The 69,813-nt window shown below is 41.0% G+C and overlaps 11 protein-coding genes across 13 annotated transcripts in view; 5 read left to right on the top strand and 6 right to left on the bottom strand.

Moving 5' to 3' along the window:
• The window catches only part of rhbdf1a (rhomboid 5 homolog 1a), a 31,303-nt gene extending 9,945 nt beyond the window's left edge, over positions 1-21,358 (bottom strand). Inside the window, exons 1-4 of one of the 2 annotated variants that reach the window (XM_080488397.1) lie at positions 21,032-21,358; positions 1,388-1,533; positions 1,147-1,286; positions 502-609 (exon numbers count right to left, since the gene is read on the bottom strand). In XM_080488397.1, coding sequence (XP_080344523.1) covers positions 502-609; positions 1,147-1,286; positions 1,388-1,504 — 365 coding nt within the window. In that variant the 5' untranslated portion in view covers positions 1,505-1,533; positions 21,032-21,358. The remainder of the gene's footprint in view (positions 1-501; positions 610-1,146; positions 1,287-1,387; positions 1,534-21,031) is intronic. The other variant, XM_080488398.1, reaches the window with a different exon arrangement.
• A 9,645-nt stretch (positions 21,359-31,003) lies between these two features.
• Positions 31,004-32,978, top strand: mpg (N-methylpurine DNA glycosylase). Its single transcript, XM_080488647.1, has 3 exons — positions 31,004-31,313; positions 31,830-32,034; positions 32,163-32,978. Exons 1-3 carry the CDS (start codon positions 31,113-31,115, stop codon positions 32,522-32,524), a joined length of 768 nt encoding a protein of 255 aa, XP_080344773.1. The 5' UTR covers positions 31,004-31,112; the 3' UTR covers positions 32,525-32,978.
• On the bottom strand, positions 32,945-46,579 carry nprl3 (NPR3-like, GATOR1 complex subunit). 2 transcript variants are annotated; one of them, XM_080488645.1, is made up of 14 exons: positions 46,178-46,570; positions 45,445-45,514; positions 44,105-44,143; positions 43,223-43,355; positions 41,792-41,866; positions 40,457-40,610; positions 40,232-40,310; positions 40,002-40,139; positions 38,741-38,897; positions 37,644-37,750; positions 37,419-37,548; positions 35,419-35,608; positions 35,147-35,339; positions 32,945-33,596 (listed from the first exon to the last, which is right to left on the bottom strand). In XM_080488645.1, the coding sequence occupies exons 1-14, from the start codon at positions 46,371-46,373 to the stop codon at positions 33,431-33,433; spliced, it is 1,827 nt and encodes a 608-aa protein (XP_080344771.1). In that variant the 5' UTR covers positions 46,374-46,570; the 3' UTR covers positions 32,945-33,430. The 2 variants fall into 2 exon arrangements, with proteins under 2 accessions (XP_080344771.1, XP_080344772.1); XM_080488646.1 differs by lacking the exon at positions 44,105-44,143 and having other exon boundaries at positions 46,178-46,579.
• Positions 46,580-48,236: 1,657 nt separating this feature from the next.
• On the bottom strand, positions 48,237-48,871 carry LOC308124091 (hemoglobin subunit beta-like; the record flags this gene model as incomplete). The annotated part of the gene is made up of 3 exons (XM_080486905.1): positions 48,768-48,871; positions 48,453-48,675; positions 48,237-48,365 (listed from the first exon to the last, which is right to left on the bottom strand). The coding sequence occupies exons 1-3, from the start codon at positions 48,857-48,859 to the stop codon at positions 48,237-48,239; spliced, it is 444 nt and encodes a 147-aa protein (XP_080343031.1). The 5' UTR covers positions 48,860-48,871.
• Positions 48,872-50,236: 1,365 nt separating this feature from the next.
• Positions 50,237-50,828, top strand: LOC308124131 (hemoglobin embryonic subunit alpha-like; the record flags this gene model as incomplete). The annotated part of the gene is made up of 3 exons (XM_080486958.1): positions 50,237-50,331; positions 50,405-50,612; positions 50,700-50,828. The coding sequence occupies 3 exons, from the start codon at positions 50,237-50,239 to the stop codon at positions 50,826-50,828; spliced, it is 432 nt and encodes a 143-aa protein (XP_080343084.1).
• A 1,394-nt stretch (positions 50,829-52,222) lies between these two features.
• Positions 52,223-52,851, bottom strand: LOC308125102 (hemoglobin embryonic subunit alpha; the record flags this gene model as incomplete). The annotated part of the gene is made up of 3 exons (XM_080488614.1): positions 52,223-52,351; positions 52,459-52,666; positions 52,757-52,851. 3 exons carry the CDS (start codon positions 52,849-52,851, stop codon positions 52,223-52,225), a joined length of 432 nt encoding a protein of 143 aa, XP_080344740.1.
• A 1,280-nt stretch (positions 52,852-54,131) lies between these two features.
• On the top strand, positions 54,132-54,772 carry LOC308125039 (hemoglobin subunit beta-like; the record flags this gene model as incomplete). Its single annotated transcript, XM_080488502.1, has 3 exons — positions 54,132-54,241; positions 54,334-54,556; positions 54,644-54,772. The coding sequence occupies exons 1-3, from the start codon at positions 54,150-54,152 to the stop codon at positions 54,770-54,772; spliced, it is 444 nt and encodes a 147-aa protein (XP_080344628.1). The 5' UTR covers positions 54,132-54,149.
• Positions 54,773-56,407: 1,635 nt separating this feature from the next.
• On the bottom strand, positions 56,408-57,041 carry LOC308124567 (hemoglobin embryonic subunit alpha-like; the record flags this gene model as incomplete). The annotated part of the gene is made up of 3 exons (XM_080487639.1): positions 56,408-56,536; positions 56,649-56,856; positions 56,947-57,041. The coding sequence occupies 3 exons, from the start codon at positions 57,039-57,041 to the stop codon at positions 56,408-56,410; spliced, it is 432 nt and encodes a 143-aa protein (XP_080343765.1).
• Positions 57,042-60,214: 3,173 nt separating this feature from the next.
• On the top strand, positions 60,215-61,016 carry LOC308124564 (hemoglobin subunit beta-like). Its single transcript, XM_080487636.1, has 3 exons — positions 60,215-60,397; positions 60,490-60,712; positions 60,800-61,016. The coding sequence occupies exons 1-3, from the start codon at positions 60,219-60,221 to the stop codon at positions 60,926-60,928; spliced, it is 531 nt and encodes a 176-aa protein (XP_080343762.1). The 5' UTR covers positions 60,215-60,218; the 3' UTR covers positions 60,929-61,016.
• A 1,450-nt stretch (positions 61,017-62,466) lies between these two features.
• LOC308124327 (uncharacterized protein) lies at positions 62,467-69,593 on the bottom strand (the record flags this gene model as incomplete). The annotated part of the gene is made up of 6 exons (XM_080487246.1): positions 69,433-69,593; positions 69,137-69,344; positions 68,864-68,990; positions 63,309-63,435; positions 63,015-63,222; positions 62,467-62,595 (listed from the first exon to the last, which is right to left on the bottom strand). The coding sequence occupies exons 1-6, from the start codon at positions 69,588-69,590 to the stop codon at positions 62,467-62,469; spliced, it is 957 nt and encodes a 318-aa protein (XP_080343372.1). The 5' UTR covers positions 69,591-69,593.
• Positions 65,693-67,385, top strand: LOC308124565 (hemoglobin subunit beta-like). Its single transcript, XM_080487637.1, has 3 exons — positions 65,693-65,811; positions 65,904-66,126; positions 66,214-67,385. Exons 1-3 carry the CDS (start codon positions 65,720-65,722, stop codon positions 66,340-66,342), a joined length of 444 nt encoding a protein of 147 aa, XP_080343763.1. The 5' UTR covers positions 65,693-65,719; the 3' UTR covers positions 66,343-67,385.
• Positions 69,594-69,813: the final 220 nt, after the last annotated feature.

The following is a 69,813-nucleotide window of genomic DNA, read 5'->3' as shown; positions in this document are numbered from 1 at the left end:
ATTGCTGAACTGAGATTTTTTGGTGTCTGTGACAGCTATTTCTTCCATCCATCCATCCAACTTCAGTGCTGTATACAGCTAAGTGCCATGGGGTGTTTGGTTCAATCCCCACTGACTATCTGCAGAGGCAGAGTACATCATGGACATGTTTCCAGTTCATACAGAGACACCCACACTGGAGGAGATCTAAGTTACCAATCAACCCACGAAGAAACACACAGGGAGAACATGTCAAATCCACACAGAAAGGGCCCTCATGTGAACTTGTTGGGCTTGCTTCAGCAGATTCAGTATGAGAAAGCTGTTTTGTTTTTGTGGACCAAGCAAAAACTGTGGAGAAAAAAAAAAAGGCTTTCTAAAAATATTTCCTTGGGCAACCAAGCATAACATGAGTACTCAGTCAAGTCATCCATAATCAGGCATAATAAATAATTCAGCACACATCTGACCTTCATCCTCACCCTAACCCCTCGCAGCCTCCTGCAGCATTTCCTGTCCTACCTGAGCAGAGTTCTGGAGAGCGAGTGGTGTTTCCGGGTGCTGCGCCGCGCAGCCCGCTGCCCCTTTATGGGCACTGTGTTAATCCTCTCAAAGTGAACCCTCCTGCTGCTGCGACCAGGCAGAGCAGGGCCAGGAGGTGGCGAAATGGGACAGAGGGAGCAAAGAGAAAAAGAGAGAAGACAACAACAAGCAGTGAAAAGGTAAAGTGCGGCTGGACAGTGCTGTGGCCATCATGCAGACAGAGAGAAAGCAAAGCACATTGTTAGGTAAAGTTCTTCACCGACATCTGGAAACATTAGGAGAGCAATTACCAAGCAGAATGACATCAGGGTGTTAATCAGGTACAGCCACTGAATTTGGAAAAAGGTAAGGAAAGATATGCCATTGCAGTCAAAAGGGGAAAGTTGTTTCTTTTTTTACACACTGTGTAACGCAGGCAGCCAGCAGCTTTAGTTTAACTCACATCTCTCACTTAAAAATGGCCAGCACAGATATACAGCATGGCATCTGATAATCTGCAAACTCAAGCTGTAAACCACACAATGTGAAAAAGTAAAAGTAATGCCCTTAATATTAAGGCTTAATGTTGGTTATAGAATCTGATATGACACATCTTATGTTACTTTGTTTTCTCGCTGCTTTTACCTTTTTATGGTCTGTGTGATGGATGACTGGCGTTGTAAGACAGGCCGCCGGGTGTCAAACAGGTCACGGGGCGGAGACTGGAGGTGAGACGTCTCCACTGGCATGCTGATGCTGCGCAGGAACCCCTGCCTCTTCATCGGCTGCAGAGAGGATACGTTAAACTAGTGTGAAGACAACATAATGAGGCGAAGGTGATAAATACTGAGAGGAGGTTGAAAAAAAAAGAAAAAAAAAAAAGCACCTGAACAAAAGTGGGAGGCTCATCGAGTGACATCTGAGCCGTGGGAATGTCCAGCCGAAGCCACGGAGGTTTCTTCCTCTGTAGGCTGCTGGTGCTTTCCCGCCGCGGTTCAGCCATGTTCTCTGTCCCAACCCCAGGCCTGCCAGCTACAAAGACACAAGAAAACACATTGCATCATGACAATATCATAAAACACTATAAAGCCACAACATACAAGATGTGAGGGAATGTTTTTATGCAGACCACAATGATTTTATGTTGCAAAATCATTTTACAAGAGGGTGTTGAGATGCCTGGTTTGGTTCAACATGGGTGTTCACATATTTCTGTTCATTAGACAATAAAGAGAAAACCACAGACAATCGTCTATAGCTGTTTACTCCTTCACCAAAATAGATCACGGTTGCTCAAAATAAAAAAGAGCAATAAATATTTGGGCTTGAGAGTGAGGAAGTTTATAGTCTTAACCTTAATCCCCTAATTCTACAGTTAAAACAAATGTAATCCCTCTTTGTGGCTAAAAGCAGCCCTGCCTCCAGCAGACATCTATCGGAGACTAATGACTGTGTACGCGTTTCCCATGACGAGGCCTGTGGACCACAGGAGGTGCACCGTAAACCTCAGCATCAGAGAGCCTGCCTGTAGCTGCAGCCTTGTTATCACCAGCCCTTCATTTTACTGTCTCACCGTCTAACCTCACGTCTCTCCATTTGCTTCCTGTCATTTCATTTTACTCTCATGGAAAACGGAACCCTCGCGCGCCTTAGCGGTACATATTTACACTTCAAAAGAGATCCCACACGCACACCCGATGCAACTTTCATTGAACAGTGAGGAGCAGCGTGATATCTGAGGCCTGCCTTTCTGCAAAGTGCAAATGTGTAAACTTGCGACGGCAGGTGTATTTTAAAAATCCCTCCGCCGTCTGCGTGCTATATTTGTTTCTGGATCGACGGCACAGACTCAGTCACATCAGAGGTTTTCGAGCTTTCAGCAGTAGGACAGGGTCACATCCACACTTCTCCTATTACGCTCAAGTGCTTTGAGAAAGTCCACGTCCAGTAGCGACCACATCTGCTTCACATTGCCATTCTAATGCACCGCAGGCTTCTGTTTTAGCCCGAGTGATGAGGGGAAGTTTCGTCAGTGGGACTCAGCAGAGAGAGAAGGAAAACTTCCCGATGAGGGCAACGTAGGCCAACACCGGTGCGGCGACATCTAAACACACTCTCTGACCGATGATTCTCAATCTACACGTTCACAGGAAGGCACCGCTATCATTGCTTTATGACACACGGGCAGATCTGTCACAGGGAAGGCATTGGGAGATAAGACGCAGGGACAGGGTTGGAATGTTTATTACACAACAGTGAGTTGTTATAATTGGTGCCTCATGTTTCACCTCTCAACCTATTAGGACAGAGGTGAACAATTCATCTCAGTCCACTGGCCATGTTTAAACCCAAGAAGGTCTTTTCATTGAAGATGTAGCATATTATCCTTTAAATACCAACTTTAAAAGCAGGGATAAAAAATGAAAAAGGCTACATTTAATGATTTTTCTTCACTGAACCTGAAAACATAAAAGGAAACATGTGAAAATCTAAGATTAGGACATTTTTTATGAAATCTCATTCCGAATAAATGTCCAAAATCCAAGTCCTTTGTGCTTTAATTTGCAGGGAAATCCAAAATCTATCGCAGCTTTTGTCTTCAGACCAATGTGGGCAAAAGTCTGTTTCTTTTCAGGGCACACAATTTCTGCTTTCAGCATGCATGTTAACACGAATTTACCCTCAGAGAATGGCTTTGATGCTAATGCTAATTCACTAGTAATTAGGCAGCTTGCTGCCACTGCTGCTCCACTGATCACTCTGCATGGGGCTCCGAAAAACAATGTGAAAAGAAAGGAATTCATTTGAAAAAGTAGTTATTTCTATAGAAAACTGACAGATTGGAGCATCTGCCCCACAGACACCTGTTTTAGGACTCTCGTCGTATTTGTTGTTTGCCCCAGTGACCCTGTCTGGACTGAGACAGCAGATCTGCAGACTGGCCTGAAGGTAACTTGTGCAGAGTCAAAGACTGTCAAGGGTAAGAAACAGGGAGAGGTGATTGGATGAAGGGAGAAAAACAATGCAAGAATATCCTTTTTTTTTTTTAATGTTGAATATGCCTCACTTTGTGGTCAACATAATGTTACTTTCCATTAATTTTGTTTTGCATTCCCCCCCCCCCCCCAAAAAAAAGAAGTCCCACATACACAAACCACAGAGGAATCATCACTCAGACATCATCTCATGTGACCCAGATATAATGCGAGGAATACAATTGTGATTTCAGTATCTCAGCTCGTGCAGGATTTGCCGTTACAGCAACAACCCCAGCTATCTTGCCCCAGGCTGGAATAGTCCATGGTTAATTACTTTTGCCATTAGCTCTAACAGCAGGGCCCCTAATGTAGAGGCGAGAGAAGCACCAGCTTCAGGGTTGCAGATGGGAACAGACAATAAGCAGCCAGTTAGAGAAGCTAATTTTCCTTCATGCATAATGATTTTTGATTGTTCAGCTTTGGCTCCTCCTGCTTTCACTTTGTTTGCCTTGAGTGCTGTTTTGACAGGGGGGAGAGAAGCAGGGTGGCTGCAAACTAAATTCACTCTTTTTGTTCTTGCACCAACACTCTCCTCCTGCTTGAGGCAGTTTTCTTGCTTACCGTCTCCCACTCATCCCGTCCTTTTTTGCATGTGCTCTGTGCATAAGTGATAGTGATTTGCACACAATTACAGTTTCATAGTTCCTTCATATCGCCCGTCTGTTTCCTGTCCAAATGAAACCCACGCAGGCACCCTTAAAAACATTCAAACTATCTAAATGAGTTGAGACAGTAGCTGGAAAATCTGACAGCTGACAGCAAAACAAAAGCCATTAACATCTGTATAAAAGCTGGAACTAGACTTATTGTGCCAAACAGACATAAAAACCTACAGTTTTTCAAGAGATGCCAGCAGAAACTGCCAATGCAGCATTAATACTGCCATGCAGCTATTGTTGTGATTTCCATTAAACTGCTGAACAGCGGGATGAAAGAGCATCTGGTCACAACCCAAGGTAAACCTCCACCGGCCAAGTCGAGTGCTCTGCCAGTCTGCCTCTCTCTCCCTCTCTTGTCCACCTCCAAAGTCAACATGGCAGTTGAACTGGCACGGGACTGCGACTCGTGCCTGAGGAGGAGTGGAGCTGGAACAGCTGGCACACGGCCACCGATCAAATGCAAGATGACTGTGATGGCCACCAACGCACTTCTCTCTGTGCAGAGTTGCAAATCAGAGAAAGTCAGCCTCAAGGCCGTTTCCTGGGAAAAAAATGGGGCTTTACACTCAGGAAGTCTTTCAGGACTAGATATCCTTGGGGGTAGAGGAGTGGAACTCTGCTTTGGCGATAAGCCAGAGTGCAGCATTAGCTCTTCCCTGACAGTGTATGTCATCTGTGCATGGCACACAATCAACAGCAAGAAAAAGCCTTGAAGCAATCACTTTACTACATTTTTGACTAAATTATTTAAATGATTCCCTCCATCTATTGCATGGAAAATGCACCATCGTCTCTTATCTTACTCTGAAGATAACTTCTCCATTTTTTCTGGTTGCGGTGCAGTATGGCAACAATTTGCAGCATGTGATAGTTTTCCACAGTGTTTACATTCCCAGTGCTGATTTGAGTCTCACGTTCACTACAATACCGCAATTTAATCTGGTTTCGCAAAGGGATTTGTTTTGACTTCAAGATTCGCATCTAAAGAGGGAAAACACCCACATTCAGAAGTTCGCACAGCGCTTTGCAGGACTGGCTTCCTGCCGTCATTCGACCCATGCAAGAAACTAACACTTCCTACTCAATCACGAGACCCATGACAACGGCGTTTGGATTGTTCTCCATTCTGGGGCTAAGTAAGGCTGCCTCTCAACAAGGTATTAGGCAGCAGGGGAAAGCAGACAGGCGAACAAAACCGAGAGGACAAGCTGACATCTCTCCAGGTGCAGGGACATGCAGCGGGCCGTAATGACTGGAACTGACAGCCATAACCAGCAGTCTCTTTCAGTCTGGGGAGCCGCAATTGAAAGAATTACGTCCTGCATACAAACTACAGCCAAATTAAGTTTCTTTCCTGAGATCATTTAATATAAGTGCCTAGTAAATTGTCTCCAGTCGTGCAGGGACAGACATGGACTTATGACAACAGAGGCAGAGCAGTCACAAGTGAGGCCTCAAGTGAAAGGGAAGACAAACTCTTCAGTGAATGAAGCTCTGAAAGCCACTTTGGACACACATGAAAGAAAGCCTAGTGAGAATGGGGGCCAAGCCAGAAATCACAAGGGGGCAGGGTGGTCCGGACACCCCTCTTCCTCAGAAAACACAACCATTGCCCAAATGCATTTGATTTGAGAAACATTTCAAACTAAGTATTTATAAAAACTGATGCATTTGTATAGGATTTAGTTTTAAAAGAGCCCCCCCGCCCCTCACCCCGACCCGCCCAAAAAAAGCTTCTTTTTTTTGTTACAGTTTATTGCCCCCTCAAGGGTGACATGGAATTTCTATCCTTAGATAATTGCTACTGCGTAATTTTATGCTTGTTCACCGTGCACAACAGAGCCAGTTTTCATCAACTCCCGTTATGCATCAAATATGTGCAGCAGTTTGCAGGATAGTGTTGTCCTCCTGTTTCGCATTCATCATAAATAAAAGAGTAATCCGGCTCTGGCCTGTTTTACGAGATATCTTTCACTGTTTTTGGTCAGGCCTTGTTGAAATTCTTCAGTCACTCGAAGAGCATGAAGACACAAGGACTGCTGCAAAAATGTATCTTATCCAAGAGTATGTAAATGTACCGTATCAGGCATTTCAGAAAAGATAACTTCAAGATGAAGCATTTCTTAGGTATTCTTGAGATCTTCTCTGTCCAGGGCCGTTTATAATCGGAGCGCATGCCATGCCCACATTCCACAGGATTTTTGGTTGAGGCTAAACCAAGCTAAAATGGCAGAGCAGGAAACCACATGAAGCCTAACCATTATGGACAGGAGCTGGCTGGTTTCCGGGTACTGTGTGTACTCTGCTGCCGCGCGTTACTCGACAGGAGGCAGGGTGGCTCAGAGCGTTGTGTCACTGAGGCTGACCGAACCAACAGTGGCCATACCAGCTCCCAGCAGGGAGAGTAGGGGCAGGGTGGACAGCAGAGAGGACCAAGCACTGACCAGCGTGCAGGCAGAATGGATGACCTTATTAATGTGGGCTGTGAGAAATAAGGATGCCTCATTTTACAGAGCTCCAGCACTTCCTGGCCCCGGGCCGTCATTCCTCCTTTCATCCGTTTTTTCGCTTCCTGCACAAAGCTGCTGCTTTTTATTGTGCACCTTCTTTCAAGATGGTACTGTCGTGCCACACTAACACTTTTTGTGTATACAGGCCGGCCTCTCTGTAATGAATGACACTGTGCAGGTTCCGCACTGATTACTAGATTGCAGGCAAACTGAAAACCTGATGTCACAAACAGGTTATGTTAGGTTTTCTCCATTCTTTCAGTGTTAGTCATTCACTATAAACGCTCGTACTGTCCATTGTTTCTTGCGTGTGTCTCATGCTGGAGGCAGGGCATAACACCGAGAACAATAGAGGGAAACCACACTGTCCGACCCTCCTCAGATTATTCTTTCACTAGCATGCTTAACTATTAAAACTTTTTGGTGTATTGCAACACACCTAAATCAGCCTAAATACACAGAAACTCTTCGTTCTCATGGGAAGGATTTCACAATGATGTGCAAAACCTCATGACAACGAGTGGGGGCAGGTCACACTGACAGACTATCCACACAAGTTATTTGCGCCTAAAAACACGGCAAAGACAAGTATCTTGTGTAGTTCTTAGATGCATCTGAGGCCCGTCTGCACGTTAATTGCAGGAGGAGGCTTCTGATCTTTATATAGCACAACTTTGTCTCCGACTGGGATGGATTAAGAAGCTGACAAAACTACAAAGCTACTGGTATTTCATTTTGGGCGAGCAGAAAAGAAAAGAGAGAACAGAGACAGGCACTAAAAATAAACGTGTTATAATGCAGAGGCGAGGTTACTGCCAGATGATTTCACCCGTTGTGGAAGTTGATTTGGGTAGAGAGGTACAAGTATGATATAACCATGCGAGTAATTGGAATATTTCAATAATGTGTCACTTATATTCTGGCTGCTAGGGCAGCTTTGAAGGCAAAAGTGACTGTGCTCTTCCACACTAAAGTAAAATTGAGCTATGGTGCACAGTTCAGATTGAGAGCCTCTCTATTCCTCTTTCTACTTTACAGCGCAGAAAATCGTCTGCAAAACAGCAAAGAGCAGCGGAGTGAGGCGCAACGGAAGACCAGCAAAAGCTGCAGTCATCTGAATTGACCCTGGTGACATGTGACAGGCTGTCACACCAAACCAGCCTTTACGACATTAAAAAATACACACAGAGAGACAGCAGAAATATCCGTCGCAGCTGACCCTGAGATCAAGTGTCACAGCTCGCCGAGGGGCAGACATCGAGGGCGGGCGAGGCTGCAGCGACTGGCAAGGTAGATGGTGGGGCATGGATGACAGAGGGTGGGGTAGCTCATGCCTTTTAACACGTCTTTCCACAGCTCTTGAACTCTTTTACAGTTCTTTTTCAAACTCCACTGTCTATTTGTAATATTTCAGTCTGGAAGGACAGATTTGCATCACTGTCATAACAGTGTTTACTAAATTACATGATGGCGGGCCAGAGATATGAATAGCTTATAAAAGTATAAATGGCCTGCTAACAGCAAGGCTTGTGTGCATGTGGTGTATTTATAGAAGTCAATTGCAAATGCCCGTCTGGATGAAACCGTAGACCGCGAGATGAAAAAAACAAACAAAAAAACATCCTGCTCCTGATCTCCGGGTGGTGGGCTCGTTTCTCACAAAAGCAAACATGATTGCGCCCCCCTAAAGCCGTCCAGATCAAGCTACTTTTATAGAACTTGATGTGCCTGTTTATCTCTGTGGAAGAAATGGACACCAACAGAAGACATATCTGTGTTTGCCATCGCATAGCCACAGCACCCCTGTCCCTTTCTTCACAAAGCCTTATATATTGTCAGGAAAATAAAGGAGGGGAAAAATTGCGCTCCATTATTTTATCAGCACAAGACCCACAGCCTTTCACCGTGCAGTAATATCCTGCACAGGAAATCAATATGCTGGAGAGGTGAGACGTGTTGGGCCACAGAGAAAACCAAGGTATATAATCACTTTAAACTCTGCGTGCTTACAAACAGAATATCACCCAACTCAATATCAACTCCGCCAGGGTAAAAGTATCTCCCTCTTCTGTTCAACAAAAGATGAAGCATTATTACAAGTATGGCTAATTCACCTGAATTATTCAAACCTTCTCAACCGGTGAATTATTTACACTACAGCATTCATCCTGCTGGAGCGACTGTGCGTGCAGGTAGCTTTCGATTGTATTGTTAATGAGTGTGTTTCTGCTCAGAGCAGCAGACAGCCAGAGCCTGGCTTCACCTTGGTGTAAAAATAAATAAATGAATAACAAAAATTCAGGCTCACTTAGTAAATCTGCACAGCGTCTCAAGTCGGAGCTGTGTTTGTGTCTCTAATCTTCAGGAAGCAGCTGACAGTGAAAACTCCCTCACTGTGAGCTATTTATACACTACACAGGCTAAGACAACTAGATATGGTTTTTATACAATAACAAGAGAGCCGTGTGTTTGCTCTGTGGCCACTTCTGTGGGATCGGGGGCCCACCCCGCTGAACCAGTTCACAGTCAAACAGCCTTCACCCCTTTGTCATTAGGCGGCTGATAAGCAGTTAGTTTTAGACTCCAGCTGCCAGACCCGCAGTATTTGTTTGCTGTACAAGCTTATCGTCACCTCACTGACGCTCCAGCTGCAGCCGACAAGGAAGATCACTCTAGATGCCACAGGGTGGGAAAATCCAGCAGCTCCTGCACATTCTTCCCAAACAACTTCACACTCTGGCATGGAGAGTATGTGCTAGTACGGGCAAAATACCTGTTGAGGGAAGTTAATGAAATTCAACATGACTGTGATACTTCAGAAGGCTCAACCAGAGAGGAATACGTTTCAAAATGAACAGAATGTCTGTTATATCAAAGGTTTCAACCTGGGGGGGGGGTTGCATATATCAATGAAAATAATAAGACACTTTTTGGAAACAAGAGCAGACCTGTCTTTTGTACGATGGTGAGAGCGGGTGGTTCTGCCCGTGTCTGGCTTCACTGTAATGTTTTAACAAATCGGATTTCAGAGGGGGGGGGGGCTTTTCTAAGAGGATTTTAGGGAACAGCACTGTCATATATCATAATGTAATTTATTCTGCTCATAAAGTGAAACAGATGTTAAGCAATTAGATTAGAAAAAGATGCATTTTAAGAATAATGAAATTGGTAGAATTTCACTCAACTCATGAAAATCCATTTTTTTGTGATAAAATCTTCCATTTTTAACAGATCTAACATTAGAATCGAAATCCATATGCTCACAACCATAGGACGTTTTTTAATTAATAGAAAGAGAAGATATTCCCTTCTCTTACCAATTCCCATCCTTCCAAATGAGACATGAGACGACAAACATCTCATTGTCTAAAGGAGGTTTGACATTCTCTAGTTAAGTGAGTAAGAGAAGAATCTCAGACACAGCATGCCCTAACAACATGTGATCCACATCTAAATAGTTTCCAGCATGATATCAGCCTGAATCGAGCCGACAAAAGGCTTCATTGTATGGCCTGATGTGGACTGGGCTGAACAAAGGTCATTGTGCGGCCTGATCGCAGACAAAAAAGCACAAGCGGGCAAACGTTTTGGTTCCTTCAACAATGGAAATGGGCACACCAAGCAAAAACCCAGCTGAGACAACTTCTGAGGTACAAGATGATTATGGATTAGCAGAGAAAACTCATAGGTGTATACAATGGAAAAGCAAAGCAAAGGGAAGCACCGTGACAGAAAATATTCAAGTTCCAGGTAAATTTTTTGCAACTCATCTGTCACCAAGATTAAAAGTACCTCACAAAGGGAAGCCCATCAACTCTGTCATTTCACATCCTCTGTGGGAGACCACCAGCATGGGGAGGTCAGGTTACTGCTTGTTTTACTGAGGAAGGAAATGCAAAGCTGGGGGTGGGGGGGTTACCAGCAAATGAAGGCAGGAAACATGCTGGAGACCGAGTGCATTCGCCTTGTCCGGTCCACACGACCACGGAAACAACATAAATTTGCTCGCATGCACAGGATCACATCCACACCGCACACGTAAACATACTCATCCCGTCCCCTGGGGGATGATGAAGCCTACGTCACCATATGCCAAAAATAATATGCCTTGTTTGAATCAGGCCTGCCGCCCACCCGGGCCCTGCGGAGAGCAGCCAGATAGTGAGATCTCAGTGGAGTGTGACATCGAGGCTGACATGTCTATTGAGGAGAGCAGATGAAGTGTGGCCTGTATTAGTAGGACAATGGGAATTAGCCGCATTAGCATGGATTCATGCAGAGGACTGAATAAATGCTGTCTAGTCTTCATGACACAGGACTTTCCAAAGTCAAGTTCTGGGTTGAAGGAGTTTTCTGTCCCATAAGGACACTGAAATTGAATTCTTGTGACCAAGGTGAACACAGATATTCACAGTACAAGAAGTTATTATGATGGACTCCTCCAAAAACGAATAATTTGAATTGTGAATTCTTTGAAGAATCCTCAAAAGCTCATTAAAACGTCACGCTGCACCTGCTTTGTCGGACGCCCTATTGTTTTTCACAGGTGATTATTGTAAGAGCTGTTGGGATTCAGATCGGTTGCTTTGATTTGAGGCATATATTGATTGCAATTGTCACAACTGGTTTTATACTAATCCTTATTTCATTTCATTTAAAATGTTTTACTAAAATAATGAATTATTTTACTCTCCACTTGGTTCTTTTTTTAATCATGATTTCTGGTCACAAATTAAACTGGAAAAAGTCATGCTGAGAAAACGTATCCTCCAGACACAGATTTTCCACCTGAAGGCTCAGAAAGGAGAACACTTTGTTATGCAACGACAAAAACAGCAGAGGCGTCAAACATAAGGCCCAAAGGCCAAAACCAGCCGGCAAGAAGCTCCAATCTGGTCAAACCACCAAGCAAATGGCAAAAAATTAAGAGAAAACATTGATTTAACAATTCTTTTTTAAGAGTAGCGGACACAACACAAGACTGAGACCTGAGCTGAGATATTGGCATGAAAGCCAATCAACGCCATGCTGACAGGGTGAGTTTGTAAAAACATACATTTGGACTTTTCACTGTATTTTGCACCAGAAGGTTTCATTGAAATTGGCTTAATGTTGAGATTGTAGTCATTTTTGGTAGTAATTGTTTGGTCTTGCAAAATTATAGACATTTTCATCACGTATACTCTGCGCCACAACAAAGAAAATCTTTCAAGTTTAAATTTAAAGGTTATTAAGGAGCAATATTTTACCAGTCTGGCCCACTTAGGATGAAATTGGGTTTGCATGTTTCTCCTGAACTAAAATGTGTTTGAAACCCCATATAGACATTAAACAAATGACATCAAGCACACTTCACTTTCAGGACAATTCCAATAATAATTCAACTAAATGTTTAATTATATAAACATATTCATTTATTTTTTTAGTGCAAATCATCCTCAGCTTGATTAGTAACTACATTCAGCAGTCTTGTATTTTTGCATCGAGCGACTCAACCACCACAACGAGGTCTATTTATGTTTTTCCAACATTTCATTTAATGCACTGGCAGATAGAAGTAAAGCACTTCAGATGCATCCAACATTCACATGCTATTTTTACCTCCTTCAGTGATTTGCAAGCCTTTAATGGCACCGAGTACTACGTATTGATTGGCAGCATTGATTATCACCACTGCAAGCTGGGAAAACTACAGTATGCACACATGTGGGTGGCTGAGTGAGCGTACAGATGTGCCAAAGATTCGGGGAATATGAAATCAGCAGCCTCCCTTCTGCGCCAAACCGCAGCCGGTGTCACACTTCACTGTCACAGACGGCCTGTTTGGGATGCCGGTGCAAACTTGATTCTCGACAAGCACCTGGAGTATATTTTATTTCTTGTAGAAGCACAGTCTCAGAGGCTGACTTACCGTTCAGGCTCCCTATCTGTGAATGACGGAAAAACCAATTTGGTTCCATAGACAACAACTGGGTCATTTTTAAAAAAGCTCCCGCATCTGAATCTCTTTCATCTGTCGTGCAGGAAAACATGCAGATGAAAGAGAAGCGAGACGTGCAGGGAGCTGTCATTAAAGTGAGTCTTATAAAGTTTGGTGGGTAATGACAAGCAGATAAGAGCCTTCACATCTGCAGCACACACTCTTGGTCCGCGGCTGCACGGGGCAGTAAGCGCACACAAATTCATCAGCTACAACATACTCTATCAACGATGGTGTGAAAGATAATGTACACAGCCGGTGTGAACTTGATGACATTTCTGAGACACCACGAGAGAAATCTGTGGGTTGGTTGATGCTTTGCCAGAGTCACAAATATGAGAGAGGTGAGACACAAATATGGGCCACAAGACAGAAAGCGTTTGAGAATTGAAGAGCAATGACTCAGAAAATTGCGAGATTTGGGTCTCTGTGTCAAGACAAGTGACAACTGGGAGCCAAACCTACGGATAGTACAAAATGTACAAATATGTATCCCTCATGAGTAAGTGGTTGTAATGAGACAGAGTCCATATTTACATTATGTGGATCGAGTTTTTGAAGGAGATTTGTTCCCATAAAACCCATTTGGTTGATCATTCTTAGGCAGTGTACATTTCCCTGCATTCAAACCTCCTTTTATAAAAACTTCATACTGTGTGTGTGGATTTCTAACCACAGTGCTGCCAGAAAAAAGTTAAACAAATTAATAATCAGTGTCAAAAATAATGAACTGAAAGCATACAAGTAACTGATTACTTATATGAAATTAGTAAATGAGTTCACCAAGACCTTGGTCCTCATTATATTTGTTGCATATTATGTTGTAGAGCTCATAATAGTTCCTATTTTACTAAACTGTTTATCAGAGAAGGATCACATCGTTGGTGCTGCACTGACTCAGTCCTCTTGACAGCAGCACGAAAAACATTCACCACTGTAATTTCAGCATTAGACTGTCACAACAGTGCCTGTGATTCATTAGCAACGTTAAATAAATGTTGGCTTAGCATTGTGACGCCAGCCTTCTGTTCTTTGCATGTTGGTTGTTTATCTCAGCTACGTGGAAAAGTAACTTGTTTATTTTCATTAGTAGCTGGTAAAGTAACTCCACTATTTACTCAGTGGAATCAAGAATTAGTTTTCAGCAAATTTCAAACCACTCGTACTCGTAAGAGACTGTAGACATCCTTGCATTCGCATCGACCAGCATGTCGTTTTAAGTAATTGTCTGCCAAACAACACTTTTGTTGCCGCTCAGTGAACAAGCTGAGCTGAATTCTAAGATTTCAAATGAGCTCCACACTGTGGAATTTTACGCGAAACATGATGACTTCCTGCATTTTCTGCTTAATTAAGGACTTTTTGTTGTATACTTTATAGAAAACTGAGGGAACACCCGGGGGAATAGCCAGAGTTTACACCCTGAGCTGAGTCAAGGAGACGTAAAAGTCAAGAATGAAGCAGAGGAAGGAGGAAGAATGAAAGCACACAGCTCGGCCTGCAGATCTGTGGAAAACTCCTGACAACAGTACAGGAAAATTGGGAAGGTCAGAGCAGGTCTTCTGGGACTGTTAGTCCCAGCCAGAGGAAGGCCTCCCAACGTCTGATGTAACCGAAGAAAACACACACCGCCATTGTTTGCCACCAACAGTCACTTTTTCCTCGGGGTCACCGAGAGCGCACGTTGAGGCGCTCCTGCGCCGAGTTCGTGGAGTGACAACCTCAGCGAAAACTCCCAAGCAGAAGTGACAAACTGTGGAGACAGAAAGTCTGATAAAAACAGGCTGAGAGAGAAATGAAATATTTAAAAAAAGGAAATGTCGCCGCAAATGCAAACACAAACAGGCTCTTGGAAGAAATCGCTTCTGATTAACTTTTCTGTTCTTGTTTGTTTTTGCCTCTTTTTTTCTAAGCGAATATGCTTCACCACAAATGAGGCTTCCAGCACGGTGCATTCGCTAGAACTGGGTGTGATCAAGTGTGCCCCATAAATGAAAGGCTTTACATCATTTTCCCTGGCACGCAGTATTACAAGCTCTGTCAGCTGGCAAATGGAAGGAAAAGTTGGCACTGGTGTAAGGAAAGGAAGAAGAAAAAGCAAGTTACGAGTTATGGGATAAGGTACTGTCAGACACGCAAATAAAGCTTGGCATGATGCCCCATCCTTTTCTCTGACTGACAACATTCAGAAATATTAATAAAAAATAAAAGAAATACTGAAAATATTCACCTCTAGTACATACTGGTGACTTGTCAGTCACTTGGATTACAACACATGGATTACACAAAAAGAGAATTCACACTAAGAACCACATCTTCCGGGAAAAAAAAAAAAATAGAGAAGTCACCAGAGTCCAAAACACACCCTCATTTCTGGGAATACTGCTGGAGTGAGTTTTGTGCGTGGTATGTGATGCTGGTGGGACTGCTGAAGCTGTCCAGATATAACTGAGTCTGCACTTCCATTCAGGGAGCAGTCAGCTTGAGTTTAGGCAGTCTGGTACACAATGAGGATTCACAGCCTCTGGGTATGACGGCCGACTGTGCCAAAGATAGAGGGGTGGGAGCGGAGAGGGCTATCCTATTTAAAACAGTACTCTCATCGGCACTGAGACAGAGCTGGGATACTGTATCAGTCAGGGTGTTCCTGGAGCTGCCCCTCTGGTCGAACAATGAGCCCAAGGAAAGTAAACAGCTACGATGCAGAACCGTCAGAATAAGTAAAGTGCAACAGCAACAAACTAAAGCATCCTGAATGCATTTCTTTTTACACTCTGAACAACTCTTCCGTAATACCGGTAAGGTTACTGTCTCGCTATAGAACACATTCCTGGCATTAACAGTCAGTAAGTTTTAATGTCTAACTTCTTGTGTTTAATAAAAACTAAACCTTTTTCTGAGAAGACTGATGAAGGTGAGTGACATTCAAATTCAAGAGCCTTACAAAGCTTTAATACAAGCAAATACTGACAGTGAATGTAATCTCTAGACTGGTCAATTTGCTTGTTTAACAATCTACACAAATCAAGTAATAATCCACCTGCTTATTTCTGGGAAACAAGGCTGCCAGAAAGCCACCAGGCCCCTTTTAAAGGACAACGTTTTCAAGTGAAAACGGAAAACCTTCGTTGGGTTTTGGGGATACATTGACACGACAGTGGCCAGAGTCACTGAGGATGTAATATTTTGAAAACAGCTCCCATGGTGGAACTTTCTGAAAACACAGATTCTGTCGAGATGTAAACGGGGAGAACACAACTTTTCTGAAATGCTGCAACATAGCTGTAGTCAATAGTTCTTCTGCACATGCACGAGTAGATGGAAATTCACAATGGTGGCCTCCAGAGTGTCTTGACTCCGAGTCCATATTCTCCTGGGACTTGGTAGTTTTACAGTTGACAGTCACCGTTATAACAATCTCACTTGGCCGTCTGTCCCTATGAATGTCTGTGTACTCGCCATTGTTATTGTTTAAAACGTACCGTTCTCTGCACAGACGTGTGTGTGGTTTCATTACAAAAACAACAAACAGCGCCCACTCATGGCCTGGCATGCCAAATACATCTTTCAACGTTTCTACTATTTCCATGTAAACGAGCATCATTTTTAAAACATGAAACTTTTGAACGCGCAACTTTTCTGAAACGGAAGCATAAAAACGACGCATTTTTACTTGAAGTGTCGTGTAAACGGGGTCACAGAGAACCACACCATTTAACCAACATGCACCACTGACAAAAATCCATACAGGCCCAGAGAGTGCATGCGAACAATGCACAGAAAGACTCCCGTTGGTGACCAGGAACCTTTTTTTACTGTAAGGGGCTGTAAACTAACCATTACCTCACTGTGCCAGGGTTAGAATCACACTAGTCTGATTGTGTTTATAGCGGTTCCCATCTCCTCTGTTTAGTGGCGTTATTTAAATCCAAATAAAGGCCTCTCAAATATAAGACACCTACTTCAGATGACAGCTAGTTAAACTCAATGAATGTCATGAAATGGTTTAACGATTGAACTACAATAACATGCTCCAATATCTAGTTTGAGTCATTTTATAAGCTGACCAAAATTGCTACATGGAAAATTGTACTATAATAATAACAGTCATGTGCACTGACTTCTCACGAGTTGCCCATCAAGTAGCGCTGCTGTAATTCAAGCTCGTGTGATACAAGCCTTAAAACTGTCATAGGGGTTTACTCCGGTAAAACTTTTGCAATTGCTGCATACCTGTCGTATATGTTTCTGTCTCGAGGCATCAGGTAAAGACATTTATTGGTTTATCTGCAGGCGCGCCCTCTGACAGCTCCTCATTCTCAAAGAGGAAGGATCAAAGGTCAAGAAGCCATTGCTACTCGTCTATAAACGGTGGCCTTCTGGGAAAAAACACTCAATATTCCCACAGTCTTGAAACTGAGCTTTGAGCCCTGAGGTTAACCAGCCTCAAACACAATGTCACCGAGAGCACAAGCTATGAGACCAAAAACATCCTCTAACTACCAATCTCAAATTAGATGTTTTCATCCCTGCTAAAGCTCATTTCCAGCTTCAAGCAAATAACTGTGAACGCAATCTACGGGAACGTGTAATTTTCCAATTCGGGAGCCGCACAACTTCTTTCCCAAATCGGCACTACAGAGGTTTCTAGTAAATTCTGTGAGTGCCGGTTCCCGTGTGGCTGGCCAGCTCATGACAGATGAGGTGCTGACTGAGAGAGGGGCAGGGTGGCATGCTGGCAGATGGAGGCCTTGGAGGCTTAGAGGTAGACCTGAAATAGCCTTGCGACTCTGTTACAGCATTACATCACAGTCAACTTCATCGTCATGTCTGCCGCTGCATCCTGCAAGCGCCAAGGTGTCATGGGACAATCAATTGAAACGGCTGTGAGTCATACAATCGACCCGTCAACGTCGGAAGCACTTTGACATAGCATTATTATCCAATCGCTTTATTTTCTGGCAAAGCAGAAGCCATAAGCAAATGCCACACTTATTTCTTATACATAAATTTGAGAAACACATCTAACAGATTGTGTTATTTTGTTTAGATTTCTGACAACCAGGCAGGATGCATCCGGTTACATTTCAGAATTTACATGTGCAGCAGACACCAGAGCCACAGTACAGTAGCTCTTTTTCCACAAAAACCACATTATTTGACACGCGGGAAGAATTGCTCTTTTTGACAACTTAGTCAAAACCAAAACCACATCAAAGTCGCCAAAGACACAAGCCGAGCGAGCACCGGCGAGAATGAGCTCAAACGACAGACTGTAAGATCTATCGCCGTCAAAAATTCCTGACAAGCTCTTAAGATAATGTCTCCGTTTTGGGAACAGTTGTAATATTGAGCAGGAATGGCTGCATATTGTTTCTGATGCTGTAGAACGAGTTGGTTAACATATTTGACCTCTCCAGGTGCCTCTGACGTGCCCTACATCCGCAAGTCAACCTGGGAGAAAGAAAAAAACAAAACACCACAGTGGCAGTTTTTCCCACCGAGCACACATAGTGTCTGTACAGACTGGGACGTAACAGTCGGAGACAGAATATGCAAAACATGAATCCTTCAATGCCGCGCATGCACATAGGGAGGAAGGCCAATCTTTAAGGGAATATCACCTCAGGCTGAAAACTTTTAGAATCAATAAAATGGAATTTGGTTGATGCAGTTAGAGTTTAATCAAATGAAAACAATCGAATATAATCAAATAGGGCTGCACAGAGATATTGTGGTTAGTACTCTCCTCTCATAATGACCAGGTAACGTTGAGCTTCTCTGTGTTCAGTTTGCGTGTGGATTTTCCCACAGTCCAAAAACAGGCATTTGGAACGAACCAGTGACTCTAAATTGCCTGCAGGTGTAAATGTGAGTGTGTGTGTCTCATTATTTGACCTGTGATGGACAGAAAACCCATCCATTGTGTACTCTGCCTTAGCCCATAGTAAGATGAGATCACCCTTCAGAACTCAGTGACACACTGTTGGGTAAAGAGGTATACACGATACATAGATGAACTCATCATATAACACAAATTATATACATTTAAGCGGTGGCATGTTTCAACTGGCCCCCTCTGTGGTCAAACCCGCATATTATGTGACCTGCATGTTTGATTTTCCGGTGCAATCCGAGAAGATGGAAGTTAAAGAACCAACAGTTGCAATGAGGTTTGAGCAAGCTTGCATTTTATTTAATAGGAACTGCATCCATTTATAATAATCATTTTAATTTCCCATCGCAACCACAATTATTAAGCTTCTACCTGCTCAGAAAGGTACATTTCAGGCTGCTTGGCAAACACATGTTTAAAAAGAACAAGTTTTTGACGTGTCACACACACATGTGTTTGCTGGCGAAACACCCCGGGGTTATTTAGCAAAGCATGCGCGCTCCACATATGGAACTGTTCAGCCCACTCATTTTCATCTAATCTGAACTCAGGGGGGAACCATGTCCAGACGGACCCAAAAGAAAATGACCAACAATCACATGGAGCACGCCCAAGTTCGGGAAGAGATTTCAGGTTTTAGAAGGATTCTTCCAGGAAATGTAGAGTCGCTTGGTAGTACTGGAAGACTGCACCACCTCATCAACAGAGAAATAAATCTACAAAGAGAGCCCATTGTGAGCTAAATAACCATGGCCTGCTTGTAGATACTTCAGCTTGGAGTGATTATGGGCCGTTTTATGAGAAACATCACGGGGCTGTTGAATAGTGCATGCCCTACGCTGGGTGGAGAAAAAATTGTTTTCTGAGAAATGCCAGTGACTGAAGTTTGATAACATGAGCAGTGAGCATGAAATCCTGCCCTGTAGCTCATTTGAAGGCAACACCATGAAGCAGTTGTACAGGACTGTGCACTTGGCCAGACTGACAGACAGACAGACAGATACCGCGCCATGAGTCATGCAGGCATGACTACAGCGTGGCCCCCTCAGCAGCACTCTGAAAAACTCAAATACCAGCCAGTCAACAAAGGCCAGCCGAGATGGTGGACCCGGCTCCCGCCCAGTATCACATACCCACATAAACATCCAAACATACACATCAGGAATACGCTCCCCTGGGTCCAGTTGGAGCCAATACAGAGGAAGGCAATGACTGCCACTATCACACATCGGGGGGCTGCTTTATCGGTGTGATTACATCACCCTCAGCTATGATCCCCCTCCTCTTGCTCCATGTGATAAGGTTTCAGGAACACTGGGCACACAAACCGGGCCATGTGCTCCTATGTCCTGTCTGCCAAAATAACTCAGCAGTTTCTAATACAGTAGGTCTACGGTTACACTTCTGTCAGCCCAAGTATTGTGGGACGGCGGTGCGAGTAACCTTTCCCATGTCAACAAGACTGCACTTTTGTTAGGAGGCTTCGTGTGCGGCTACTGGTGCTGCTCATATCCTGGAGCTTTGGAACACTGATGAGTCAAATGTAGAGCTTTAAGTGGCAGCTGTGTGTGAAACAATGTGGAATGTGCACCCTTTTGACTTTCTCCCATGAGTGATGTTGAGTCACAATGTGTCGGTGCAACAATTGAAAAGAAAACAAAAGAGTGAAACAACAGTGAAATGTTCAAGATGGGGTTATAAAAAATACCCCATTACCTGTTTGTTTTTCTGCACCATGCCTCATTTTAACATGTAATATCAGTATTTTCTCTATATGGTGTATACACCGAGGTGTGGAAGCTAGTGGTTACTTATTATAAAATGAAAAAAATGGCTGCCCTTGAGGAGGAGAATGCTGATCATGACCAGTAGGAGGAGGAAGAAGAGGAGGAGAAAAATGACAAAGATGAGTGAGGTCATGATGGGGCTTCACATGTAATGTGCTCCACCATCTCTCAACTCCATTGTCGTTTAGGTTCAAAAATCCAATTAGATGATGTTGCCAGATGTTGAAATGTGTGGCTGATGAGATTTTGGATATGTCCCAAAAGTTCAGGAAAATTAAGAAAATAAAATAAAAGTAATTTGGCCCTTGAGCCTGCTTCTTATTTTGGACATGAGCCTCATTTCACACCCTATTAATCCCACTCCAACATCTCCTGGATGCGTAACACACTTTTTTAAACAGGTGATTGGCCCCTGAAGGTAGAAACAATTACTCCACATGAGGACTTTAAATTGACAGCTTTCACAATGAAACCTCCACGCAGCTTCCAGTCGACCCGGAGTCATTCAGTGGAGAGGGTTTGAATCGAGGAGAGAGGAGGGAAAGAGCTGGTTCCTTCCTCGATCACGACGCGCAAGCGACGCGCTCTCAACGCCCGCCGCCTGTCAGCCTTCCGTGTGGACCACCGGAGAGACAGCCACGACACGATCCAACAACTCACCCTTATAACACCCGGCTCAGAGGCTCTCCAGCAGCAAGGAAAAATCCGGATTCACAGATGTTTCCACGGGCAGCAGGTAAGTGATTTGTCACATCATCCTGACAGCGGCGCGGCAATAAAAGCACTTGTGTATTTTTCCCAGGGCGCAGATGTTTGGCAGCCAATCCGGAGCAGTTCGGTCCGGTCCGGTCACTCCGGATCACTGCAGCTTCCCTCTTACGGACAGAGCATTCCCACACTGCTCCATGGATCGACCCGGGGCAAGTTTTTCTTCTGCCGGTTGTAGGCTAATTCAGTTTGGTTGGGGAGTCAGCCCCGCCCTGGACTGAAGACGGTCTGTGGAGAAGGCAGAGCCCGACCGGAGCGCAGCCAATGGACGCATACGCAGGGAGGCGCTGCTTCTCCCGGCGAGGAGAGCCGCCGTGACTAAGCGATAATCTCTCCGTGGTCCATCCAGAGGACTGAACACTTCAACCTTCTCCACCACAAGCAACCTGCAGATGTCTGAGAGGCGCCTTTACGCACAAGCACGCCACCATTCCCTATAATTACCTAATTATAGGGAATGGATGAGCGCTATGCACAATCGTTTTAAAGTGCAGGTGCACAAACCCACCAAAAAGGGCAGAAAGTTGTATTTCTAATTTTATATATCATGCACTGGTTATTTTATTTCAAAAGATTTGCCTATAAATATTACATAAATAAAACATTAATTTTACAGTAACGGGAAAGCCCATCCAGCTGCTGCTTCTTATGATGCTCTTCACAGAAAGACCTCACTGGAACAAATTGAATCATGGCAAAATATACCTTATGATTGAGAATTGAGTTCAGGTTTGGGGACTGTTAGAGTTGTTAAACATGTTTAGTCAGTATCCTGATGGTTGAGCAATTTTGCACTGATTACACACATTTATAAATTTTAGTAACTCGATGTACAAAACAATAAACAGCAATAAAAAGTTATTTAAGCTGGTTTATTTTTACATTCACCGTTTTCTGATCTACAAACTTGCAACATGTAATTAATCTCAACAAATTAACAGCGAGGAAAAAATGCATTAAAAATATTTTTATTTTAAGATAATTATGATAAAACATATAGAGTCATGTTTTATTGATACTATTTAAGGAACAAGAGCGAGCCATGCAGAAGCAAACTGATGTCAAATCATTTGCAATGAATATATGATAATTGCTTGTGTTTTATAAGTAATATGCAACGATACTCTATACATTTTGTAATTATGTCAGCAATAGTAACTTTATTCTGTGAGCTTCAAGTGCAGATATATATAATTCCAAATGTTGTATTAGTATTTAAGCAAAGGCTAACGTGTTCGTCATAAATAAAACATCTGAATCTTTGGAACACAAACTTAAAGCTGTGTTATAGAGGATAAAATGACTTTTCCAGTGCATGTGTAATGTGTGTACATTAACAGTGCACCACACATTTGGCACAAAGATATGAAGTTGAAATTCCAGACTTTATTTACTAAGACATCTAATCTAAATTGCGGCAGAGTTGCATCCACAGTCTGAATGATCATAATTAGCACAAAACAAAACAAAGCTAAATGAATGTGGCTCGACTACAGAGACCATCAGAGCATGAAATTTTAACATCTTTCCTTTCTTCTTGCATTTCTCATAAACATGTTGAATTGGGGCTTAGTTAATACATTTAGTCGGTGTCTGACAATAATTACACTTTTATATCTAAAACCACTGATTGTTATGTTTCTGCTTCCAAGTAAAGCTGTTGTTTTTATTCCGTGCAGAGTACCCTGACAAAAGTGTTACCCAAACCTTTTAATTTCTCTTCCTCTCAGGCTTTTTTAAGGACAAAGTTTGCTTTGTTACCACATGACACAGCAGGAGTCCCGCATCACATGCCTTCAATGATGAGCAGAGCCTCCAACCCCAAACCTCATGCAACACCCCAGCCGTGCCTCATTACTGGAGCAGTGAAACTGACTATTAACCATAAATCTCACACATTCCCCTCAGCTCAGTGAAGATTCATACACTGCACGCTACGCTGGTGTCGTATGGACTCGGGGTATGTGTCTGCTGATATGGATATAACTGAGGAAGGCCGAGACTAAACATGAGCGCAGTCTGTGTACACAGCACTGCTCTGCCTTGCTCGCTCAGTTTATGATATGGCACAATCGTATAAGCAGCAGATGCACAGAGTAGGATCATTTCATCACTGCATTTTGAAACTTCAATAATGATAAAACATCGTCTTCTTCAGCAAATTTAATCTATTTAGCCCCGATGTACATAAATGGAAGACACTAAAATGCAAGAATTAACACAATTTTTCACTTGCAACAACACTGAATTAGTACTTTCCGTGTGTCGTATGAAGTCTCAAACTCTCTCTCAAACTTTCAGTGAAATGTGGCTGACAATATTCCTATGCATGTCATACGACATTCTCACAACTTTTGCAGGAATCACAAGTTCATCTATTGAGATTTGCTAAACATTCACATATCATTCTCTTGCATTATATAAAATTGTACATTTGTTAGCACAGTGGACTGCACAAATGTCAAGTAAAAGTCATGCAAGAGTTGGTTCAATGTACAATGTAGAGGGTGCGTGGTAACCCCTTAGTCGCTTTCCGATCCAATCTGTCCTCAGTTTAGCTCTACGAGTTTTAATTGGTATTACCGGAATGACAATGGTGAAATTTAAAGATATTTGGCTCACTACAGCCATACTAAGGTAGCTCACGACACCACCTTGTGGTATGAAGTAGTATTACAGGGAGTTGTAACCCAGAGATGAATTGTAAGATTTGGTTCACTCCTGCAGCACAATATACACATATCTTTGAAACTACATTCACTCATGCATCAATCTTCTATACCGTTGAATCCCGTTCAGGGTCACGGGGCGATGGAGCCAATCCCCGTTTACGATGGGTGAAGGCACCATCTACCCTGGACAGGTCGCCACTCTATCACCGGGCAAACACACAGAGGCAGATGCACACTCACATTAACACCTTGAGACAAATTAGTGTCACCAATTAACATCATATGCATGTTTTTGGATTGTGGGAGGAAACAGGACTACCTGGAGGAAACCCACAAACAGACAGGGGGAACATGCAAATTCCACTCAGAAAGGCACGGCGACTACTTGAACCGGGACCTTCTCGCTGTGGGGCGAGAACGTCAGCCACTGCTCCACTGTGCGGCACCAAAATGGCATTATGACTCTTGTTTTTGTTGATTATTTCAAAATGATTTTAAATGATTTAAGTTCAGAACATGACATATTCTACCTTCAAAAGGAAGGATTACACCGAATGCGCAGAGCTCCTTTCCAGTGGCAGGTTTTTCTTCTTCGGCTCCATCTAACGAAAAAACACCATTACAGCACATTCCAGCCTGATTTCATTGAAAGCTCAGATCCAACTGGGAATATTCTGCAGGAGACAGATGGATGTTAGTGAGCACAGCGTTTCTGAGGTGCTGACAAGGGGCACCGAGCACAGTTTTCTTCAGATGAGGTTTCGGGGCACTGGTGGAAAAATCTTTCAGCTGCTTTGTTTTGCTACCGTGTTAAAACCATCTCCAGTAAAAAGAGCTGCTCACTTCATTCTGCTAATAAACTAATGGAAGATATTACATCGAGCAGATTTTCATTTCTTTATTCTGGTATTCTCTTCAGATATTGTTCCTTTATGGTAGAAGGCATAATAAAACTGTTAACCGTCGTAAAACTTGAGTATAAAAGTCCAAGAAACTGCAGTTTTTCAACAGAACAACATTGTTCAGCAACACCAGAGTTGTGGTATGTTGTGTTTTATTTGGGGGTCTTTCAATTGAAACATGTTTCCATGATCAACATTCTTCATTACCAAACCTTTTCCAAGTGTCGAAGATATTCATGTGTGCTTTTCAGGTTTTGCAACACCTCCTCCTCAGTTCTTCTTTACAAGTCATCTGCAATAGTCATCTCAGCAATCGCTGCACCAACACAGAGTTTATTCTATTCAAATGTGACTGTAAACCAAAATATACAGGAGACATAAAGTAGGAAAGTCCTAAACCTGCTTCTGATCTTGACTTTCCTCAATGCCTTGCCCCCATGGGCCTCGTTGGCACAGGCATGACTGATAGCCTTGTTCCAAAACAATGTAATCTAGAGACATTCTCCTAAATATAGCAAAAGATGGTATTCCCACCACGTGAATGAGTTTATCGAGGATTTTACTTGTACTCGACTGTGTAAAGGATGGTTTAGTGGCCTGCTGGGAGCCCCTGATTGATATACCATGAAGTCACGGTAATTAACGGTGAAGTCCCCCCATGAGACTGAGGGGGGGTTGAAGTTGGGTCAAATGCAACAATTAGGAAGCAGCGCAGAACCTGTAGGAGCACTCAAAATCCCCCCAAGGCCCATCAATCATACACAGATAAAAGGGTTGAGTGCAAGGATAATGTTTAACCAAAAGGACACTGTCAGACGCTCCATAAACGGCTTCCTTTTCTCCAACCAACCAGGGAAGCCAAGAGGAGATCAGTTCTGGAGTTTGTACATCGCTGACGCGACTTCCTCCAACGAGAACGGCTGGATTTTGTTCCCATCAATCCACCAAGGCTGCATGGCTGAGTCTATAGATTCTACTCAAAGAATTTACTGCAACATTCAGTTAGCATTGATTACAACTTAGAACTTTCTGCTCCAGGAGGAAATACATTCAATTTTGCTGTGAAATGGGACATAAGTTAAGGTTTTGTTTACTACATTCAAGTGCTGAGTAAAGCTGAAGTCAGTGCATGCTCCTTTCTATTCAATGACAAACCACTTTTCTGACCAAACGCGACTTAACTGCAGGAGAGGAACTCGGCTGTTTAAGAAATTAAAGAAGGAACGGCGGTTTTCTGTTGTGCAGCCTTGTGGTCTGTTTTTGTGATAACATCAATAAAATCAGGCAGAGTGCCTTCCCCTCTATTCGTCTGTCTGACTCACTGCTTGTTCCCTCCGAGGGCTGCAGGTGTGAGCCGAGACAAGAAAATGGTTATCAGTGCCAGCAGCAAAAGGTCAGGCGGGGGTGGGGGGGGGGGGGGGGGGGGTGGGGGTGGGGGGGTTTCTACTGCAGGTTTGATCAATAAACTGGACGTTTTTGTGTCTTGTAATGATTCACCAAAACTACCCTCCAACTGTAATTGGCTCTTGCATTTTGACTCAAAAACTCAGGAACTTTAAGTGCATTTGTTGAGAGTGAGAGTGTCTCTGGTGTGTCTGTGTGCTGAATCGGTGGAAGCTGAGCCCTTCCAGTCCCACCCTCAAGCTGAATAACGCGTCGCCACTTTTCTACAAAGCAGAACAAACTCACACATGTGGTGGAGATAAACAAAGGGCAAGCCGTACGGTTCTCAGTGCCACAACCACACATCAACAAAGATACTGGAAGCATGAGATTACGCGTTAAAGAAAAACAACAACACACAAATCAGTTTCGTTCTATCAGCATGTTTTTGGGGTGCAGGTGTGTGAACTCCTGTTGAGTAATCCTCATGCTTCCGTTTCACAGTGCGAACCCTGCCACCTGGGCTGCAAACACCACACCCCTGCAGCAAACAAGAAAAAAGAAGCGCATGAATGATTAATCTGCTTCAATTAATAATTAATCTCATCACGAGCTGAGGATGCATATGGCTACCAGGTTTCATCACTTCCAGTTACAGTATGAGAGAGGCCTGTGCCGATACATTTCTCCATGAAGATACATCACTTATTTCCTAACTGAAAGTCAGTATAAGGTCCTTTTGAAAAAGTATTGTGGAACACCATGCTCCTGCTGATTTATACAGCCTCATTAAAGAAAGGAAATGGTTTGCATTTGTGTTTTCATATGGTAATCAGATTATATTTGCACTTGATCCATGGGAGAAAGTTAAAATAAAAGGAAATAAAACAACTATTATTAACCTTACCAATCACTTTTATTGTAATAAACATGATGAAAAGGTCCCTACTACACTGTCCAGGCAATTGTAATCTTTTTCAACATGTCCAAAATGAAGGATCGCAAACATCAACATCCCAAAATAACTACTTGCTCTTTTATGACTATATCGTCTACGCAGTACTCATTTTAATACACACTAAGACAAGAGGTTCTCTCAGCATCTCCTAATGTGTGACACACTGCCACGAATAGATTATTGCGATTATTTTCATCAGCAAACATTGTGGATGTTCTTTTTTTAAACCATGAATCTCATGTAAAAGAGGTGCAATGTGAAGCGCGACAATTCCTAAAGTCTCAGCTTGTGAACGGCTGTCACGCTACTACTTGCTTTGTTTGCATGCAGTATGTGAAAAAGTATGTGTTGACACCCATTACCGACTCGCCGTTACAGGAAATGACTGTAATGTCCTGACAAAACAAATAAAAATAGAACACGGTGTGAATAACTACAACTTTCAACAGCTATAAATGAACATGCTAATACAAGGAAGCATTGCAGCATCTGTGAAGGTTGCAGAATGTTGCCAATTTGTCAAAAGAAAACTCTAACTAAATTATTAGATTAAATCATTTCAATGCAACCATGCGTTTAAATCCAGGATTTTAGGAAGTACCCTCAAAATCTATTCAAGTATTAGTTACTTTTTAACTGCAACCATTTCAATGTATCTATATGAAATATAAAATTTCAAAGCACATTTCACAGACAAACCGTAAAGTAAATTAACGGAATCCACTGGATATTTTTATAAGCAAGATATAAAGCATTTTATTTTCTCTTAAAATAATAAACTTATTGGGAACAAAACTGTGAACCAGACGGTTTCAACATTAAGTCAATTCAGGGTGTATTTAGACACTTACGGGAAACTATAAAATGTATAATCATAAGATTAATTGGACAAGGATTCACTGTAATGACAGCTAATTGCAACCATTATCAAACAAAGAACAGGCCTATTAATCTATGTTCAGCTGCTTTGTCCAATCCAGTGACGCTATCCCAGTTAATGATGTGCGAAGACGCACACACGTTTTCATATACACACCTTCAGGCAGTTTAGAGCCACAAATTAGTCTCAAGAGAATATATTTGAACGGTGGAAGGGACCCTGCGCATCTCAATGAACGGCCTTGCATGCAACGCATAGGCAGGGCATGCAAGCTGCACAGAAAAGCCCCAAGGATACCCGAGTGCTAACCACTACACCATGCAGCAACAAATATAAGACTCGCCCTTATCAATCCAGACTCTTTGATGGGATTCTCTGACTCATATCGTTCGGTATTTTTAGCCAGGCAGCATTCTGCTCCTCCATCTGCACACACAGCCGAGTCTTGGAGGCCCCACTCATCGCCACTACTGCTGAGGTGGCTGCTGGAGTTGAAAGGCGTCCAAAATAAGTCTGCTAGATTATCAGCAGCAGCCACAATGAAAGCGGCTCGGCTGGGCCAGCTCAGTCTGCCGCTGACAGACCGAAGAAACAAAGTCGTGACAAACAATGGCTCCCACTGGACCACCAACCAGGACAGAGTCAACAACTTCTACTGAACATGCTCAGCAGATTTCTGTCTGGAACTTATCCTCGCTCAGCAAGTCAGTCGTGCCATTCTATGATCAAAAGAGGCCTAAAGTTACTATCGAGCATTTGTGAAAAAAAATACTTAGTCTTGGAAAAGATTTATTGTTTTGTGTAAGAAGACAATGTCAATTTGATTAATAAACGGTATCGTTGCAACTAAGAAATAAGCTGCAAAAGACAAATTTTCTTACTGTTTCTGTTTTGTTCAAACAAATAGGTATAAAGTCATTCTTTAATCCTGTGGATTAATCCGATTGTGACGTGGAGAAAAACACAGAGCAACTTTTAATTATGACAACGTTAGTCCAACATTTCACAACCATGTTTTAATCTTAATCCGGGTTTGTTTCAACCTTCATCCAACTGGATACCATAACCACATTGAGTTTGGACAATTGGCTGTTTGCCTCCTCAGCAAAATGTCCCTCTGTAAGCTCTAGCTTGTGTCCCAGCCATGTCACACACTGTTAGCCCTCCACTGAGCCACATGGACCCACGGCGCTCGGGGCAAAACTGGCGCCATCCACTTCCTGGGCACAAGCAGCAGAGAGCATGGGGCTCTATTTATAACCCCTGATTATCTAAATGAAGCAGAAAAGATAAGACAGCGGCAGGAAAAGGGCACAGGTTCTGTGCTTTTACCCAACAACAATGTGACTGTGAGGCTCAGTCACGGGGAAACTTGGCAATGACAAGTCTGTGATTTTCATTTGGAAATAGGAATTTCCTCAGAGTCTATTTAGGCAAACCTCATTTGAAAGTCAGGAGGATTTTTAATTTCACACCTGCAAACCGTTGACGAAAAAAGATTTAAATATTCAGGTAGATATAATGAAAGGATGGGCGTGGTGGTTTAGTGGTTGGTACATTCACCGCACTGCAAGATGACCTGGTTGTCAAGCAGGAAAAACTATGGAAAAAAACGTTTAAAGTCACTACATTGGCTCCCCGTGCATTTCAGGGTTGATTTTTAAGATTTTATTATTAGTTTTTAAATGTCTTGATGGTCTTGGGCCTTCTTAACTTTCAGACCTGCTTTTACACTATGAGCCCTGGCGGCCCCTGAGGTCCTCTGGCACCGGCCTGTTAACAGTTCCTAGTGTCAGAACCAGGACCTATGGTGAGGCCTCCTTCTGCCACTATGGGCCGGGGGGGGGGGGGGGGGGGGGGATCAGGGCCGCAGAGATTTGTTGGTGTTTTTAAAAGCAGGCTCAAAACCCACTTTATTTTTAAATTTAGTTTTAATTAGTAGATTATTTTACTTACGCCATATTTTTCTTATTTTTTCTAATTTATTTGATTTTATTTCATTTATCAATTCATTTTATAAGATCCTATTTATTTTTAATTAGTTGATTATTTTTACTTACTTTTTCTTATCTTTCTAATGTAGCCAATGTTTTAGCTCAATTTCTTTTATTTTCATTTATTGATTCATGTTATAAGCTCTTAATTATTTTACCCCGTTTTGGCCAAGGCGGTGGGAGCTCTGCACTGCGGTTCACTGCCCGCGGTGTGGGCCTCCCATAGCTGGAGGCTGTGGCTCCTCTCCATATGGTCAGCCCTCTAGGATGGTGTGGTTGTGTGCATGCGTATGTGTGTGTTTTTATTTCTTTTTTTATAGTATGTGAAGGACTTTGTGCTACAACCTTTGAATGAAAAGTGCTGTATAAATAAAGTTCGATTTGATTTGATTTAAGGGAGGAAACCAGAGGACCCAGAGGAATTGCAGGCACATATGGGAAAAAGAGGTAAAATCCACACAGAAAGACCTGTTTCAATAAATGCAAACATTTAAGGAATACACTCGTTCATCTTTCCACTAAAATCACGTAAAAACAATTCAAAGTTAATTACTTTTAGATAAGCAAATTATCTTTTTGCTGCTCGGGCTCCATCAAGATCAGTCTGACCGGTGGCCCCTGACATTAAATGAATTTGACACTCCTACTCTGACTTGTATGCTTAAATGTTCTCTTCATTGAATGACATAAAAACAGAAACATAAATTGAGACTCCAAAAAACAGATAGATTCAATGGATGTTTTCCTGTTACACAGCAGTGGTCATATCGCATTAAAACATAGTGCGACAATGATGAGCTTGTCTGCTGACAACACATATTAGCAGACTGAAAACCCTCCAGGGTTTCTAAAATAAAAAAAGTGCTTGCAATATTTCATTCTATGTGGAATTATATGTGACGATATGTAAGTTTCTAATTCTAAACATGAAAAAAATTGATTTATTGTGGAAAAACTGCTTCTTGTAATTATTTAATGATACATCTATTGCTTATCATATATTCAATAATTAACTTTTGGTCCCAGTGGAAAATGTGCGCGGCCCCTTTAAGAAAAACAAAACAATAAAGTACTTCCGGTATCGAGCGTGAACGTTGTCGTTGATGGGCTCAAAACTACTGCTGTGCTGAAAAAGACAAGGTGATCCTGTATAAAGTATAAAAAGAAGCATATATTTCAAGGTTATGGCAGGTAGGAAGAGAAAGCTGCAGACAGCAGCGCCAGCGGGAACCTGTAAAGCTAAAGTTGCCCCCACCGGGCAGACGGAGCCCCCGGCGGGGGGCGCAGCTCCACCTGGAGAAGGATGGGGAGACACTCACCTCAGACTGGGGCAGGACTTCTTCAACCAGCCCTGCATCACTTTAGCCAAAGCATTTCTGGGAAAGGTAAAACTTCTTTTTCTAGTTGTCCATGTCTTTGAAGAAAACGTCTCAAGACCCCATTTCTATCTTTGCTGGATATTTGATAGATTATAAAACGTGACTTAGTCAATACAGCTGTTTAGTAACTATAATTTAATCGATGTTGCGCTGGACATGTTGCAGGAAACACATTTTCATTTATTACCCCTCAATCTCTGGTCTCATTAAATTGTTTGACACAGCAGCTCAGCTCTTGGTAAGTAAAGTGTATGACTGATTGTGAAGATGTAGTTTTCTGATCATATCCGGTGGAAAGACTAAATCTTAACTTTGTGTGTCTATCTGATCAATATTGTAGATCAGTTTTTCACATTCCTTACGCCTGTAACAAAGCTTGAAATACACTCAGTGTCGTTTGAACCCGTTTCTTTTGCAGATTTGAGCTGAAAACTGTTCTTTTTGTAAATTCTCCCCCACATCAAATACGTCTTGAATTATCATATGTGGATCAGACTGGTTGTCTTTTCTTCTTCCCTGAAGGTCTTGGCCCGTCGGTGTGCAGACGGCACTGAGCTGAGGGGGAGAATAGTGGAAACCGAAGCGTACCTTGGGGGTGAAGACAACGCCTCCCACTCAGCTGGAGGGAAACGCACTGAGAGGAACACAGCCATGTTTATGAAGCCAGGCACCATCTATGTATATTCAATCTATGGCATTTATCTCTGCATGAACGTGTCCAGTGAAGGTAAAAGCTCCAAAGACGGCTCATGTCTCTCTCACTCTGAGTGGGTTTGTAATTTCTACCATCGGTGGGTGAAGGGCGAAGGAGAGAGTGGAGCCTTGCTGATGCATATTGTGTGCTGTGTTGCCCAGGGGAGGGAGCTGCCGTGCTGCTGCGCTCGCTGGAGCCCCTGCAGGGCCAACCCGTCATGAGGCAGCTGAGGGCAGCCAGACGCAAAGAGGGAGCCCCTCCGCTGAAGGACAAGCAGCTCTGCAACGGACCCTCCAAGCTGTGCCAGGCTCTGGATATACCCCGCTGCTTCGACCGGCGAGACCTGGCCTCAGATCCCGAAGTGTGGCTGGAGGCGGATTCAGGTCCAACAAAAGACCAGGACGTGGTGTCAGCGCCGCGCGTTGGGATCGAGTCCCACGGGGAATGGGCGAAGAAGCCGTGGCGCTTTTACCTTCGCGGGCACCCCTGTGTCAGCGTCGTGAACAAAGAGGCAGAAAAATGATTCCTGTCTGGAAATGTCATGAAGTCCGACACTGGACAGCAAAATGTCCAAACTGCTGAAGCTGCTCCTGCCGTCTGCTCCCTATTGTGGGAACATCACTTAGATACAAAAACAACTCACATTTGTTCAGCCTTTCTACATAGAGGACACACTACAAACATTAAGTGAAGGCTATTAATGGATTACATTTGCATAACGAGGATGGCTTTTTAGAACAAAGATTTGGGAAATGACTCCATGTCTGACTGGCATCCAATCGCTTTATGTCTTTTCCCAATTTTAAGCTGCAGTTTATTTAAAAACACTGAATTTCTGAGCCAAGTTCTACTTGAAGGCAAACCATGGGCATTTAAGACCGCTCCAGCGAGACGCATTATTAAAACTCAGGATTGTGTCTCTTTGTGCTATTTTGTGTCGTTATGTCCGTATTTCTTAATAAACATTCACACTGGTGAAATTCTGCTGTAAGTGATTTCGCAGATGTTTGGATCGCTCCGTTTCCCTCGGAGCAGAAACAGCCCGTCTGCTGTTTAGACTCTTTTCTCTCTCGCCGTCCGTCTTTCCCCGCCTTTGGGATTTCTCTGGAGAGGTGGCTGGAGGTCTGGAACGGTCATTACTCACTGTGCCCCTTTGGACAGATGATCCAACACATCTGGGACGAGGAGAAAGCCGCAACAATCCCTCCGACATTCACAGTGAACCATTAAAGACGGGTCCAATATGAACCAAATAATTTAATAATGTAAACAAACATTTGTCTCATAAAGAGAGAAAGAAAACACTTTAAGATCTCGTCAGTCGGAGCTTGAGAGCAGAAGCATTTAGCCCAGAGCTCACTGCAGGTTATCGTCTCCTGCTCTCACACTGACACATTCTCCAGTTTAGTGGGTTCCGACGGCGTCTCCGCTACTCCATGGGAGACTGAAAGATTGAAATAATGGGATCTTCATGGTTGGTCACCACCAGGACGCTGCGGAACTTGTCAAACAGCGTCTTGAGCTGCGAGCGCCTCATGTTCTCGTTGTACATGATCTCTTCCAGGTGGTGATGTCCCCGGAAATAGTGCAGCAGCCTGGAAGCAGCCGAAAAGAACGAGACGAATTGAGAGCTCAAGTTACGGCTCTGTGATTAGAAGTGGAAATCGACCATGAGACGGGAGGTTGTTTTTTTTTCCTTTTCTTCCTCTGAGCACATGTGTCATTACTGCCCAGCAGGTAGCGCACAACACTTCTCACCACATTGTCAAGCTTTCTACTTTCTATTCTCGTTACGGATTCTACCAACGGCTGGCAAACACTCACTTTCTGACAATAATTTCCAATTACAATCTGCGAGTGCAATTAAAATGACTTTCCAAAACATTGTAAAAACATCTTTCCAATCGCAGAGAGGCAACGCATTACCGTGATTTATACCACCAGTCACAGCGAGCGCAGTAAAACTTAGCATCTGCTGAGGGGCCGTCGCCGACAGCACAGCAGCTCCTACTACTAACAACTCAGTCGCAATCTGTTCCAGTAGTAATATATAAAACAAATGGTAATAACTATCTAATAATATAGGCCATAAATCAGGTTTTAATAAAGCGTGACAATGAATTCGCCCTCACTTGAATTGCAAACTCACACACTCCACAAGCTTTGTCTCAATCTACTAATACTAGTACTTTCTAATTATTTGATTTATATCTTAGGTGTTTTTCCATATTAAATAATATTAACAGCTATTGGGAGCCCTGTGTAAAAATAACATGTAGTGCTGGTTAGTTGGATGCTTTCAAATTGAAATCTCAGGTATAGTGTGTCTCATTTATTTTTTTATTATTATTATAATTCATCTTGTTTCCACTTATTTAAAATTCAACTTTAAAAATCGGTGTTAAAATAAATTAAATAAATTAGTTTTTTTGCACTCAATTTCTTCTTTTCAGGATTCCTCCCCATAAAGTAAAAGGAGACGAGATCATGCTGGGAGAAAACCTTCAACTGATCAGAGAATTATTCCTGCTGCTGCTCCCGCCTACAGTTTTCTGTATTCAGAGGCCTTGAACACCACTGATGTAGATGTTAGAAGACATCTCGAGCAGAAAGCAGGCTGTTCCCTCTTGGTCAATGGAGGCTAAAAGAACTGGGATTAAAAATGACTCATTTTGTTTGGATCAAGTGTCAAACGTGAGCCTTTATGTCATCTGATGTGGCCCCGGAGAGCTTGTCTAGAAGTAGAGATGAAACTCTAAAACATTTGAGTGAGGTGTGCTGAATTAAACTCAGTCACAGTGCAATACGTTCACGTTACTTATGGTTTCTTTTTGTTTGTTGTCATGTGCTGCTGAATCTAGATAGTTATTCAAGTTTTTCATATTTTTAATAACAATGAAATACATTTTACACAAACAATAAAAAAGCTCCATTGCAGAGACACTTCTTTACCTCCGTGTAATTCAATGTTATTCAAAGTTACAACCTGCCCTTTAAGAATAACTATCAAGGCCTTTGTGGCCTTTCGATGGCACTCTTGCTTATAGTCATATTTATATTTAACCTAATTATAATTTAACCCATTCTATAAGAATTTCACTGACACATTTAAAATAAAATATATATCATCCGGGTCTGGGATTACCTGGCAAACATCCGCAGGTCCTCTGGATTCTGTGCGGCGGGGATGTTGAGAATAATCTGCCTCTCGTGCTCCGACAGGCTGGCGAGCAGCGTCTCCGTCATCCTCTTGTTGAGCGGGGAGTCTCCGCCAGGCAGCAGCTCGGCGCTGGAGTTATCCATGCTGGGACTAGTTAAGGTCATGTCGTCGCTGCTGGCTGCGCGCGAGAAGAGGACACGTGTTCGTAAATTATGCATCAACCGTCACACCTGTGAGGGCGGAGGAGGGAGACGTACTCGGCGAGCCGAAGCTGAGAGCGCTCGGGGTGCTGAGGCTGCGGCCTCCCACGCGGGCGGCCAGCGGAAGGTCGTCGTCCCTCAGCCCCGGCTCGTCCTCGCTGGGCGGCACCAACAGGCAGACGTACGTGTGCAGCTGGATGAGCAGGCGGCGCTGGAGCATCCACACCACCATCTGGATCAGCTGGGCCTGGATCGGGGAGACAGAGTGACACTGACCAACGCGCTCGCAAAGGTCGGCTGAGGTTCTAATCAGCAGTGGATCCAGTAAAAGCTCAAAATAGAGCTGCTGGGATGAGCCACGGCTCTGTTCTTGTTCTCGTGAAAAATTGAGGATACAGACTGTGGAGCTGATGTCCTTTTCTCATGTATAATTCAGAAGCAACAGCTCCACCAAAACAACACCGACCCAGAGAACGCCACATGTTCCTGCTCTTAAAATACACTGGGATCATTTATAGCCCTATTTAACATGTTCATATTATTAAACTCATCAGGTTCTTATGTAGGACTATTATAATCTTAGGAGTATATGTTTCAATATTATTATTCTTACATTATCTTTATCTAATCTATACTTTTATCATCTAATTTTGATCAAAAAATTTACCATTTTTAGTATACTTGACTTTTCTAGAACTGTATTCCTCTATTAGCAAGGTTTTCTATAACATTTATATGTGGGCATGTTTTTCACTCTCGTCTACAGATTTCTTTTTAGCCTGTCCCTACATGTTATGGTCTTATTTATCCAACTGGTTTAGGGTTGTAATGCCCTCTCTGTTTATTTTTCATCTAACTTTATTACTATAGATAATTGCCGGTGTGTGTATGTGTGTGTACATGCGCATGAATGCAGTTCATGATGATTTGACTTTTCTTTCTTTCACACGTGTTCAGAAATATTCCCTTCATTCAGATTGTTCAGGAAAGAAATTCTTTTGCAAACTGTTTCCAAATTAGCTCACTTTCTTCACAAAACGCCAACGGAAGCCTCCAGACAGACTGGAGTCTCGGACTCGCTTCATGTTTAATGTGAAAAATGTCAATGTGCCCAACAACTCCTGTGAACAACAAAGAGGTAAGTCATTCTTTCATTTTCAAGGCTTGAAAAGGGTTTTGTTTCCAGCAGAAGGCCGAGTGGTGCTTTATAGCCAGAAATGATATTCGTTTGTCAGTTTTAAACTGACACGTGCATGCTTGAGATTCTCAAAAATATTCTCTCCTATTAGATCTTGATTTACAAAAACAGTAACCGCCCAAAGATGCTTATTTACGTAGTGACAACTATAGTACTGTCTGAAGGACACAGGCATGTTCATGGCCTTTCTATGAGGAGTATGCACGTTGTGTGTGGAATTTCTCCAAGTAGTCCTACTTCCTTCCACAGTCCAAAACATGCATTTGAGGTTAATCAGTGGCTCTAAATGGGTGTGAATGTGACTGAATGCTTTGATGTGTGATGACCTGTGCAGGGTGTAACCTGATCTCTGCACTACAATCCACTGACTCAAGAGGTTTAGATGGTGAATTCCTACACCTTTAACCTGATGTAAGCACCCTCGCATGAAAATTAAACAACCAGAAAGCATCCAAGTATTCATGGAGCCGCTTGCAAAAAAATGCGGATGTATTGGACATTAAGATAAAAAGTTGTCTGCTTTTACGTTTCAATGGCGGTCATGTGCTTTCTTCACTGACATGACCATGTGCTTCTGTTCCTCGTGACTAAAGACTCAAAGAGAGAGGAGGCATCTCTGGTGTTACAAGAGGACAAGCAGACGAAAGGAAGTAGATTAAGTCCAGGATATTTAAGAGAATCAGCCGAGGCAGAACCCAGAAACACAAAGAAAATAATATGACACACACACACACACAAAAGATCAACATTCATGCGTCAACAAGATCATTTACCATGTCACTTCCACATTATCAGACAAATCTCCCGCTAGCTGTAGTGATACTGTTTGTTTTTATTGTAACAGCTGCTTTAATCTCACCTCTTGTGCGGGAGCTTCCAGGGGGTTTCTGAACTCCGCCAGTGAGACAGGCAGTGAGAACTTGGCTAACATGGAAGGGAGATCGTGACCCGGAAACTGCTGAGCAAACTGCTTCGCCACCGGGGAGTATCTGTTCAGGGAGAAGTGACATTCATCACCCCACAACACAAGAGAGCTTTCGGGACTGGAACGGCCAACTGGCGTACGTCCATCACAGCTACTCACAGGGAGATGTTGGCATGAGGAGAAAGCATGTAGACGTTATTCTCACACAGAGGGAAGATGATGATCGCTTTGCCCCAGTAAACCAGGTGAGCCGCAATTTGAAATATCTGAGAAAGAAAAGAGATTAACTGTGTTTTTTTAGATTGAATTAACATGATCTAAATGCACAAAATAAAAATAAATATCTGCACTATTACTGCATATTCTCTCAGATTTGATGACATATTTCGCCCACTAGATGGCAGCAACGAATAACCTGTTTTAAAGATAAGCTAAGATGCTTAGAAACTGAAAAAATATATATTACATTATAGAAATGACAAGAATATAGACAGTATTAAAACTGTTAGAAGGCTACAAAATTGCTTAGATCCCACTTTTTTCATTGTTTATATTCTGTATTTTGAATATAACCTTGTTCTATTATTATATTTTTACCACTTAATTTTCTTTCTTCCTTTTCCATATTGCTATTATGTAGTAAGTACTCTTATTATTACCACTAAATATTGTGTGTTAGATATACATTTGCATGTTCATTGCACTATTTCTGTCGTCATAATGTCCCACACAGGATCACACACCCGCTGCATTTTGCAGTGTGCATTCCATGTGTGTACATTTTGTCTTTATGTTTTATTTATTTGTGTTTTTTCTGCATTGGTTGTGTTTTTCTTTTGTATTCTATATTTATTGCCTATTTTGACATGTGTTTGTAGAGTCTGGTGAACAGTAGCTGCATTTCACTGCCATACTTGTATGTGACGAATAAAAATCTAATCTAATCTAATCAATGGCCCAAAATATAATTCACTTAACACACTGTGTATATGCTTAATTCACAATGTTCCCAACATATTAGCTTGATCTCTCTTATTGTCATTAAATTGGTGTTGTTGTTTATATGTATATGACCTCTAAGGTATTCACAACAATCACTCCATCCTATATTTGTGTTGCTAAATAAGCTCAATCACAGATATATAGTAGATTTGTCTAGAATTGTGATCAAGGCATTATAATTTTCACATAAATGCCCGATACGGTAAGAGAATAAATGCATGTGAGAACGCCAAGCTTGAACCCCGATAGTGCACCTGAAGCAAGGCCAGATCAGCATCCTGAGCGAGCTGCTGCAGGTTTTTCACCGCTGAGCAGGTTTTGATGAGGCGCACCATGGCAGGGGAGCAGTCCAGAGGAAGCTGGCTGAGCAGAGCTTTCTCACTCTCCAGCAGCAGCAGGGCGTGGTATGGTCTGCAGGAACACATGTAGGAAAACACCGTGTGAGTCCACAGAGATCAGACTACTACTTCAATGCAAGTCACAAAAAGATCTGAAGTTGTATCAAATATCCAAAAATGTATTATGTTCATATGATAAGGAGCCACTAGGTGGCAGTACAGTCCACAGAAATCTTCACATTGTTTTTTGAGTAGCTCGGAACACAAATATAAAAACATCTACATTTCTAAAATGTTATTTCTTTTGCATTAATTCCAAATTCAAGCTGTCAAAATGTCATATAGATAGACATAATGTTCACAAACTGAGATTACTTTTTTTATTTGTCATTACTTTAGTTTATAAGTAATATGTATCAAAAGTGCAATATCTCAAAAATGAGATTGTTGTTTGTTGTTTTTTTGTTGCACAGAAGCTATATTTATCACAAATTAAAAATTCTAAAGCCTTGAAACTCTCCAGGTAGCCATAATTTGTGGGTGAGTACATGAATAAATGACTTCAATAATAATATATGTATAGATTGATCTATGACGCTTAACGGTCAATAGGTGGCAGTACAGCACACAAAGAAATGGCAGGGCTTCTTCAGAGGATCTTGACACAAAGTAAAGCTTAGGTGTAAACAGATAAACGAATAGGACTTAAAGAAACATGTAAAGTCATATATTACTGAAGCACACCGACTAGGTAAACACTGTATGGAACATCTGTACCAGCAGATTGAAAGGGACATCAAACAAAACGATATTTTGCTCTCATGTTAACTGTCTGCTGTGGGTGGGCAATTCAGAGAGCAGGTCTTAAGGGTTATAAAGATATAACTGGTCAGTTTCCTCATGATTAAATCTTCATTTTACGCTTATTTAAGAGATTTAACAAAGTAAACACAATTCTGTCCACTCCCTGCATGTGTTTATACTTGAAGGAGGAGGCTGCTGGGTGGAGCCTGTGTGGCTGCTTGTGATAGCTCATTCTTAGCATCACAGTGCAAACCTGCCAATTGGGATTAATCTTTTTTTTTTTTAAAGCTTCATTTTACATACAACACTGTATAAACATGCATGTTTCCCATGTTCTGATGTACAATCAAAAACAATACTCATGTAAAGATACCTGATAGCTTTGAGGCTGCGCTCTAAAGCCTCTGGGGGAATATAGTTTCCACCAATCCTGTGGATCTTGTGCGGTAAACAGAAGCTGACCTCCAGCCAGCTGTTGATATGCAATCGCACCACTCCAGTTGTACAAAGGCTGAAAATCATTGATGCACATATCAGGATGCAAGCAATGTAAAGGGAGAAATAAATAGAAAGAAAAAAATGGATGTTTGCTCAATCACACACCAGTCGTAAGCCTCCTTCAGGTCCCGGGCCAGCTTACATTTTGGAAGTATTTGTCTAAATGGGGACTGTGGGCTTCCATCTGCTGACGTCAGGAGAAAGAGTGAATGCGTTCAAAGTATCTTCTAAAACATAGCCCCTATCAACACAATGTTCTGCTGTAATATACTGCGATAGTGGAAACGCTTTAGGTGTGATGTGAATTCTGAGCTGGGCTGTGCGGCTCACTCTCTGTCATGGTGGTGATCTCCTCCTGGACGGCCAGCATCAGTTTGGCCTCTCGGGTCAGGTACTGGCAGCGACGCTCCTCATGCTGCAGGGCGATGGCGATGCGACGCGACAAGTTGTGCATGCAGCTGATGACAGATGGATCCGCGTTTGCCTGCGAAGGCGAAAAAATCAAACCAAACATTACAGATCTAATTGAAAACCGCATTCGGTTTATAACAACATCAGACGTTTCATTGGAGATCAGGGGTGGCCTGGGGACACATATAGTACAATCGTGGCATAATAAACTGCAAATAATGGCAATTTCAACTGTTTTCCTTTGTTTCAATGCACATTTGTAAAAATGCATTCTGAAAATGTATATATATATTTATTTATTGTAAGTAACTGTATTTTGTAAGTTTTTGACATGTCAATAATAATGTAAAATATTACATTGATTTCAAAGTCAACTTGTCAAAGTCTAGAAATTATTCTACATTTACAAACATTTTCACGTCTGCGTGGAAGTCCTGACTCTCTGCAGCAAACTAACTACAGTGGGAGCGATTGAGGAGCGATGATAAGTTGTCCCTCTGCCTTGTGAATGTAGAAAATACATAAAGGTTCTGACAGCGCATGAGCAACAGAGTTCCATCAAATCAAACTCTTTGGTACTGATATCTTATTGCACATTGTTCAGTGTCACAGAACTGCATTCTTCATGGTGCAAAAATACAGGAGGGTTTTCCATGTGGAGTCACCTAAAGTTTAATTTACTCCTGAAACTTAGGATTTACATGCAGGCCGGACTGGACCCCCCTGCCAGGCTGGTTCTGACCCACGGGCTGCATGTTCTTAAATTTTCTTAAATAATTTAAATTGGCAATATCAGCAAACGACTAATAAAATGAAATGAACAGCAGAAATGACCAGTATTTTACAACTGAGCTCATAGAGACTGTTGGTGTTTTGTAAGTTTCCACAGTATAAATGTATCTGTTGTCGGGCAGACACTACTGACAGGACCATGACTGACCACTTTTCTCCTTGTTTCTCAGCTGTACCGGCACTTCCAGGCGAGAGTGACTCAGCATGGGCTGTGCCTGGTTTGGCAGCATGACTAAGCAAAGTTAATTGTCCCCTCCTCCCCCTGGGTTGCCATGAACTGACAGATAGAGTATATCACCCTCACACACCCCTCCCTTTCTCAGAAAACACAGATTAACACAACACAAGAGCTAAGTGTCCCGCCCACAGTCGGCTCGCTCGACTAAAACAGAATTAAAATGTAAACGCCACAATTAACAGCAGCAGTGGAGCTATTTTAGGAGTTACAGGAACTTTTCATACCCGTAGTGCGAACACCACATTGAAGAGGATCATCGTCGGCATCTCTCTCTTAGGTGAAGGGTCTGTCTTTGAAATCTGCACAAAGAAAAATGGAAAATTTCCACTTTAACAGAAATACATTTATTTAAGATCACATTTTAATGCTCAAAAATAGCAAAAACACTTTTTATACTTGTTATTTTAGAGTAATTAAGAGAAACTATCAGCCCTGTTAAGTTCTTCTTACTGTACAGATTTAAAAAATATTTCAAACTGTAGTAAAAAAAAAAAATCCTTCTAGATCTAAACAAAAAACTTAAAACATGCAGATAAATAATAAAATAAAGCTATGATAAGTGAGAGTTCAACATAAATGTGGATGTTTTTCAAATGTGGAACTGTGTCCACAATGTGCTGTGTGACTGAAATCTAGTCGTTTTATTTATTTATTTATTCATTTATTTCAGGAAAAAGCATTCCACAGTGGAGCACAAGCGAAACAAAGTCAACAAATGGCTTGTGAGCTGTCATATCAACATACATTTAACGTAAATTACATCTTAACTCTGAGATACAGTACAAGTTCATGCGTTGCATTTCATCGTGACACTTTTATTCCCCTTGAAAAAAATCATCTCGCTATCAGATGCAGTGCACCTACAACTCCTAGCAGGGGGCGCTGCTGAAGTTCTGATCAAATCCAAACCTGAGTTACATTTGTTGTTTCACTTTAAAGACCAAAACCTTCACGAAAGCCTCCAATATATTTTTCACAGATGTCACCGAAAACAATGTTTATATCCATGCTTGAGCCACTTTGATTTAATCAACTGTACCATCTCATAAGTACGGGTGGAAATAACTAATTAGAAATACTCAAATTGCTGTAAATAAGTAGTTCTTGTGAGTGCTTGTAAATTCAAGACTTTTATTTTTTCCTTTGAGTACAATATGCGCCATGTAGTCTGATTCACTAGTCTTAAAATCTTGGGTTCGCCCACAATTTGATATTGTGGATATTTATTCAATAGAATATTTTTGTTTGAACAATATTTAATATTTTTCAAATGATGAATAAATAAAATAATTTGATTAATAAATACAAAACAATATGTTTAATATTTTAACATAGAAATTTCAAATTCATTTTCTTAATAAAACAAATTGCCATAATGCTTTGAATATATTAGATTTTACACACGGGGCGGTGAAATCCAATTCCCACGATTAACGAGGCAATAAAATATTCAACTGCTGAAAAGTAACTGATACCTATGTTGTTCTTTAAGGTTGAAGATTGAAATCATATTCAACTGGAATGTTATTTTAAGAGTCTTCAGAAAAAACATGTAGAGAGAGAGAGAAACCCCTTTTTTCCACCCGGAGGGGGAGGAAGTGTGCCTCATCATCTTAACAGGATAGAAAACAACTTGCTTCTGCTCCTCCTAGTACCTGAATGATGGGGGGATGCTGGAGGAGGGTCGGGTGGCCCACAAAGCGAACATTGTCGATCTTCAGCTCAAATTTCTTTCCACACATGTCGGACTTGGTGGCCAGGATGGTGGCGAGGATGATGTCTGAGAACCTTGAGGAGAGACGGACAAGCTGAGTGAAGAGGGTGTGCAGGGCGGCAGCAGCGCAGAAACACAGGAGGAAAGCCAGGAGGTCGAAATTAGCTCAGTTTGTTTTCACCTTCCCGTCTATGAGAGGGGTTGTATTAATGAGATGCATGTGCCTGCAGTGTATTCCATCAATCAGAGTAGGATTTACAAAGCTTGTGTTTGCTACTGGAGAAGAGGAAGGAGGGAGGAGGAGGAAGAGGAGGAGGAGGACAAGGACAAAGAGTCCTCCTTGCGGAAAAAGAGTGAAATCTCTGGGTCAATGAAGAATGTGAAAGACTCATGCTGGTTTCACTTAAGAAACTCATGCTGCAATCAAAGGGATTCACAGTCGAGTGTTGAATCCCAGAAGCAAATTAAACACACTATGGACTTTCTCCACCACCACAAACGGAACAGGACATCTTGTCGTTGCGTCACTGCGTCTGGCCAATGATTCGGCATTTGTTCTCCAACATTGAATCAACATGCTCGAAGAAATTAACTTCAATTAAACCCGAATTCAAACATTCAAACTGACCAATTGTCCCTTAGCCCAACAATAGATTCGTCCGCTACGGATTGCGTACAAGGATTTGTCTGAGATTAGGATTGGAGATCCATACAGGTCACAAAACAGGAAAAAGGCAGGGTAAAAAAAACAAACAAACAAAAAAAAAAAGACAGGAGTGATCTAAGCAAAGGAAAAGGTGGTTTAGAATGATTTGGGTCTTACCCTGCTACCAACTGTTCGTCAGTTAGTGGAGATTGTTCTCTGAAATGGGAATTGGGCCACAAAAAAAGAAGAAAAAAAGCAAACAAAAAGGGAAATTGCAACACACAGCTGGGCTAAACGCAGGAAAAAAAATGGACATCAAAACAACCCCAACAAACATGTGATTCTATGACGACCTGCATTCGGGCTGAATCAACCTACTGACACTGACGGACAAAACCGCTGTAAAGGCATGTTAAGTTCCAACCAGTGAAGTTCACTGAGCTGCTCCTGCAGAACTTCAAGCTGCTTTTAAAAGCTGCTGCCGAGATTCACACGGACTAAAACATTCCACACTATGAATAAGTGTCTCATTGTTAAATCTAGAGATCAGAGTGTGCAGTATTCACTTCTGCAACCCATAATTGATTATCTAAAATTGAAGGTCCGTGAGATTGACTGGTTAGTCCTATGATGTGGTTCATTTGTCACATATCTTATGATCTCCTTCGTTAGTAAGACTCTTTACGTTGCCACAGCAGAAACCTTGAGAAAAAACTTTTGGTGACATTGCATTTAGAACGATTCCCAGAACTTCACATAAATATTTTAAGCAAAAATGTAAAGTTTCAAATGATCCCGGGAAACTCAACTCAACATATCGTACGACAGACAGTCGTTACGAAGAGAAGCTCATCTGATGTTTGATCTGTGTGGCACCAAAATATGATATGGATTATTATTTTTATTTGCCACACTGCTTTGTCCTGGTCATTTAAATAGTCAAAATGACCAGCATCCATATAGTTTTCCAAGTTACTACATATAAACGATATGAATTCATCCTGTGGCAGCTTTTTGAGTTCTGTGAAGCAGGCTGCGCAGGGTAGAATAAATAGAAGAAAGAAAAGAAACACACACATAACATATAACATTAGAAAGTTCAGACGGTTCAACTCTATTGTTGGAAACATGAGGTGCTCATGTTTCACCTGCCTCAGTCACACTGAATACTAGCCTAGACTGTTTTGCCTTTACGAAGTGATCTCTAAAGTTCGGTCCCAACTCATTTAAACAGTCTATGACTATATTTTTGGAGCAGCCTGTCAGATACCTTGAAATGTTTTAATTGCTGCATATTTCATTGAGCATATTCAACAGTCATGATATCTTCATGTGCAATTTTTGCAATATTTAGTTTTATTCCCAAGCCTGAAACTTCATAAAACTGTTTTTTCTGGAGAGACAAAACAAATCATAAAAGCAAAGGGGAGGAAAACCTAACGAACATAAGAAGCTCACTTGGAATAGGTTATGGGACAATTTATTGATGAAACATAAAAAGACCTAGAACAAAATACCTTGAGTCACCATCTTGATCATCAAGACCGTCTCCAGTGGTGTTCAGTGCATATGGACTTCGTTGTTTTGCTTGTGGAAAGACATCAGTAAGAGTTAAACATTGTCATCAGCACAGAAACATCCACAGAGGAGTAACACGTCAAATATCACAAAATAACTGATATAATCTGGAGGCAGTTTGTAAGTCCAGCACATTTTGAGTAACTTGAGAGTGCTGTAGTCTCTCTCAGGGCTGTTTTAGTTATGTCATCTACCACCATCAGACCAGGTGTCAGCACATCAGACGGTGACTTTATCTGCAATGTACTGGAACACCAAGTTTTGACAATATGACAGTGACATTCAGCAAATTAGTTTTACTCTCAGGCTTTAACAAAAAAATTATCTTGAATTGAAAATGTTTGGGGTCTGGGGAACAACGTGGGCCTTGAAGTCCATTTTTATATTAAACATATAATAGTGAGGATCGATTGACCCATCCCTAAAGTCTTTACACTCAATGCTTTAGGACAGGCTCTGGCCAAGGACTGACATTTGATGCATGACTATTCACCGACATATTCTTTTAATTCCTCGATGTACACGATGGCATGTTCATACGGTAGCTCTGATTCGAAACCTTCTCCCCTCACTGTGTATTAAGACAAATCTCCTCTGATTGTGTGACTTAGAGGAAAAGTGACTGCTTTTCCTAGGTGCTCGTCTGTGTTTCCCTGCTAACGCTGCTCCTACCTGAGAGAGATGACGGCCGGTCAGCGACTCTCTGAAAAGGATATCTAAACAGAAGTTTGTTTCCTCTGCTGCCGGAGCTGACCAGGATGACGCTGATGGGGCTGGTTTTGTCGCCGCCTCTGTAGCCGCTGCTCTGGGACTGAGAGTGCACGGACTTGCGGTCCTCCGTTAACCCAGCGGCTGGGTTTAGCATCATGTTAGCATTCCTGCTATCTGCACGCTACTTTACGACAGCACGTTAAACGTTGGCTCCCCTTCAGCTGGAGCTCTCATTAATGTTAATATGCCTCATAAACCCACTTTAAACACATAAGAAGTTAACTAACGTCTACTTTGAGGTCAGATCCGTCCCGGTGCACGTTCATTACCCACTACACTGTTTTGCGTCCCTCTAAAAAATGTCCCACCGCAACAAGGAAGTGTAATGTCAGTTCCCATTGCTTCACTCAACTCGACGACTACGAAAATTAAAATTAATTATTAATAATTAAAACAATAATTTACTGATCTATTATTGTATAAATGCAGGTATTTTGTGTTAGAGTTGCTCATGCAATGGAAACGCGTTTTATGCGTGATATCAATTTAAATGTAATGAAACAAAACTCAGAGAAGAGACCATACAAAACACAAATTTCACATTTGTTTGACAGTCCAAGCAGCAGAGCATGGAGAACTAAACATGCCAAAATGTAATAAATAAAAACACAATTAAATAATTACTTAAATGTGTCATTGATTGATCAAAATTGGTATCAAATATAAAAATATGTTTAATAAAATGTATAATTTATTCATTGAAATATCAATAGATTTTTTTGCACAACCCCCTCCTTTTCATACATGTGAAAGACACGGGCACATATGGTGTTGAGCCTTATATATTGTTTATGTAATTGGATGTTCTGTTTTTTGTTGTTCATTTGTTTGTTTCTGTTTTTTACATGTTCGAAATAAAAACTTCAAAAATCAAATCAAACTTTATTGTCATTGTCATCAGTACAAAGAGAATAAAAAGTGTCAACCCATCTGGGAATCATAAAATCAATTAACGTACAAATAAAAACGGTTGAGATTTAGGAATAGAGGGATAAAAACAAACAGATACTCATCACTCATACACACATGCCATTGCACTGGTCCCTTAAACAATATATTGCACATAAGTTGTGTTTTGTTAAATAAAGTGACTGCAGTGGGGTAAAACTGTGTTTGAGACTGTTTGCTCTTGTTTTTATGACCCTGTTGCCTTTTCCAGATGGCAGCAGTTCAAACAGGAAATTCCCAGGATGTGATCTGTGCCTGATAATATTGAGGGCTTTTTTGAAGGCAGTGGGAACTCTGCAGTTCTTCTAGTATTGGAAGAAGGCAGCCGACGAGTTTCTGAGATGTCCTGATGACCCTCTGGAGCGTTTTCCTCTGGTCAGCTGTACAGATGCTGTACCACTCATTAATGCAGTATGTTAGGATGCTCTGGACGGTACACTGGTAGAAGGACACCAGTCTCTGTAGGATGCTTTTCTTCCTCAACACCCTCAGAAAGTGTAGTCTCTGCTGGGCTTTGTTGAAAAGTGAAATTGTGGGATTTAGAATCAATTGGCAGTTAAATATTTTCACATTTCACATTAACATTTATGAAAGACAGTATAGTAAATATTAAATGGATACCATTTTACTTTTATACTATAAAATTCTGGCAAAACAACTCAATAGTTGTTCATCCAGAGTGCAAAATGTATTTTATTAATCAGTCGGTTGATCTTAGAGCATTAAGCATCTTAGGAGTCTGAAAAAAGAAACCCCCACAATAATTGATATTACACTTTATCCCTTTCTTGTCTCCTATACACAGTGGGGGAAATAACTACTGTTTCTGATCCCCTCCTGAATTTGTAGGTTCGCCCTCTGTAAGTACGGAATGTCTGTGGTCAGTGAACTAAAACTGACAAAGAAGAGATTGCCTGTTGATTAAAACAATGTATTTATTTATTTATAGCCATTTGTTATGATATGGTGAAAGACCATAAACAGATCATCTGAAGACGTTTGCTGGAGCTCCTCAGTAGTACTGTCTCTGCAGGGAGGACACCACCACGTTGAGGAACTTCTGAAACGCTGCCTGGACGTCAGCTGTGAAGTCTTTACCCAACTGAGCAGCGATCACAATGGTCAGGCAGTCCCCCAGGAGCTGCAACACAACACAGCATGCATGAGGAGGGGTCTTCATGTCACTCAGTGTGGATAATAACACCACAGTCATTCCTTATAACGGTACCTTGAAGTTTCCGGGGTCCACATGCAGTTTCTCGGAGTGCAGCACACTCAGCTCTGCATATGTGGCCTTGATGTCGTCCATGTTCTTCACAGCCTGCTCCAGACCCTGCAGGACCACTTTTCCATGGGCAGCCACCTTCGGGTTGGATCTGATGGCAGCAGCATTGTAGAGGTTTCCAAAGCTACCGAAGTACCTCTGAGTCCAGGGGTAGACCACCAGACACCTGAGGACACACGTGGAAACATCCACAACTCTCACTTCTAGAGGTTCACCATCACAATAGTCAAAGAAATAAAGTGAGGAGCAAAGTGTCACCTGGTAAGAGCAGCAGGACCAACGACATCATAGTCGATCTGGGAGAAGATGTCCTGAATGGCTGCTCGCTCGAAGTCTGTCCATTTCACCATTTTGGCTCTTTGGATTTGTTCCACTTGACCAGTGTTGGTCAGCCGGAGGCACAGGAGGCTTTTATAGGAGCTGTGAGATCCTCCCATGTATGCAGCTGGGTGGAGCTGGAGGTGGGACAACTAGTTCATCTCAATCATATTATGACAAATGTTCAACTGTATCAAATCTAACAAGCCATTTGTAGGAATAATGAATCATCTTTCCTCCATCATCACTAGAAATGTAAATTTCATTGATAGTTATTGACACTTGAAGCTGTTTCAGTGATTATAAGAAAAGTGGCTTTTCCATTAAATTGTGTACCAAAAGCTGATTTTATAACAATTCAGCTTTAATCTATAAAATATTACAAAAATAATAAGACTGCAGAAACCTAGAGTCATTCATATTAATCCAAAGTATTTGATCAATCACATTCTGACCGATGTGTGTAACTGTAGTTTTGACAGCGCGGATGTGTCCAGTGTGGTAGAGTTCCTCTGAATAACTGTGAGATTCTCAGACTGGACCTTCAAAAGTTCTCCTGCTTGAATGTTATCAGTGCAGGGTGGTCGGTCATTATCAGGAGGGACCACCTCCACCTCCCAGTGAGACCAGGAGGCGTTCAAGGAACAGGTTCCAACATTTGGAGCTTTGCACTCTTCTGTGACAACATGAGATCAGATATACATGTTGTGTCATATCTGCAATGCAGATCCAGTCTTAGAATGATATGGTCATAATATGATACTTTTTTTGCAGAGTAAGCAATAGTTGGTGATTCCGAATATTTGCAAAACATGATGGGGAAAATTTGAGATCAAACGCATCTTGACTCTCTTAAAATGGAGAATAAAAATGCATGAATTCCCTTTAATGAGTTGAAATGTTAATTTTAAGAACTTGTCTAAGTCTTAACGTGATTGTCAAAGAATCTTCATGTCTTTGCAATCAACTTTATTTATTATAATCATGAGCAGGTAACTGAACCGTTAATTAATTACAATTTCATACTGAAACGTCAGTCATGACAATACCTGGTTATTTTTTACAAGGAAAATATTGTGAATGTTTGAATATTCCTGCAAAGCATAATGTTCTGCCACTCAAAGTCTGTCCAGCTAAAACTGAGAAATAATTTGGGAGAAAAACTCTTCTAAATTTAGTGTACATTTATTTTAACCCCTTTGACATGAGAATAAAAAATAATTGATGTTTGTCTGCATATACTTTGTGTTTTTATCTGGTCCAAGCTGTATCACATCCTCTGGCTTGTATCCAGAAGAGTCCGGCCTATCTTTTGGGAGGAGGTCTGGGTGTGACCCGGGTCCTGTTTCACCTATAAAAAGCCCTCACAGCTTCTAGACTTCAAACCAACAATCAACCAAGAGATCAAGATGAGTCTCAGTGCTAAAGACAAGGACACAGTCAAAGCCTTCTGGGCCAAAGTGGAGCCCAAAGTGGGGGACATTGGTGCTGATGCTCTGTCCAGGTAAATACAACTTCATGGGATGATTTTTTAAATTTCACAACAAGCTGATTGACCTGTGTGTTGTGGCTTCCAGGATGCTGGTGGTGTACCCGCAGACCAAGACTTACTTCTCCCACTGGAAGGACCTGAGTCCCGGCTCTGCACCTGTGCAGCTTCACGGAGCCACCGTGATGGCCGGAGTTGCTGAAGCTGTGGAGAAAATCGACAACCTGACTGCAGGTCTGCTGAGTCTCAGTGAGCTGCATGCCTTCACTTTGAGAGTGGATCCTGCCAACTTCAAGGTATTTCTGGCTTTCAGACCCATCTCAATGAATGAACTGAGTCCAAGAAGAATCAACAAGGGCTACTGATTTGTTGTCTTTTCACAGATCCTGTCCCACAACATCATGGTGGTCCTGTCCATCCAGTTCCCCAGTGAGTTCACTCCTGAGGTGCATGTGTCCATGGACAAGTTCCTGGCTGCTGTGGCTCTGGCCCTGTCTGAGAAGTACAGATGAACTGCAACCAGCAGCATGGAGCTGCAGGGAAACTCTCTGTCAGTGTGAATCTCAATAAAAAATATCAAATACAACAATGTTGTCCTGCTTGTATATGGGCTCCTTTCAATTCTGTTTGGCTCAACATCACAACAAAACTTATATTTTACACTAATATGAATGAAGCAGCATAACAACCTACCTATTTCTGATAAATTGGAGTGACAACTTAAATGAAGAACAAAATGAATTAATACTCTGAATGTGAATTAGTTCTTCAATTAATTCAATTACAAATGTTGAAATACAGCTTTTTTGTCATTTCTATACAGGTGAATCTTGTGTTATAATTATTTAACAGAACATCTACAAATGTTTTCAAGAAACAATTAACTATATTGGTAGAAATTATTGTATATATACTTTTTTATACTTACTATGCAAACAGGTGTTGGCATGTAAATGAATGAATTATCTGCATATGGCTTATGCTTAAATGATAATGTGATAATGACTTGTAAAAGATTGTCTAAGAAGTTATTTAAGATTTACATTTGTGTCCATGAATTTGGAATAATTTGACTTATTGCCTCAAATGAGCATTAAAGGTCTGCAAACACATGTGGCTCCCTGAGGCTTTCAGAACATTACATGAACATCTTAATCTTATTTTTATAAATTCACCAGACTCTTCAAAATGACTCTTTTTTTTCCAGGCCCAAGAGGTAACTTACATACAATATAAAAAAATAATTGAAAACAGCTGAAAGAAGGCAAAGCAGCAAAACATCTTTAAATTGATCAGATGTATAAAATAAGACAAACTATTAGAAAAGGAGATAAAGGAAACAGCCAAAATGGCTCAAATACATGAAATCACAAAAAATATTCCACTTAAACAGCTCAAACCAGTAGAAACGGGAAAACAACAGGAACAATTGCAAAAAAAATTAAATAATGCATCAGCTTGTAGTAGACTGATATAGAAAACGTTTTCAGACAATGTTTTGATTCATTACAAAAAAATAGAAAATCTAATCTTCAATTTAATCAAACAATCAGGACCAAAGTTTTATAGTGATGGGGACAAATTACTCGTAGTTACTTTGTGTGCCTTTTTTAATTCAAACTTATCTTCAGCCAGACTGTAATAAATAACATTTTATTCAATTACATCTTAGATACTGCTCATAATGTTTGTTCTTTCGTCGTTTTTTGATATGTTAGATTTTTGAAGTCTCTTCTCTTTCAGATGCCATGAGGGGTTTATGATCTTTAAAATTAAAGAATTCAAACATCTTTCCAACAAAGAGAATAAGCTCACAAAAACAAATGCAAATGTGTTCTTGTATTCTTTGATATTTTATTCATAACCACATAGACAGAGTATGCAGCTCCATGCTGCTGGTTGCAGTTCATCTGTACTTCTCAGACAGGGCCAGAGCCACAGCAGCCAGGAACTTGTCCATGGACACATGCACCTCAGGAGTGAACTCACTGGGGAACTGGATGGACAGGACCACCATGATGTTGTGAGACAGGATCTGTGAAAAGAAAACAGTTATTTAACATTTATAGATTATTAAAAAAAAAAAAAATCATGCAATTTTCTAGTTCCTAAAGTTAGTTGTTGAATTGAAATGAGATGTACCTTGAAGTTTGCAGGGTCCACTCTGAGAGTGAAGGCATGCAGCTGACTCAGCTCCGCCAGACCTGCAGTCAGGTTGTCGATTTTGGACACGGCATCAGCAACTCCGGACATCACGGTGGCTCCGTGCTTCTTGACCGGGGCAGAGCCGGGGCTCAGGTCCTTCCAGTGGGAGAAGTAGGTCTTGGTCTGCGGGTACACCACCAGCATCCTGGAGGAGAAGCACACAGGTAGAAAAGGCGAGTTAGAAATGAGAGAATGTCGCACAAAGAGCATTTATCAGCAATGAAGTTATATTTACCTGGACAGAGCGTCAGCACCAATGTCCCCTGCTTTGGACTCCACTTTGGCCCAGAAGGCTTTGACTGTGTCCTTGTCTTTAGCACTGAGACTCATCTTGATCTCTTGGTTGATTGTTGGTTTGAAGTCTAGAAGCTGTGAGGGCTTTTTATAGGTGAAACAGGACCCGGGTCACACCCAGACCTCCTCCCAAAAGATAGGCCGGACTCTTCTGGACACAAGCCAGAGGATGTGATACAGCTTGGACCAGATAAAAACAAAAGTATATGCAGACAAACATCAATTATTTTTTATTCTCATGTCAAACTGGTAGAATAATTTTCCACCAAATTTAGATCAGTTTTTAGACACAAATTTTTTCTTAGTTTTACCAGGGCAGACTTTGTACAAGCAGAACATTATATTTGACATGATGACCCAAAATGTTTACAGTGTTTTCATTTAAAAAACAAAAAACTGATATTGCTATAAATAACTGAACACTTAAGTTACTTGTTATTAAATACAATTTGTGCATTTTTATTGTCCATATTAAGAGAGTGAAGGCGCTTCTAAACTTTGCTTACTCTGCAGGGAAAAAGAAGTATCACATTATGACCATTTCATTGAAACCTGTTCCTTAAACGCCCCCTGGTCTCACTGGGAGGTGGAGGTGGTCCCTCCTGATAATGACCGACCACCCTGCACTGATAACATTCAAGCAGGAGAATCTTCGAAAGGCCAGTCTGAGAATCTCACAGTTATTCAGAGGAACTCCAGATCCAGATAGAACACACCCACCCTGTCAAAACTACAATTATACATCAATAGAGGATGCTTTATCAATACACACAAATTTCTTTCAATTTAATTATCATTAAAACAATTTAAATAAAATCAGCTCATGAATGCAGAAATGTATTATACAGCCACGTTGTAACTTTATCAGATTCTCTTTCATAAAAGTTTATATTTAACATTTCATCTTGATTTGTTCATTTCATTTATATATCAACATAAATATATCTCCTCTAATGAATGTTAAATCGAGAGAAAGAAAGACCACAAGATATACATTTTTATTGAGTAAAGCTGAATTCAAATATAATCAGTCTTTGGTAATTAAGAATAGTTACAAAAGTTAAAGCAAAAAACATGTAGTTACTGAAACTGCTTCGCGTGTCAATATCCATAATATTTGATAACAATGGAGGAAAAAAGGATTCATTCCTACAAATGGCTTGTTAGATTTGATACAGTTGAACATTTGTCATAATATAATTGAGATGAACTAGTTGTCCCACCTCCAGCTCCACCCAGCTGCATACATGGGAGGATCTTTCAGCGCCTATAAAAGCCTCCTGTGCCTCCGGCTGACCAACACTGGTCAAGTGGAACAAATCCAAAGAGCCAAAATGGTGAAATGGACAGACTTCGAGCGAGCAGCCATCCAGGACATCTTCTCCCAGATCGACTATGATGTCGTTGGTCCTGCTGCTCTTACCAGGTGACACTTTGCTCCTCACTTTATTTCTTTGACTATTGTGATGGTGAACCTCTAGAAGTGAGAGTTGTGGATGTTTCCACGTGTGTCCTCAGGTGTCTGGTGGTCTACCCCTGGACTCAGAGGTACTTCGGTAGCTTTGGAAACCTCTACAATGCTGCTGCCATCAGATCCAACCCGAAGGTGGCTGCCCATGGAAAAGTGGTCCTGCAGGGTCTGGAGCAGGCTGTGAAGAACATGGACGACATCAAGGCCACATATGCAGAGCTGAGTGTGCTGCACTCCGAGAAACTGCATGTGGACCCCGGAAACTTCAAGGTACCGTTATGAGGAATGACTGTGGTGTTATTATCCACACTGAGTGACATGAAGACCCCTCCTCATGCATGCTGTGTTGTGTTGCAGCTCCTGGGGGACTGCCTGACCATTGTGATCGCTGCTCAGTTGGGTAAAGACTTCACAGCTGACGTCCAGGCAGCATTTCAGAAGTTCCTCAACGTGGTGGTGTCCTCCCTGCAGAGACAGTACTACTGAGGAGCTCCAGCAAACGTCTTCAGATGATCTGTTTATGGTCTTTCACCATATCATAACAAATGGCTATAAATAAATAAATAAATTGTTTTAATCAACAGGCAGTATATCACTCTCTTCTTTGTTTCTCATTCTGTCCTCAAGCTAAGCCATTCGCATTCTTTTAAAAGTCTATCTTTTTTCAGTTTAAGAGTTACAAGACCAGTTCAGTCATCGTGTAAATGAGGTTTTCTGAGTGTCGAGTCCATCAATCAAAAATATGGTCATGAGAACCTTTATGTGAAATCAGAAAGTTTTTTTCAAAGTTCAAAACTAAAGAGGAACGGCGTCACATTGTAGTTTTTATTTCAAATTTAACAATGATAAAAGTAATTTTGATAATCCACTTTTTCGTTTTTAATCCGAATGCTACTTTTCTTAATTCAATAGAAATGTGTATGTATGTATTCTTTCTCTCTTAGAAAGCCGCTGCTTTGGGTGTTTCTATGAACAATCTCTTGGGTAAAAATACATATTGGAATATAATAACGAAATCAATATTTACAATATATCCTCTCTTCCACAAAGTTGGAGTAAAATATTTTTTATCTTCTCATGAAATGTATGTGACAGTGGGATTACACTCAGAAGTGTAGACCTTCTCAAAACCTTATTGATCAAACATAAAAAAAATAAGTTTTTAGTGGTTTGTGATGTTTTGGTTTAGATGCTGAAGTCATTTGTTTTTTTCAATAAACTTATATGGCTCACCTATTTTATATTTCTAAGCTATTTTCAGCAGTCAAGTCTGTTTAGAAGGAAATGATAAAGATAGTTTTATTTATTTAATTTTCTTTGTTTAATTGCACTGTATTAAACCCTAGAGGGGAATTTCCTTCCAGAAGTGATCTTTATTTTCCTCTAGATGCTTATTTTCTCAGTTATAGACCCTCTTTATGGGAGACAAAAACCCATGAAGTTGATCCAGCTTCACAAACCTAAATAACATCTAAGACAATCTTGTTTTTTGCATGCCAACCATATACAAACGATTATTTCTACAGTTGTAATTCTGTGTTTCTATGCCATCCGTTTGCATAAAACATGACAGACTGTGTACAAGTTTAGTCATCACACTTTAAAACAGCCTTAACATTTCAAATAATATAACTGATAAATAGTTTCTTCAGTTCATATGTTGACATCTTTTGTAGAACTTCTGGTAAATAGTTATAACTGTACTCATATAAAAGTGACAAAAATGTATTACAACAGTTATAATTGAGTTATGAATAGAATAGAATAGAATAGAATAGAATTGAATAGTAAAACTTTATTAATTTGTTCTTGTAAATAGAAGTAATTCAGATACAGATTATAAGCTCTTCTTGTACTTCATAGTTTGTTTGATTTTTTTGGAATTCTTTAAGTTGTCACTCCATTTTGTGAGAAATATGTAAAAAACAATTGTAATTATTTAATGTTCCTTCATTGATATTAGTGTAAATAAAATATGTATTTTTTTGTGTGTGATGTTGAGCCAAACTGAATTTAAAGGATCCTATAAACAACCAGAACAAAGTTTTTGCATTTGATATTTTTTATTGAGATTCACACTGACAGAGAGTTTCCCTGCAGCTCCATGCTGCTGGTTGCAGTTCATCTGTACTTCTCAGACAGGGCCAGAGCCACAGCAGCCAGGAACTTGTCCATGGACACATGCACCTCAGGAGTGAACTCACTGGGGAACTGGATGGACAGGACCACCATGATGTTGTGAGACAGGATCTGTGAAAAGAAAACATTATTTAACATTTTTAGATTACTAAAAAAAAAAAATAAATAAATCATGCAATTATCTAGCTCCTAAAGTTAGTTGTTGAATTGAAATGAGATATACCTTGAAGTTTGCAGGGTCCACTCTGAGAGTGAAGGCATGCAGCTGACTCAGATCCGCCAGACCTGCAGTCAGGTTGTCGATCTTGGACACAGCATCAGCAACTCCGGACATCACGGTGGCTCCGTGCTTCTTGACCGGGGCAGAGCCGGGGCTCAGGTCCTTCCAGTGGGAGAAGTAGGTCTTGGTCTGCGGGTACACCACCAGCATCCTGGAGGAGAAGCACACAGGTGGAAAAGGGGAGTTAGAAATGAGAGAATGTCGCACAAAGAGCATCTATCAGCCATGAAGCTGAATTTACCTGGACAGAGCATCAGCACCAATGTCCCCCGCTTTGGGCTCCACTTTGGTCCAGAAGGCTTTGACTGTGTCCTTGTCTTTAGCACTGAGACTCATCTTGATCTCTTGGTTGATTGTTGGTTGCACTGAGAAGCTGTGAGGGCTTTTTATACATGTGACAGTGAATGGGCACACCCTCCAGAGATAGGTTGCACCCCAAACCACTTGCTGTATCCGGCATGAGATAGGAACACGTGCAAATTAAAATCCCTATTTTAGTATATATCAAACTGAAAAAAATATATACTTTAATGCATTTATCCTTGTTAACTTTCTGGCCAATAACTGAATCCATGATTTTTCACCTTGCACCATATTTATGAGTATTAACACTCTTGGATTTGAAAAAGAAATAAAATGTATTCCGGTTCGATTTTAAACACGTTTTCACCGTTTGTTTGTTTTAACAGAATAAAATAGAAACCTGGCGTGAATCCTTCAATTAGATTGATCAAAAAAAAAAACTTGGGGTAATTTCTTTAATAGTCACCTTTAAGCAAAGGCAGTCTATAGTTCATCTCTCAAAAGTGTAAAATCTCCATTGAACATAATTGTAAGTCTTCAGAGTCAATTCTCCAAAAATGAGTAGAAATGTATTGAACCACGGCGGAAAAAAATGTTAATCCACTTTCATAAAATAGATTGTCTCATTTGGTACTGCAGGCCAAGTTGAACAACACGTTGATTTTACCTTATATATATATATTTTTTTTTTTCTGTAGTGACGAACTTTTGTCAAACGCTGCGTCAAATAACTTTCTAATGATCAACAACAAAAGCCTTCATCAGGGAAATTATAATATTAGTAGTTTTCACGTGTGTTTCAAATAAATTTTCAAGAGAACCCAAGCCAAACATCCATACGTTTGTCGGTCCTATTTATGTCTTCTGTTACATTTCGTGTTCAAAGACAGAAATTCCAGGACAGTAAAAGACTCGGTTCGAGAGAAACGTGTTTAACATTATTTTAGATATTAAAAGAAAATGTCGGTTCTGTCAGTCTCGCTCTTTTCAACAAATTGATTTATATAGGAACCTCTTAAATGTATCCCCACATTCAAGTTTATTTCATTATATATACATATTTAGTACCTAAGGACTTTACAGAGTTTTGTGTAATGTTTAAAGTGAAGATAAAAGGTGAAACACATCGATTTCAGTGGAAGTGGCATTTAATTCTACTTTATTAAAACGTGTTAATAACGCATGGTGCGTTATATAAATCTTTATAATCATTTAAGAGTTGCTCTATTTATTGTTTGCGTGAATGAGTTGTGACATGAGAGTTTGTTCCAGTGAAATCATTGGGAGGGTTCCTCCAATTTTGAGCACCAAGTGCATCAGACACTCTCACTGTTTTATGATAGCAGATTATTCCTCCTGCAACAAGGGTCAAATCAAATGTACTAACACGGATACCATGAGCTGGTCTGGTTGTTGGGGTGTGAAATTGTTGTCAAAACACTTGCATGATCTTTTTTTTTATTGTAAGTGTGCGTTTTAATTAAATAGTGCAGCTACAGTCACATTGCAGCTTTCATATGTTTTCATCAGTGTATTTTATATTTAAATAAATATCCATAACATGGATTTGTTACCCAAGATCCTCTGCCTGTATATTATTGAAAGAACAGATATGGTGAAAGCAATATTCTGGTGGATTTATGGTTCAATATTGTGGTTAATATTCAATTAAATATTTCGTAACTAAAATAATTAATATTAATTCACAAAACAGTTTCGTGCAAAAACACTGTTTCAACTTGTCAAACGTGACGTGTCTCTGTAATAACATGGATATGTGATTAATCGTAGATCCAACACCTTATTGAACAATATTTCACCAAGAGCCCCAAACATCAGAGAAGAGTCGGTTCATGACCGAGCCAATTTATTTAGTTGGATGATCATTGAAAATACTTTGACTACTCTTGGATTGTCTCATTAAATCTACAGATGTGCACTGCAATGGTTTAACGTTGTTGCCAGAAACGCCCTGAGCTGACCAGGAGGTGGAGGTGGGTCCTCCTCCAGTCCTCACATCACTGTGCCTGATAAGACGCGACCACGCTGCGCTGATACCATTCAAACCAGAGGACCTGCGTAACTCCACTTGTCATATCTCAGTGACATTTCACCAAGTCATGATTTTGAGTTCAAGATAACAACCTCATCCTGACCGGTGAAAACGTCAATAACATTACAAGGCCCTTTGAAAGTCAACAAACTGTTGCAACAGTCCACATTTCACTTTATCTTATAAATAAAATGGTCAATACAAAGTGACATTTGTATATCTCCAGAAATACAACTTTTCTTTTGATTTAATAGATTTTGTTTTGCTTTATTGTATTTATTCCGTTTATTTATTCCAGCGTGGCTCGGTTGGTCCTTGAGCAAGACACTGAACCCCAAACTGCTCCCATTGGAGTGACAGAGACTTACATGGCCGCAGCCTCCATTGGTGTGTGTGTGAATGGGTGAATGTGATGAACGATGTAAAACGCCTTGGGGCTGCTCACGCAGCTGCCAGGCGCTATATAAGTGAAGTCTATTTACTATTTTCAATTTCGTTGTGTGTCTCCTCGATGTGTTTATTTAATTATTTTTGTTATCATGCAAGATATATTTCGTTTCCTCTTGAATTATTGGGGTAAAATACATTTTATTCAACTCGCCAGCTAACCAACCTTTACATTTCTATTCGTTTGACTATGATTTGCTGTAAACGTGTTGTGTCTGCTCTTAAAGTTCCACAAATATGAGTAGAGATACACATGTATCTCTCTCTGCTACCGTGGACTGCCAATAAATCATTAAATGTGTTAAATTGTGACGCAAAAACTAAAAGATAGATAAATAAATAAATAAATAAATAAATAAATAAATAACCAACCCCCTCCAATAGGCTGATGTGATGATAATGGAAACTACAATTAAATCATTCCATGTGCTTCTATATTTTGGTTTTGAAATTAGTCACAACATTCATAATAATAAACCCTATACTGTCTCAACGGGGTCCTCCTGCATTTTCAGTGCTTGGACCCTAATAAAACAGTACAAGAACAGTATAGTAATAAAATCCACCCAAACATTTCACTGCGTGTTCAAGAAAAATGTTTTTCCCATTTTTCTCCACCATCTGTCATGATATGCACATCTGTCTTTTCATGATAATTTCTCAGGTTAAACTACTAGTTGTCCCACCTCCAGCTCCACCCAGCTGCATACATGGGAGGATCTCACAGCTCCTATAAAAGCCTCCTGTGCCTCCGGCTGACCAACACTGGTCAAGTGGAACAAATCCAAAGAGCCAAAATGGTGAAATGGACAGACTTCGAGCGAGCAGCCATCCAGGACATCTTCTCCCAGATCGACTATGATGTCGTTGGTCCTGCTGCTCTTACCAGGTGACACTTTGTTCCTCACTTTATTTCTTTGACGATTGTGATGGTGAATCTCTAGAAGTGAGAGTTGTGGATGTTTCCACGTGTGTCCTCAGGTGTCTGGTGGTCTACCCCTGGACTCAGAGGTACTTCGGTAGCTTTGGAAACCTCTACAATGCTGCTGCCATCAGATCCAACCCGAAGGTGGCTGCCCATGGAAAAGTGGTCCTGCAGGGTCTGGAGCAGGCTGTGAAGAACATGGACGACATCAAGGCCACATATGCAGAGCTGAGTGTGCTGCACTCCGAGAAACTGCATGTGGACCCCGGAAACTTCAAGGTACCGTTATGAGGAATGACTGTGGTGTTATTATCCACACTGAGTGACATGAAGACCCCTCCTCATGCATGCTGTGTTGTGTTGCAGCTCCTGGGGGACTGCCTGACCATTGTGATCGCTGCTCAGTTGCGTAAAGACTTCACAGCTGACGTCCAGGCAGCGTTTCAGAAGTTCCTCAATGTGGTGGTGTCCTCCCTGCAGAGACAGTACTACTGAGGAGCTCCAGCAAACGTCTTCAGATGATCTGTTTTCTTTAAGCTCAACTGAAAATAACACAATAAATTGATCAAACTGAAACCATTGCAAACATGGCGCTTGTTTTTTTGTTTAATTACCAATGCATCATGACATGTGAACTGTAAAACTTCAATAAAGAACATCATTTAAATCATTTTAAACAATCAATTCAGTAACACAGCATAAAAATGAGAGCACAAACTTTACTTTGGTGAACAAAATGTCTCCAAAATCAAACTGCCGAGTAAACATAAGTTATGCTCTAAAAGTGGATGGCCTGCAGGCAAAAATTGGCTCACCACAGGGTCTATTCTGGCTTTTAGGGTTGTAAACTTCCAAATTCCATTAAACCCTAGAAACTTCACTTAGTCTTTAAAATGAATAACTTTTTTAGTTTTTTAATTCATTCACTGGAAATCACACTATAATAGTAGGTCTAACAATACACTGAGAACTGACATAATTGACGCCACAGGGAAAGTTATTAAAGATATATATTCTTATAGAAGGACCAAGAGCAGCAAATAAGTGAGGGTGAATATGAATGATGGAGACTGGAGGGCAGGGTTTTTGCAGTGTTTTGTAGCACGGAGGATCGTCAAAATTGTATTTTATAAATGTCCTCCTGCCCCTTTGCACCAAAAGGCATTGGGTTTGTGTTTAATCAAGTAATATTAAACCCATTTGTTTTGTTGTTTAGTTTTTTTCTCAGGCAGGATGAAAGAATTCTGTCAAATAGACCAGCAAAACATACTTTTGTCAGAAGTGGAAATTGGAAAGGAAATTTGTGAAACTACAGTTTCACAGTTTGTTTAGTTGCTATCCTCACAAGTAAAAGTATTCATTTTAGAAACTGCTTAAACTATTATTTATTTTATGACCAGATTTAAATTGCACATCCAATAGAAGTAATTTGATCAAATTTATTTGAAGCCCATTTCTCTGACCAGCAATCAAATCTTTGAAATGACACGGACATGTTTCAGAAACAATTAAAAAAAAAAAGTAGTCACGAGCATATTCGGTCTAATATTTGGTTAAAAAGTAGATTACGTGGTGTAATTTATATAAAAAAAGAAATGCTCCTAAAAGTATAAATTACACTTAAATATAGATTGTTTGTGCCTATACACTCACCAACAAAAAAGGGAGTTATAAGGGTTATAAGAGACAAATAAAGGAGTTTATTGTAAAATTCATTATTTTATAGCGAATGAAGAATAAAACAAAGCAGAAAAAGTTTAACTGTTTTAATTAAATTATAGGAAAATGTAGTTATTAACCATTAAATTCAGATTGTATGTGATGGACCTGCTTATCTGACAGAGAGATTTAAGCTCTGGATGTTCAGACGAACACATTTCCAACATTTTAAGTTTCAAGTTTGATGAGATCGGATAGTTGTACCTCAAAAAAGGTCACAAACAACCAGAACAAAGTTTTTGCGTTTGATATTTTTTTATTGAGATTCACACTGACAGAGAGTTTCTCTGCAGCTCCGTGCTGCTGGTTGCAGTTCATCTGTACTTCTCAGACAGGGCCAGAGCCACAGCAGCCAGGAACTTGTCCATGGACACATGCACCTCAGGAGTGAACTCACTGGGGAACTGGATGGACAGGACCACCATGATGTTGTGGGACAGGATCTGTGAAAAGATGAGATGTTGATTATTAGATGTCATTAATAACACTTGTTGCAGATGACAAACGCTTCTGAACATTTTTTTGCCTTTTAGCATTTGAAGCCAAAATCCCATCTTTACCAAAAACATTTTTAACTCTTTATATTCATCGATTGAAAAACTAAAATATGTGGTTTTCAGCAAAGAAATGTGTGATCTGAATTTTTTGGGAAGTTGCTGACTTTAAAGGTTTCTGTTCTATTAAAATGTAGAATATGTGCACAAAACATAATCAGATGTTTTAGGATTCTGCCTGTTTTAGGTGAATTTACCAAAGGAACTTCGACAATAAAGGCAGAATTACTACATAAAAGCTTTTTTTTTTTTTTTTTTCTTCAAGCCACTTGTTTTTTAACGAATACGATGAGATATTCTGTAGATACCTTGAAGTTTGCAGGGTCCACTCTGAGAGTGAAGGCATGCAGCTGACTCAGATCCGCCAGACCTGCAGTCAGGTTGTCGATCTTGGACACAGCATCAGCAACTCCGGACATCACGGTGGCTCCGTGCTTCTTGACCGGGGCAGAGCCGGGGCTCAGGTCCTTCCAGTGGGAGAAGTAGGTCTTGGTCTGCGGGTACACCACCAGCATCCTGGAGGAGAAGCACACAGGTAGAAAAGGCGAGTTAGAAATGAGAGAATGTCGCACAAAGAGCATCTATCATGAAGTTATATTTACCTGGACAGAGCATCAGCACCAATGTCCCCTGCTTTGGGCTCCACTTTGGCCCAGAAGGCTTTGACTGTTACCTTGTCTTTAGCACTGAGACTCATCTTGACTGTTGATTGTTGGTTGCACTGAGAAGCTGTGAGCGGTTTTTATACACGTGACAGTGGATGGGCACACCCGGGGACACCCCTGCGCTGTGCGTCACGTGCGTTTGGATCAGATACAAAAGATGTGATCATTACGTGAGATTAAGAACAACAAACTGGTAGGAGCTTCAGCATGAGACATTTTAAACTGGACTTAATTTATTAAACACAGTATCGAATTAATTTAATGAGAACCCTAATACAAATCCACAAACACTCGTTTCTCATTCGTCCAAAATCAGAAGTGTGTAATTGTTGGTCATTAAAAAGTCTCAGATTGGAAAATATACATTATTATTATTATTATTATTATTATTATTATTATTATTATTATTATTATTATTATTATTATTATTATTATTATTATTATTATTATTATTATTATTATTATTATTATTGTTGTTGTTGTTGTTATTATTATTATTATTATTATTATTATTATTATTAACCCGTTATCAGACGGGACAGTCTCTTTTCAAGAATAGTGTTACAGCTTATCACCACAAACTAAGAACAAAGACTCAATCTGTCTTTTAAATTGTAAATTCATGTAAAATGATGGTCTGGATAAAGATAATCCATTGATGATAAAAAAAAATTTGATTTAGTTTATTTGTGGTGGAGTCTGGGGCCAAAAGCCCTCTTAAGTGAAACATGCCGAAGTGGAAAAAACACTGAAGATGTGTATTACTGTAAAATGTGTTAAATTAGAACCAGGTACTGTATATACCGTTGTTCGAAAAAAAGTATTTATGTTAATATTTTGATTGAAAGAACCAGATGTCCTTCAGTTTATGTGTATTACATGTATAATGTTGAAACACACATATAAGACCAAAAATTAAGCATATCAAATTTAAAGTGTGATGAAAAAATGCAGATCAAAAAGTAAAAAAAAAAAGAAGAAAAATCACAATGTAAGCATAAAAGCCTAGAAATAACCAAAATTGACTGGCAACATTTCACCTAAAATATTTTTTAGATATAGTGTAATGAGTATCTATAACTTTTATTATGATTCGGATCAGCACTAATAGTAAATAATTCCATGGATTGTGATGAAACAAGTTGTGTTTTGTAGTAAGCTGTTACAACTTACAATTTTATGCTTGAATTTACATTCTTGAAACTGAAAAATCAAATGCCAGCAACCAAAATATTGTAGTCCATCAAGATGAAAGTATAAAAGAGAGGATTCTTCTCGTTTTAATCATCTATTATGAGCCTCACTTGACATTATGATAATTGATCATTCATTGAAATTTGTTGAAATATTAAACTCTCTCTCTCTCTCTCGCTCTATCTCACTCTCTCTCTCTGACTGTTACAGACGGCCACTTTAAAATTTCGAATACAATGACTTGCAGCTCCAGGCTGCTGTGTGAAGTTAAACCTTTTTGTCATAAACACCCTCCTGAGATGACCAGAAGGTAGAGGTGGGTCTCCCCCATATCTATACAACCGATAAGAACCGACCAGGCTGTACTGATACCATTCAAAGGGGTGTACTTCCTACGTAAGTCCAGTTTGAGATATCTTAGAGTCATTTCGATGAGTCATTTTGCCAGTTCAGGATATACCTAAAATGCAATTTATCCCCCCATAAAAAAATCTTAAAAGGAGAAAATTTCTGAATTAAGAAGAAATGATCAAAAAGTATTTTAGAATTGAAAAAGATTTAATCTGCAGCGGATCACAAATGTCGATGAATCAAATCTCTGTGAAGCAAATAATAAACAAATAAATAAACAATCAAATAAATAAATAAATAAATACAATTTAAATAAATAAATAAATAAATCATCACATCACAGACAAATCTAATAATAAGATTAATCAAATCAGGAATTAGTTAGAAGTGTCTTGAATTCATCAGCCTGCCTTTTCAAATAGTTTTTTCTGTTGTAGTAGTTTAACCTAAAGAACGACCTATTCCATGAGTGGCAGGAGCTATAATGTGACATATAACTAAACAACATCTAGTGGTGAGTAAAACTACTTGTTACTGAATAGTTACTGAAAAATAATGAAAAGAAGAGAAAATATTTATACAAACAGCAATATAAATGTTCATATGTTTTTAATCACTAATATACAGTAGTTTAAGAATTACGTGTTTTTTTTCCACAAGAAATATTTTTATTTTGCGAACAGTTGTCCCACCTCCAGCTCCACCCAGCTGCATACATGGGAGGATCTCACAGCTCCTATAAAAGCCTCCTGTGCCTCCGGCTGACCAACACTGGTCAAGTGGAACAAATCCAAAGAGCCAAAATGGTGAAATGGACAGACTTCGAGCGGGCAGCCATTCAGGACATCTTCTCCCAGATCGACTATGATGTCGTTGGTCCTGCTGCTCTTACCAGGTGACACTTTGCTCCTCACTTTATTTCTTTGACTATTGTGATGGTGAACCTCTAGAAGTGAGAGTTGTGGATGTTTCCACGTGTGTCCTCAGGTGTCTGGTGGTCTACCCCTGGACTCAGAGGTACTTCGGTAGCTTTGGAAACCTCTACAATGCTGCTGCCATCAGATCCAACCCGAAGGTGGCTGCCCATGGAAAAGTGGTCCTGCAGGGTCTGGAGCAGGCTGTGAAGAACATGGACGACATCAAGGCCACATATGCAGAGCTGAGTGTGCTGCACTCCGAGAAACTGCATGTGGACCCCGGAAACTTCAAGGTACCGTTATGAGGAATGACTGTGGTGTTATTATCCACACTGAGTGACATGAAGACCCCTCCTCATGCATGCTGTGTTGTGTTGCAGCTCCTGGGGGACTGCCTGACCATTGTGATCGCTGCTCAGTTGGGTAAAGACTTCACAGCTGACGTCCAGGCAGCGTTTCAGAAGTTCCTCAACGTGGTGGTGTCCTCCCTGCAGAGACAGTACTACTGAGGAGCTCCAGCAAACGTCTTCAGATCCAGCTTTCTTTAATTTTATCCAAACGTTTGCACTTTTTTTCAACAAAACTGCAAACATCAAATATATTGTTTCTATATTCTTTGATTGTTGAAGGTATGTGAGAATAATGTAAAATTCTAAGATGTGATTTTGTGCCTTTGTGTCTCATTTTTACCTCTACAGAACAATTATACTCTTAGTTGAAATTTGTATCAACTTTGATTCAAACAACATAGAACGATCATTTGTAAAGAATCTATAAGTCACATGCAAATCCAGAGGGATTGTATGCAAGGTCGCCAACTGTCATGACCCCAAACACCAAGGACGACCCCAAGGAGGTCAGAATGTGCTGCTGCCCATTGACTCTGCCTGCAACACAGACGTCAACGTCAAGATGTGATTGAACACCCTGAGTATGCAGATCAAGTTATCACACTGGAGCTAAAAGCTCTACACTTGTTTATGTCCTGAAGCTCATGCAGCTGACAGGACTACACACTCTGGATGGTATTTATGAAACTCACAGTGCAGAGCGCTGCATGGCCCAAATTCTCACTCCTTTAATAAGTGACCCTTTGTATTCTTTCATCTCCTTTACCCACTTTTCCACTTATTTTGTGAACATCCATTAATTTTTCATTCTATCACTTCTTGTTTGAATGCTGGATTGTGCTCCAGCATGTAATGAGGCTTCCATCGTTCTTATGATGCCTACGGCACAGTTAACCAACAGGTAGTAACACAATAAATCTCAACCTATTACACGTACAGTCACATGATAAAAGATTATGAAAACCGACTAAATCAGTCCAAATGATTTAATGTTGTTTTAACCTTGAAATGGAAAAGATGTTGATTATTTACTGGTTTTCAACTTTTCACAAATGACTTTTGAAAACATTTTGATAATATTTTGTATCGTTCACATTGAAAGACACAGACTGAAGGCGTGTTGACTAGTTAAATATTGTGGTAATTGTGTGTAACCTTAGCGTTAAAAGTGTAATATATTAAAGTCTCACTGTGGTTGATGGAAATTTGCTGAAGTCAATGTTTAATGGTCGCGCGAGATTTGACCCTAATTCTATCATCTTCTCCTTAATCTCACCTGTGAACACTCAGCAGCATCTGAACTCTTAAACAATAGCTGAGGCAGCATTGTTGGCCTTCAGAAGGCGACCTCTACAAACATCCTCCGCTCAGGCCTTAATTAACGGATTCAATTCAAAATCACAGCTGGAAATATGAACCCACATGTTGGAGTGAATGTGTTTATCGTGTATTCTCAGGTTACGAAATGGTCATTTTGAACAACTTTGTTTTCCTTTTTTTTTTTCAAGCACCACCCTCATGGGGTTTTCCAACTTATTATTGTACATAGTATATGAGAACGAAACAAGGTGGACTTCTCCTGGGATGTTCTGCTGTATTTCCACCTGGCATACATCGTGCAGACTCAGGGACAGCCACGAGACACACTGCTGGACACGGAGACATGGACAAAGTTTACTCTGTTTATTTCTGACTATTTGATCTGTTTGCTGTCTGTTCAGAACCTCACAGAGTACTGCAGGGAGGAAGCATGTCTGTTTCAGGACGAGAGGAAGACAGTGTTAACCTCCCTGGATGACCTTCTGTATGTAAGTGCAGCTCAGACTCATCCACCCTCGCAGCCAGATAGACCAAGAGGCCTACAGGGATAACTTGAGAGATGTTGACATGTTCGTGCCAGGCACACCTCAGCCAAGCCGGGCAAGAGGAAGACACCCGATGACACGAATACGCCTGAGCCCAAAAGAAAGAAGCCTTGTTTCTCGCCACAGCCATCCACCTCCTCCCAGAATCTGACCTCCTCACATAAAAGAAAAATTGTTGAAAATGTTGAGTCATCCAAGATCAAAGAAGAGGTCCAGATGGGATTGAGAACAAAAAAGAGAGAACCATCCAAATCGTCCTCATTTGGATGATTTTTCTTCTTCTTTTGTTTGTTTCTCTTGTCTCAGAAAACAAATTAATAGATTAGATTTCGTGACCATTTGACGAACTGCTGTGAGACAGGGTTGTGTATTTGCAATACTGTTCAATGTACTACATGGTAAGTTATGGCATCCCACTACATTTCTTTTGCCTGGTCCAGAAAAACGAGGAATCCATTGAAACTTTTTAAGTGTGCTGGACCGAGTGTCATATATTTATTGAAATCTAAATAAGTTCACCTCGCCTTATTTATGGTTTAAATGATAGACAACTTGTGAAAATTAATCCTAATATGAAAACAAAATTTGTATATTTACAAACCAGTTTGATATCGCTTCGGTTACCAACATTGCTTGCTTGCTTTTTTTTTTCTTTCATTCTTTTTATTTATTTTTTTTGTGTTTACACTTTAAACGAGAGGGATTTAATGCACCACACAAACAACAACGATCGATGAATTGCAAATAATATTTAATCGAAAGTGAGAGCGGTCGTCCCGCTGTCCACCCTCTCCCGCCGCCTCCGCGTGCACTTTATCGGTACTTCTCGGCCAGGGCGCGAGCCAGGGCGGCCAGGAACTTGTCCAGGGCCACGTGCACCTCGGGGGTGAAGTCCCCGGCGAACTGGACGGCCGTGACCACCAGGATGTTGTGAGCGAGGATCTGAGGAGGACATTTCAAACATCTCAGGCTGGGAGCAGTGCACAATGACGGCGATTCCTTCCTTTTAAACTTTAAGGTGTAAATAAATGAATAAATGAATGAATGTTTGAATGAATGAATGAATAATCCAGAGTGATTCTCAGTACCTTGAAGTTGGCAGGGTCCACTCTCAGGGTGAAGGCGTGCAGCTCGCTGAGGTCCAGCAGACCCGCAGTCAGGTTGTCGATCTTGGACACGGCATCAGCCACTCCGGCCATCACGGTGGCTCCGTGCTTCTTGACCGGGGCAGAGCCGGGGCTCAGGTCCTTCCAGTGGGAGAAGTAGGTCTTAGTTTGCGGGTACACCACCAGCATCCTGGAGGAGGAACAACAACAAAAAGAAAAAAGAGTGAATAAGTCCAAAAGAAGCAAAAAGGAGAACCAAGCATTGGGCTGAAATTCACCTGGCGAGAGCATCAGCTCCTATGTCCGCAGCTTTGGGGGCCATTCTCCCCCAGAACGCCTTGACTGTATCCTTGTCCTTAGTAGTGAGACTCATCTTGACTGGTTTTTGAAGCTCAATGCACAAACGGTGGGGCTTTTTATACATGAAACGGGGCATGGGCACACCCCAGCCTCCTCCTAGATAGGCTGGATGATTCTGGATGGAGTCCAGACGACATGATGCAGCTTCAACAGATAAAGACATTTACACCGACTTTTGAACGCGAGATTAAAGATGCGCAAAAGAGATTCCCGTCTCTCATATGCAAACTTCAAGCTGGCTAAAGGTGTCGGAAATTAACTGTCACATTCCTTGAAATCTCCAGCAGCACAATAGTCCA

Source organism: Lipophrys pholis, assembly GCF_963383615.2.
Source record: "Lipophrys pholis genome assembly, chromosome: 19".
Taxonomy (NCBI): domain Eukaryota; kingdom Metazoa; phylum Chordata; class Actinopteri; order Blenniiformes; family Blenniidae; genus Lipophrys; species Lipophrys pholis.
The sequence above is the reverse complement of the archived record's forward strand: the minus strand, read 5'-3'. Positions and strand labels throughout refer to the sequence as shown.

Coding starts and splice junctions, on each gene's coding strand:
- mpg (XM_080488647.1), top strand. CDS start 31,113: ATGGCAGGTAGGAAGAGAAAGCTGCAGACAGCAGCGCCAGCGGGAACC. Junction 31,314..31,829: donor CCAAAGCATTTCTGGGAAAG/GTAAAACTTCTT, acceptor TCTTCCCTGAAG/GTCTTGGCCCGTCGGTGTGC. Junction 32,035..32,162: donor CATGAACGTGTCCAGTGAAG/GTAAAAGCTCCA, acceptor TGTGTTGCCCAG/GGGAGGGAGCTGCCGTGCTG.
- LOC308124565 (XM_080487637.1), top strand. CDS start 65,720: ATGGTGAAATGGACAGACTTCGAGCGGGCAGCCATTCAGGACATCTTC. Junction 65,812..65,903: donor GGTCCTGCTGCTCTTACCAG/GTGACACTTTGC, acceptor GTGTGTCCTCAG/GTGTCTGGTGGTCTACCCCT. Junction 66,127..66,213: donor TGGACCCCGGAAACTTCAAG/GTACCGTTATGA, acceptor GTTGTGTTGCAG/CTCCTGGGGGACTGCCTGAC.
- LOC308124564 (XM_080487636.1), top strand. CDS start 60,219: ATGGGAGGATCTCACAGCTCCTATAAAAGCCTCCTGTGCCTCCGGCTG. Junction 60,398..60,489: donor GGTCCTGCTGCTCTTACCAG/GTGACACTTTGT, acceptor GTGTGTCCTCAG/GTGTCTGGTGGTCTACCCCT. Junction 60,713..60,799: donor TGGACCCCGGAAACTTCAAG/GTACCGTTATGA, acceptor GTTGTGTTGCAG/CTCCTGGGGGACTGCCTGAC.
- nprl3 (XM_080488645.1), bottom strand. CDS start 46,373: ATGATGCTAAACCCAGCCGCTGGGTTAACGGAGGACCGCAAGTCCGTG. Junction 40,611..41,791: donor ATGTGGTGTTCGCACTACGG/GTATGAAAAGTT, acceptor TCGCCTTCGCAG/GCAAACGCGGATCCATCTGT. Junction 40,311..40,456: donor GATCACCACCATGACAGAGA/GTGAGCCGCACA, acceptor TGACGTCAGCAG/ATGGAAGCCCACAGTCCCCA.